The following is a 71717-nucleotide window of genomic DNA, read 5'->3' on the forward strand; positions in this document are numbered from 1 at the left end:
GCGTGAGAGAGAGAGAGAGAGCATGGAAATGCAGCGACCGGACACTGGCTGAGTGACTGGACCCCGCCGGGTGGTTCCAGTGGCAGGCAGAGCCCTCAATTTCGGAAGGCGCAAGCGTGACCTCCGAAGCGAGGATTCCCGAAAACAGCCCGACCCGAGCCCGATGAGTGGGGTTGCTGGTGACGGCATCGGCCGAGCATCGCTACGTGTATGCGGTGGTGGTGTGCCGGCTGCTAGTGTGCGTTGTGTTGGAGCGTCGACCCGTTGCGCGGCTCGTGTCATAGTGTCGAACTGAAACAAATGAGGTTATCGCAGAGCGGAGGATGCGCCCGAGTGGCCTGGAGAGGGGAGGGGGGTGGGGGGACCCACTGGAAGTGGAGCACACAGAGTTCGATCAACAGATGGGGGGAGTGCAACAGCAGCGTGCAACAGGCCCAGCGACAGTGCGATGGGGCGACGTCCCGGTTGGGTGACCACTCACCTCCGAACGATCGGGTTCGAACCGGGTGGGGTGGAGCGGGAGTGGGGGTGGGAGATGGCGTTTCGACTTCCTTTTTTACCGCCCAACCACCCCAGCCCCCCGCTTTGTTCAGATTTGAATGAATCGCGACATCCGTGTCCGGTCAAACCTTGGTCCGAGGTCCTTGGTCCACCATTCTCAAGAAAGTCTCTCTCTCTGTGTGCGTGTCAGGAAGAGGGGGGGAAAAGGGGGGGGGTGGGGGGCGGGGAAACGGATGCGCAGTGTTTGGAAACGTGAAGCGAGCAGAAATGCGAGCTGAGCGAAAGTTTGGCCATTAAACGCGGGGCCCTTTCGAATCACCTCTGCCTATCACCCACCCCTACGTATGTGGGTGTGGGCGTGGGTGAAAAGCAGCGGGGAAGCTAAAACATAGAACAACAAACGGGCTACCCAGGGAAAGGGATGAAGGCCCCATCAGCAAAAGGGTAACCAGCTGCGGCAAAGGCTGAAGATCAAGCTCCTGAGCTGAACGTCACTGGGTTAAGCTTCATCCGCGTTGCTCCTTCGCGCTAACTAAGGTGATGCTGATGTCTGGTCCCATTAGCGGTGGTTGATGTTTGTCTGATGGTACTTTCGGTAGATTCGGGTGTAGAAGTCGGTTCTTTCGTGGAAATTGGGCAATTTACGTTCTTGATTTGCGGGTGATTAGAGAGGATTTGCGATATCTCTGGGGGGTAACTTGAAGGTCGTTTCTTTTTCTTTTGTGGAGTAACTCTTGTATGTAGTGGTATTAGTCGTGTGCTACATTTTTATTCCTATTCCGATCCTGTTAATCCCCGTTGGAACCAAGGAACCTCACCTCGCCCGATAAGCAAACACGAAAGCGAAGCCGGACCCGAGAAGGGTTTGAAATCGTGCGCGAAACACGATGCGAATTCGAGAACAAATGGCCCAAAAAATCTTGAGGTGGCGAAAACACCAAGCGTAACGAGCCTGAGCGTAGCGAGGATGCGACCGGACTCACTCCGGGCCCAGTCCTTTCACTTTCCTTTTTGAATTCCAAACGCCCGGATTCCGTCTTCGTGCATACAATTAACTGTGGTGCCTATTGCCTGTCCTGGGAGTCGGACAACGCAGTAGTGGAGCAGTCAAGGCTACAATCTCGAGTTGTTATTCATTCCATACGAAAGGACGATGGGAATGGAAAGGGTTTACGGCAATGTAAACAAATCTTATGGGCATTTTCTAATTTCCGAAACAGGAGGGAAACAGGAGATGAAGATTAGGTAAAAATAATAAAAATTAGATTCGAGATAAAAACTCTTTATGATCCCATTACTCAGATGCAGACGGTGTCCGAAAACTGTTCTGTTACAACCACGAACTGTACTGTCGTTCAGCGTGTACGTCTCGCTCTGCCCCGGTAGGTTGGTCATGTCATGAGCATGGTGGTCGATGGCCCTTAAGGAACTTTGTTGCAGAACGGAACCGCTCAACAGAATGTCCACGTTCAAGGTGACAATAGTTTCCAGGACCTCAGCACCCACTTTTAGCACTGATTCTTCGTTCACCCTGCTGCTGCGCGAGTTCAGTGGAGCGCTCGAACCTTTAAAATCACTCCCTGTTGCTCGTTACGTCCTTCTGCCTCATGGCATCCTTCCGCAAGGCCCACGAGCAGCGAGCGGAAGCTGTCGGGACCGAGCGATGAATAGCAGCAGCTGCTGCTAGCAGTGGAAGCTAGGTCGCACGGAGCGCCAGGCGCTCACTGGAAGGCTGGCACAGCACGGCGCATGCCGACCCACTCACACGTACGCCCCAGCCCCCCCAGCTCCAACCCCTGCGCTTCCGGTCAGCCAACCGGGACACTCACGGCGGGGGGTTCAGTCGCCTTCGTTCGTTCGTGTCTCCCTCGGGTAGCGATTGAACGCGGCGCGGTCTCGCAGAGAGCGGGCGACAGCTGGCACCATCGGAGAGAGCAGGACGAAGGACACGGAGTAGAATGGGGCGAGAGCGAGCCGACCGTTCGCCCTATCCAGCCAGCCAGCTCCAGCTAGCAGCAATCCTAGTCCTAGTCAGTTAGGCCAGAGTCGTTCGACGGTCTAGATCTCCTGAGAAAGGTGCGTGCCAGCGCCCGCGTGGCCAGTCGCAGGATAAGAAACCAGTGTAGCAACAGCGCCCCCCGTTGGAGCAGGCGGAGGTCAGGCGACCGGACCGGAGAGGCCAGAGCAAAAACAACCACAGCTCGAGGAGCAGCAGCAGCAGCAGCAGCAACAGTACATTCTAGCTCACTAGATCCCCGGTCCCGATTAGGTTGGTGCGGGTGCGGTGAAGCGGGGTGCCTACATGTAGCCAATGGTTTGCAAAGCGATTTGCAGCCCTAGATTAAGACGCTAGCGACGTGACGGTGTGCCTGTGTGAGTGCATCTGGAAAAAGGGGCTACCTCGAAAAGAACGCTATCAGCCCCAAGAGTTTTTCTGGACCTTTCTTAGAACAGTACGGTTGAATCGCGCAGGGTAGTTTATGGACCCGGGATGCCATTTAGGCCCACCACTAGCGTGACCTAGACCGAGTTTCATCAGGACACGGAACTGTAGTGTGCAAGCAACAAGCGTCCATTGAGCGTCTCCCAGCTTAACAGTGTTGGATTTGCACAGCTCGCGGATTAGTGTTTAGAATATTAGTGGCTCAAAATCAGATGGCAGCTTCCGAAACTTGAGCCCGGGTTCCGGGGTTGATGAGTTCCAAACAGCCTCTATTTCCCTCTGTTTGGCCGTAAATCGGCGTTCATCTCTCGCAACCAACAACACCACCACAACACTTCAATGACCTTCGGCTTCTAAGCCAAATCAGCGATCAAATCGGTTCCGCTGGTCGTACTGGCGTGGATACCGGACAGTAACTCCATTTTTGAATGTCTCTGTTTTACTTTCAGTCTGCAAAGCACCCGGATTGTGGAGCAGGTCGCACTTTTAACGACTTAACCGGCGCGAGACGACAGCGCAGCGGTGCTCGCAGGACGTAATTGCAGCCCTGGACCAACGATTCCCCCTTTTGATACGTCCAGTGACCCGTTCTGGACTTTTTGTTCACCACTCTCGTCTTCTCGCACTTCTTGACGTGAGGTGCCCCCATGCTGTTGTGTTGCCTGTGGTTAGTGCAAAACGACGTGCCAGTGACTCCCCGGTGGAAGGGAGAGTCGTGAGTGAAAGCCGAGAGAGTGAGTGGGAAAGACAGCGATAGAGAGTGAAACAGTGTGACACAGTGTGTGGTGTATAGTGGAACGTGGTCCATCAACAATCAACCGGCCTCGCGCGAGGGTCTCCCGAGGGAGCCCACTCAGAAAGGCCTCAATCACCGCCAGAGAACGTTCCCGCGGCGAAAGCGGACTACCTTCACGACAATGGATAGAATGTGGATAACCGCTTCGCTGCTGATTATCGCCATGATCCACATGCGAACAAGTAAGTACCCCCATGGAGGGAGGGTACCCCCCGAATGTCTGAGCTGAGGAAGTGAGCTTCGTTCCTCAGACTTTGCCCAAAAACCAACACGCGACACGTGCGCATCAAGAGAACCCACACACGCGTGCGCCACCCATACACACATGCACCGGCGACACCAGCGTGAGTTAGCGTTACGGTGGGTAGGATCGAACAGGCTGATAGCCTGGGGAACGGAAGTGATAATGGGTTCACGAAGTACACGAATCCCACGGTCATCACGCGCAGCTAAGTGGAATAGAGAGAGAGAGAGAGAGAGAGAGAGAGAGAGAGAGCGGGAAAGAGAGCGAAACATACGAACGGCCCCTGGGCTCCTGGTCCAGAACTCCCGGATCAGATCACTCGGCCCTAACTTACAATTTAGACCTAGACCTAGTTGACCAAAGCTATCCTGTTTTCTTTACGAAATCCATCAAATCCTAACTGGCGATAGTGGCTTCGATGGCTTGCCGATGTCAGCCTATTATACAGCAATTATAGGAGTGTGACGGTGCTGAATGAACCGCCTGAAGCAAGATCTTCGATGCCAGTACAGGTTCCTGAAAAACATAATTGATTTTGGTCTAGACTTCGACTCGACTATTTCAGATGCCGAATAACGAGTGTTTTCCAGTTTTCGATCTGCTTAAATAGTATTCTGTTCGCCTGTAAACGCAAAGGAAAGGATCCGCTTCAGTATAACGCCTCGTCCACAGCTTATGAGTTTTCTCTACAGGTTTTTGATATGCTAGCGTCCACACTAGCAGCTTTTGGACGAAAAATTCCGTGAGCTCCTGTGAGTGAAATGACAGTTCGTTTGTTTATGCTTTAATTTTTCAGTTTCCTTTTCGTTCTCCTTCTAGTGCCATTTTTGTCAAAATTCGATCCGCTGTCGAAAAACTAGCCATATTTTTGGAAAGCAAACAATATTTGTCTAAATTGACCGTAAGCTGTCAAATTAAAAAAAAAACCCCCGAAACGTGAAAATATCCCGTAAACAAAAGGCGCTCAAAAGCAACTTAAAGTAACTCACGGAACTCTAGCAAAAGATGAATAATTTCTTGGCCTGCCATACATTTTTTTACCAAGTTTCTCATACTGTGGACCCCGGCTAACGAAAGCAAAACGTTGTTGGGTTTCTTGTGGAATTGAAACCATCAGCCGTTTGGCCCTGCTCCAGTTTGTTCTGGGTCCAGTGTGTTGGAAGTTGGGTCCAGTTGAAGTAGTTGGATCGGTGCCCAGTTCCGACAAGCGGCTAGAACTGTTGCGCACTTTCCGATGGGCGATGTCCTGTGGAGACACCGTGCCGGCCAACAATGGATTCTCTAGATTTTGCTCTCTCCCTTTCTCTTTTGCATTTCTCCGATAGAATTAGCTTACCCTAGAAGATTGGTCTACAGCATAGGCAGCTGAAAACCGGCTACAGATTGCAATAAGCGATACCAACTGGTACGGTAGAGCAACTAGAGAGTAGGGTGCGCTTTAAAGTGCAAGGGGTTCGCGTAGGCAGCTACTCCTTTCCGTTCGAGGCACATCAGAAACAAGAACTGCCCGGGTACTGCTCTCTGTGGGTGTTTGGGTGAAGAAGAGAAGAAACTATCGTTGGAAGTCTGCCAACGCAACCTCTCCGGCTGAAGGACACCCAAGTGGGGAAGACTGGTAGGTGAGAAGGCGGGGATAATGTTAAGGTAATTGAGACGACCCAATATACCCTAATCGTAACCACAGCTAATCGTTGAGAGTGGCCAGCTGGGAGAAACTGGGGAGGTAGCACCAAACACGAACAGGGCTGGGCCTGGGGCTAGTAAAGAGCGGCGCTCTTGTAGTGCGAAAATGCGGCGGCTGCCCAAGTATTTCGACCCCACGGCGGCTTTGGCACCTTGGGCACCGAAAAGAAAAGCCAAAGTCCAAAAGTCAAAAAAGTGCCCTCGACCGTTGGGGGCCGTCTCGGAAGAGGGGGAATCCGTGCGGGGTGGCACGTAGCAGAAGATGCAGAAGAAGACAAGACAAAAGCGGGAGCCAGACTTCCAAGCCAGTGGCTGTGTTTCGGCTCCGTCGAGGCGACCCCTCCTCCGACGTGCCCCGGCATCGTTCTCGGTCGGCAGAACCAGCAGGACACCGAAGTGGACAAGTGAATGTGTCGAGAGTAGCCAGAGTGCCGTAATGGAACCGAGAGTCAGGATTGGACCACAGTTCCAGAGCCAGAGAAAATTGTTTCAGCTCCCACACCAGCTGCCCACCACAAATGGCGAACCATCGGCGTGAGTGTAGGCGTCATTCGCGGACCGATGCTCTCCACACCGTTCGTGGGAGTCACTGGACGGAGGAATCTAGCAGTGCCAGGGTTTTGCAGGGGTTATCTCGAAAGAGCAAGAATCCGTCAGAATCAGTCGGCTCAAATGGGGTTCTTTTGTAAACGTTCGTAACTCGGAACTAAGTTTGTCTGAAAAACAAACACATTATTTTGGCGTCAGTGTCAAACCATATTGTTTTGACAGATGTAAACAAAAACAGAAAAAAATTCTTTTAGTGTGAAATGTCACACTGACAACGAGTGTACGAGATGTGTTGAAATATTTTTGCACCTTTTGAATTTCCGCGAGCTACGTATATCCCATTTTCTTGATTTTTGCTACACATGTCAGTGGCTTATGGTAAAAAGTTCGGCCATTTTGAGTGATTAGTCAATTTTTGACAGCCGTTTAGCTGGGACAAGATTTGGCCCATCGTCGATTTTTTGTCTCTTCCAAAAAGAATTCCCACGGAAATTGAAAAGTTGCAAAAATGTTTGAACATACCCGGTATATAAACTTGAAATTGTTCGACCGATACTTTACAAGATATCGATCACGACCGAGCCAACTACCGAGCGTATAATGGATTTCTGTTTACAACGGATATCAATCCGTGCGAGGTCAAAATCGGTAGTAATATTTTACACCACTAGTTCCCTCCGGCTCGGAAAGATGTTTGCGGTGACAGGATCCCGGAACGACATGGATCTCCTGGATCCGCTCGTCTGTCGTCCGCGTGGATGGATCGAAACAAACGTGTCAGTCGGTTCTGGTCGGCGGGCGCTGTACTTGATGATAAGTGTCGTCAACTGAAACAACCTTCCGACAACATATCTGCAACTTCGTACTGAGCTTGTGAGCTCCCATTCAAACGAACCGTGTGAGGCTACGATGATCGGAGGTGGATCGGACCAACAAACCGCACCTACCGTACGCAGTAATCCTTTAAGGGTTGGCCTTCTTCCACTTCTGGCTCCTCCGTTACATACTTCCCGGGGCCCCGTTTTGTTTTGGGTATCTTTCATACGCCATTAACTTTGCACTAGTGCCCCCATTAGCCTGATGGCGGGGTGAGCCTAGGGACCGGGCACGTCCGACGCTCGCCTACGAGAGAGAGAGTGAGAGAGTCGAGACTCTCCGCTTGTTACGTGTTTCGGCTTTGAAAGTGTCAAAAATTTAATTAAAAAGTATTTTTCCTCTTCATTTCTTCAGCTTCATTTCCGTCCACGGACACGGGCACTGGGACTGGGTCCAGTCCAGTCGCCCGGATGAGTTATGTAAGGGCAGGGCTTGTTCCCCCTCTCCGCCACACCCCCCACTGGTCGCACAAACATACAGAGACTGTGGTTCGCCATTCATTATACGGCCCGCGTCAGATTGTCTCGGGCTCGGAGAAAGCCGTCCAAGTCCAAGAAAACCTCGATTAAGGTACGATTCAACTCACTGAATACACTGAGCCCGAAAGGGCTTCCCTGCGAAATCCTCCGACACGACCAAGATGACGACCAAGACGACGACGACGCTGATGGTGGACTTCCGTCCCGGTTCCGGAGGTGCGGGACCTGGAGGTCCCTGGGTTTTCGTTTATTTCTTTAATAATAATTTATAATCGTCAAACAAGGGGAAGGCAGGCAGGACTTGCGGCAGGGCTTGAGTCCCGCCTGTCTCAGTCCTCGACTCCTCCTCGGTGGAGTAGCCGAGAGCTCGGGACGCGCTGTGTGCGCTGTTTTTGGATTACCGTTAATGGGACTCGCTCGCTCGCTCGCTAACACGCTCCGGCGTGTTCCCACAAAACCTGATCTTCAAAAGCCACGGAAGTCAGGCCCGTTGGAGCTGGAGTGCGCACTCGAGCGAACGAACGAGCGACAATGCCTCTCGAATGTATTTATTTGTCTTTGTAGGGCCGCCAGGCTCTGGCACACTTCCCGCGCGGAGACTGCGGGCTCCAGAAAATGACGAACGAGCAGAGCGAGGGAAAAAAAATGGTTCCAGCCGCTCGCCACCGGAAACATATTCACAAGGCGCGCGGCGGCGGTCTTTTCAGCGTCGCGCAAGAATTATGTGTATGTGGGGCGGTGGAGAGAATTGAACTACAGGCGCCTTTAGCGTACGCCATTTGTTTGCTCATGTGCCGTGCCGTGAAACGGAGACCCAGCCGGAAACAGATTAGGACGGCGGTGGATGGAGTGAATGGGGTGCATGTATCGCTTCCAGTCGAGTTAACTCAACCTTGTGGGCCCCCATTTTCCCCGACCATTACCAGTGTGGCCATTTTGTTTTTTATCCCCCCCGCCCCCGCGAGTTGGCGAGATTCAAATTAAAATCGAGCCTCGATCGAGTGGAAGCAAGTGGTTGACGTTTTTCCGTACCTGTGCGGTGTGGATCCTGTGCATGGCAGGACCGCCGGCTTGAAGAAAGGTAACGCATAAAGTAACGAACCAAGCAAGATAGAGCAAGCGATAATCCAATAATGAGTGGCTTCTATTTCCGTTTGTCTTTTACAACATACCAGGCTGTTCAATGAGTTTTGGTGGTTCGATAGGAAAAACGCCATTTTATTTGTAGGTCTGGAAACAGATGGAAGTCGCAAGGGGCAATCAGAACTTTAATTTGTGGATTTTTGCCATTGTGAATTTTTTTCTTCTGCAAACCGGGTCTTTTTTCCCGAATCCTTCATTCAACTGATCGAAAAGATTACAAAAATATTCACTGGACAGGACCTTCGAAAGAATTTCCTTGGTTCTTGTCGCCCCCCTTCCCGAGCCGGGATTAGCTTTCCCGCACGCATTTCCCGATTGATTAGCGTATTAACGCCGTGTTCCGGCGTTCCATTGCCTCATTGTGGTTTGCCGCCCCAGTGATCCACCTACTCACTCTAGAGCGTCACTAGAGCGCACCCTAACGACGCTTAATTGATTTTTATTCATCAATATGCTTGGGCGCAACCAAGCTGGGCGCTGCAACTGTCTGTCACTAGGGCTTCTAGTGGTACGCTCTCAGGTGGAAACATCCTGGCTACGTCAGCAGTGCCCGGGCCACAGACGACGGGGTCCACCAATCCAACACACGGAACGGCGGAACAATGCTCGAGCGGAGCTCAATTTTATGGACCGCTTGCGAAACTTGTTCTCGAGATGGACGCTCCTTCAGAATCGTCCCAGCCAGTCACGTACGCATGAATTAGGTTATGTGGCCATACTGGGGCCCCTCCCCTGCTTGGCTAGTGCTGTGTCGGTAGGCATAGCGTATTCGAAATTCTGGTGCGTGGTCTGATTGCGAAGTGTATTCCACTCACGGAACGCATGGTTCCAATATGGCGGAATGTTTTATTTTTATTTTTCGCCGCTTCCCGAGCAGCCCATTCTTAAGCGGATAGCTTTTGGCACTCAGATTTTCCTGGCTGAGATGAGCTATCTCCGGCACTCCGGCTTTTTGGTCTCACTTTTTGACAGAGGGCCAGGCAGAGCGCTAGAAGTGTCATCTCTGCAGCTTGTTTGCTTCTCATTTGCGCCAACGGAAGCCACGCGGCGAGAGCCAGCGCACTCTTAATATATTGGGGACTATATTGTGAACTATTCGTCTACATTGTGGTGTGGGTGTACACCGTCTGCCACGCTTGGAGAGGTGCTTTAGATTCGACTTTTAAAATATTAAATTACTTTACTTAACCTGGATTGATTTTCAAATGTTTGCCAAGAGAGAGGATTAACATCTTTACATATTGCGATCGGAGTGTCGATAACTAAGACCATTCGATGGCGGATCTCGGAGATCGGAGAGCCGAGAGCAACAGTTGCAACTGGATAACTGGACTCACCACTCTGCTCTGGGGGATCCCAACAACACCCAGCGACAGCCAAGGGCAACAGTCGTAAAGGTGACAAATAACCGGAAAAACGGATAGCGCAAACCGAAGGGAAACCGTTCTGAAAAAAAGCAACTCTGAAACAACCCCACTGAACCGAAAGGAAACAATCAATTGAACCCAAAACCACACCAATCGATAAGCCCAACAAGTCACCCATATTCGCGTCTAGCCACCATTGAGGCGTGACAAGGGGTCACGGGAGGAGGCTGAGGATTGTGTTAGGATGGTCGGGCGGAAGAAGAAAGCGGGCATTAAATAACAAACAAGGGAAACAACAACAGTGGGGGGGAAGGGAAGTTGGCCGCCCGCCCGAATACTCTCGAGCTTCACGAGCCCAAAGTCCGAGCCTATTTGATTAATGATGCCGTTTATCCACAGAGGCAACAACTTAACAGCCTCCCGTGCCGCGTTTCGACCAATCAAATAAACAAAACGAAAACAACAAACCAATGAAATGAAAATTAATTCCACTGGAAAAAAAAGCGACACTCGCAAGATGGCGTATAACCCGAGCGGAAAATACGGCGACCTTTCACTGGTGGGTCGAAGCGGCAAACGGAGTGCGGAATGAGAAGGGGTTCATAGTCCTGTTGCACTCACTCCTGGCTCGCCTCATCGACCTCTTTCCGGTTGGCGTGAGCTATCGCCGGCTCTGACACTCAGTTTTTGTTATGTTTTGGCATGGCTTTGGGGGGCCGGGGGTTTAGCTTTATTGAGTAATTGAGTCGTGATTTCCGTGAAAACCGTGTGTCACTCGATACTCCACAGCTTTGTCATCAACCGTTTCCTTTGGTACATTGGCCGTGCTAAGTGATTCTTCTTCTTGTACGAAAATTACAATATCTGTTGCTTACTGTAACGTTGTGTTTGTACGACAAGCCGATTTTGGGAATCCTAGCTCGAAACCTAATTGGCAAACAATTGTTTTATTTTCTTCAAACCATTACGCAAAATTTCTAAATAGTGTCTGACGAATTTCATTTCCAGTCCTTTTCGTCGTTTTCCAAGCTCCCACGATTCTCTTGAAATCGTTTATACCACACAAACTCTGCTTGCTCTACTCATACACTTATCACCGTAAACTTGTTGTAACAAATTATACGTCTCAGGTTTCTTTGGCGAATGTTGCTCCGTGTTTACTTTTTTATAGCACGGGTGCTACTGACACACCGACGCGCCTAACTTTTTAATCTGTCATCCAATTTGCTTGAAATTGGATGCGTTTCAGAGAGGGAGAACGTTTCAAACTATGTCACCCACTAATAGCTATGTCTGCAGTTCAGGTTAAAAATATAATCTTGCTACTTAAAAGGCACACTGTGAAATGGTTCGTTCGGCTGATTTTTTTTTCACAAATCAAATACGTTTTCTTATGTTGCAATACGTGAATGAATGTAGGGAAGTAGTTGTGTAACTATTATGAAAATCATATTATGCTCGCTGCTTCGTTTCACCTCGCTTCACTAATACCACTGCTACAGACGAAACGACGGGAAGGGAGGAACCGGCGAACCAATAATGGAGTTTGCCTCAAGCATGGCTCTCTGGCGCCGTGAAAAATGGGTAAAAAATGCGTGCGAAATGCGAGAAAAGTGAGCCGCGTAAGACGCTAATGAAATTTCCTACAACCCGCGCCAGGGTTGAATAGTTTGCAATCCCTCTCGAACAGGTCCCCCCCCCTCCCCCCTTGCCCCACAACCCCTCTTACCCATCCCTTTGATGATGGTCACGAGAAAAAGCAGGGCACGTTGTAAAGCATCGACCCAAGAGCCGAGAGCCGTCATTTATTACGACAGGCCGCGTGCCATGTGGCGGTGCGCCATCTTCGCCCCCCCCCCCCTTCCAGTGATGCCGTTTGACAAACGTCCCAACGAATATAGGGTAGAAATCCGAACACGCTTCAGGTCCAACTATGCAGCGTTCAAGACAAGAATGTTTCCGGCAAGTTTCCCTTGCTAATTTCTGCGAGTTCGACTGCTACGGTTGTTTTAAGTAAACTCTTCTATGTACCAGCAACGGCTGCTGTCTCTTGTAAAATAGGTACAAAGGGCCATACAAAACATGTTTACTTAGCAGGGGGATGCGTTAAGAATGGGACTGTTTTTAACACACAAAAAATGTTTATTAGACTTCTATGCAAATTTCTATTTTATTCGAAGTACTATGTGCCATCGCTAGCTATACATTTCTCTTGTCTCTCTGCTAAATCATGGATTCCCAGACGAAAGAATTCTTCGTCTTTTATTAATTAGTCATCCCATTTTGACTTCTTCATAGAGAAACGAAGCCAATACGTGTCTTATCGAAGAAAAAGAATGATATTTGGAAAGAGCCAAGCCTGGAGAAAAACGCGTGAAGGGATAGCAGCTCCTATTCAAGTGATTTGATAGTATCCCGAAACAGTTTTGCTTTTTGGGGTCATGGAAGCCTCAGGCCACGGGCCACCAGGCGCCTCCTTTTTAGATAAGAGAAACGGATTTTTGGTCGTTTTTCCGTCAATGCATGGTTCAAATTGATCATTTTTTGTAGCGATCAGTAGCGATCAAAACTAACGTTTCCATTAGGTTTTAGGAGCTTGTGAAGCATCACACTTTTCTGTTCCATCAGAAAGTCCGTTTTTTGGAGCCCTTCGAGGCTTTGTTTGTTCAGCTATAATCGCCATTTTGAGATTTTTTTAAACCTCTGAAAGCACTGTGATCTTTTAAAAACAAGCCCCGACGAGTATTTGGTGCGATTCCGAAGCAGTTTTCTTCAACAGGTAGCAGAAAAAAAATAATCCCCGCAAAACGTCATCCTTTTAAAAGGTGGGTTGCAAACCGAAATTTTTTTTTCCGACCTGATGTCAACAGAAGGTAATGATGAATGAACAGCAAAACTGGAAAGTCCCAGTCGGCAGGTACAGCCATCTTTTCAACAGTCCCCCTGGTAATAAATGTTTGAAATACCACTTTGAAGAACCTCGCGAATGTGGGTATCCATTAAAAAGCCATAACTATGATTGATAGCCGAGCAGTTGTCATGCAGATTGCATAACTTCGGGCGTATAAGTACCGCGAAAAATCGAAAATTAGCTAATTTAGCACCCCCTGAATCCGCATGTTAGAGTTGAAATGGTGAACTTGATCAAACCACATGCAAGAAACCGTAGATTCTTCCCTAAATCATCATCAAATTCCCCACAGTACGGGGAAGGTTGCCCGATAACGGCAGCGAAACCAAAAGGGAAACGTAAACAGAAAATGATCAACCGACAATTGACCACACCACACAAGAAGTACCGCGGCACATTGTATGAGTCCCCGTTTGTGCTGCTGCTCCTTTTTAACATTTCACCATGTTCGAAAGAAAAAAAACACCAGAATAAACACATTTTTCTTTATGCAAGACATTAATTCGAACCATTTGCAGGTTCGCGCCGAGCCGCCGGAAACCCTCGTTGACTTGCGTTGAGTGCCATTCAGCGGCCGCCACGAGCAGTACCTCTTCAAGCACACTCAAGCCCAGTTTGGGCAGTCATTTTATTTCCTTTTCCGCGCATCAAAAGCGAAACTCGAGGCAAATAAAATAAAATTTGCCCACACTTGGCGGAATGGCGGCCGTGGGCCGTGTGTTGCTCCTAATGTTTGCGCCTCGCGCGCACGCGGCCAATGTAAAGTGTATCTATGCCGCGGTATGTTGGTATGTTGATTTTGATTTGTGCCAGCCGTGCTTTGCGTGCGGTATGTGCAAACACAGACACGGGCGCGCGCTCGATGATCATAAAACGTGAGTGGTTCTAAAAATCTAAGTTATTAAATCTTAGCGTTAGGCGCCCCGGCCCCCACCCAACCACCCACCCAGCCACCCAGACTGCACGCGGCACCTGGGGCATAATGTTGGGTGAGCGTGAAGCAAGCGTTTTATGATTTCGGCGTCCTTCGTGCACGGGGGTATTGCACTGAGTTGGGTGCTGTTGCTGCTTCTGCTGCTGTACCAATCCGAAACCGACGTCTAAGCGGTGCCTATCTCTTTGCCGGTGAATTTGCCAACTATGCACGGCTCGTATGAAGGCTGACTGGCGCCAGGAAGCGAGCACCGGTCACGATAGTCGTCTGCAGGCGGCCCATAATATGTTTCATGAATTTTAGTTCAGGAAATTGTACATCATGATGCCGAGACACGGCAACGGATCCGCGAACGCTCGCTGCACCGCACCTTCAACAGTCTGGACTTAGCAGGAACACCAGGCGCCTCCTTTCCGTACCGAGCACCAGGCGTCTCCATTTCGGCCGTTCCGTGCCCTCGGAAAAATCGCTGCCGATCGAAACCATTTAGTGGGCCACTTTCGGTAACCAGCAGTGCGCCAATTAACGATTCGGTTCGAACCTACGCTCCCGAACGAAGGAAGAAAAGAAAAAAAAAGCAAGGGGGGGGAATATGGAAATAAAAAAACAAAACGCCCTGTCGACCGAGCGTGCGGCACGCACATTTAGGCTCAGGGATTTAATCAATTTTTGCTCGCCAAAAAAGCCACCGCCACCGCCAACCGTCGTGGGAAGCTGGGCAGGTGGGCGGGCGGTCGGGAGGAGTTTTATGCAATCATAATTGCCGCCAAGCGGCCTGGCCGAAGACGGTCGGCCGCTTGGCGGCAGGACCATAAAAAGGCACACACGTGTGCCCGCGCACATACACGTGGCCACGTGGTGCGTGGGGATTCTTTTATTGTTGCTACCAGCATACCAGCTCCTTTTCGCGCAAACAAACATAACTTTTGGGGCCGTCGGCGGTTCTGTCCGGTTCTCTGCGAGTGATGCTGCTGGGAGAGTGAGTGGTGTGATAAAGAGAAAAAGACAGAGAGAGAGAGAGAAAGAATGAGAGAGAGTTAGAATGAAAGAGATGCTCAAAAGGGAGCTCCACAAAGAGAGAAAGAGAGAGAGAAATAGAAAGAGAGCGTGAAATGGAGACTCGCAGTGCCAAAGCGAGAGCGAGAGATTGGCCGAGATTTGATGTGGTCCTGTTGCCTGTTGCCATCGAGCCGCGGATCGAGGCTGCTGCTGTTGACGGAGACAACAGTTGGCGTGAAAATGGCGAAAAATAAAATTTTACTATGACGCAATTCAACACACACCAACACACCGACACACCGACAGCCGCCATTCTCGGTAAGCCCCGTTCTTAGGCATTGTGTGCGTGGTTGTGTGTAAGTGTCCCACAACCGAAAGCCAATAATATTAAAGCAAACAAATTCGGCAACTCTCGTCTCGTGTGGTCACGCCGTCGACAAAGAGTCACGCTCAGGCGCACGCGGCAACTCCATGCTCCTTGCTCCATTCCGTGGTGCCACACGCATGCTTTTTAATTAAACCAAATATTTATCTGCGTTCCACCCAGGGTCCTTCTCTCTCTCTCTCTCACTCTCTCTGTCTCTCTTAGTCAGCTTCAAACACTCGCACCCTCGGTTGTTGTTTTAACGGTGGTTTTGGGAAGGAGAAACGGGTTCGTTCGTCCCCGGGGGGATTTAAAAGTCCACCAAAACCACACCACACACCACCAAAGGCTGGGCTGGGTGATCGGGGTCAGTGTTTGGCAGCAGACGCAAAGGGGGCGCGCATTAGACGGTCCGATCACGTAAGAAAACCACCGCTAGGCCATCACTTCCGGACGGAACGGAACCTCTCATTTGGCATAGTCCTTGAGTGGCTGCGCCTGGCGTTCGCGCACTGCGACTCTAAGGCGGAAACGCAAAGGAGCTGGAGCTGGGGCTGGGGCTGGTTGGAAGAAAACAATCGAGCAAAATGCCCGTGGGCCCCACAAGTGTGTGTCTGTGTGTTCACGAGTTGTGGTTTTTCTGGTTCCTCTGGCAAAAGGACGAAACGAAGGCGCGAAGGCGCAACGGCAGATGGTTTGAGATAGGAGGGTGAAAAAGATTCGCTTTTCTATTTGGTCCCTTTTTTTTTTGTCTCGCGTCAGTGCACTCCGCCCCGTGGCAAGTGTTATTCACAATTCGGTCAACATGCTCCATGATTGGGCCCGCAGCTGCCATTGGGTTTTCGCCGACGGTGGGGGGGGAAACCTTTGACATGTATCTAAGGGGGGTCGGCCAGCCCCCCAATCCCAGTATCTCCGTATCTCGTTCGGATCGCATCGCGGTAACTGCATTTCGGTCGCCAAGCCAAGAAACCAAAATCGTAAAGGCGTCGCGTCGCGCGCCGGGCGCGAATCGGAGGTGTCGATGTGTGGGGCGAAGGATGTGCCCCCGGAAGGCTGTTTTGGTTTTTTTTTCTATCTATACAATCTGATGATATTGGGTTTGCTCCCCACGCTCCCGGCAACCTGGCTTCGAATTATCGATGTTTCTCTACCCTCCTCCGAGGTCTGTGGGTTGGTCGATGGCTTTGCGAAATCGGTGAGAAAAGTCGTTCGACGGGAACACGATGCCTGCCCTGGAACGATGAAGGAAAAAAAGGAAAGGCGAGGCTTCAAACATATTCTCACATCACTGACACAATCCACCATCATCACCACGCTATTATCGCACGCCGCGGAACCGAAAATCGCAGACAGCCGAAGAATTGGGTACCGTACGGAGAAGAAATTTTTGCTACTGAACATTTGAATAATGTGCCAAAAAAGAAGGCGTATATCTTCTTTTGGTATTGCTCTTTTAAGATTAAGAACGGTTTTTAAAATTTTGATTTAATCCTGCGGACTGAATTTGAGCATCGCGAAAACAAGTTTAGTGGCAGTTGAAAGCGGCAAGTTTTCGGTTTTTCACACCAGACTGTTTTCGAGCTTGTAAGATAGCATAAACCTCATAATATCGTAAACTAACCAATGATGAACGTAAAGGTTGAGGTATCAGTGGTAAAAATAATAGGGAAATTGCAAAAGTGCTTTCAGAGGATTAAAGACATTCAAAATGGCGATTTTGGCTTAACAAGGAAAGAGCATCGGAGGACTCCAAAAAACGGACTTTCTGATGGAACAGAAAGGTGTGACAAGTTCCTAAAAAAATTATAAACACGTTAATTCTGATCGCCTACTGACAACAAATGATCAATTTGAACGACCAAAATGTAATTTCTAGTATTCCCAAATGGAGGCGCCTGGTGTTCCATGGCCTAGCGCTTCCATGATCCTAAAAGCAAAACTGTTTCAGGATACTATCAAATGACTTGGATGGGAGTTGCTTTTCCCCCGCTGTATTCACCAGATTTGGCTCTTTCCGAATAGCATTCTTTTTCATCGATGGGACATGGGTATTGGCTGACCAGCACTTCGTTTTTTTACGAGGAAGTCGTAATTGGATGACTAACTAGTTTACTTTTAATAAAATTCAGAAGAATTCTTTCATCTGGGAATCAATGATTTTGTAGATAGGTGATAGAAATGTATATCTAGCGAGGAAAAATATTTCGAATAAATTATTGTTTGGCTTTCTATTTAAAAAAAAAGGGTTTTGACTAAAAAAAAAACAGCGGGTTTAAGCTTATACACCTGGTAAGCTGTTAACCGAAATATAAGAGGCGATTCGCGTTAGAGTGCCCGCTGGTTCCGAACAAAATGAATTTTCGAGCAAAGAATGTATACGTTTACCTCCCCCCTACATGCTGGCTTGGTTTGTGACAATGTTGCTGCCCGACTCTTTGTTGCCCGTTTATGTTCCGTGTGCCCGTGTTCTAGAAGTGATCGACAGAAACTCGATGACGATCTTGGCGCCGATAAATAAACTTGGTAAGTGCCAATTAAATAAATGGGTTCATTTTATGGCGCCATCCGTTGATGGATTTTACTGTGATTGCTTCAAATACCGAGCGGCTGCTAACGAGGCTGCGCTCCCGATATGTGACGGGTAATGGTAGCCGTAATTTTCGTTCGTTGAGATTCGCAAGATGTGAGCCGGTCACACAGCCAGGAAGTGTTGATCGTGTGGCCCTGGTGTCAGTAGTGTACCGTTCAGGCCATCACGCATCAAGTTCACAAGCAAAACAATTCGAAATAATACCAAATCCGCGTTGGCAGAGGACGACAATGGCGACACACTGTTACTGCTGCTCATCAAATCCGTTCGGAACCGTAGCTTTTTAGCGTTCTCCGATGTGATTGATGTTTGCTTCACGCAACAAAAAAAATGCGACGTAGTAGTGGGATAGACAGCAAGGACGAAGAAGTATCCCGTTGGCCGGCGGCGGGGTTTTGGTGATTGCGGTTTTGGAACCGTAAACGGTGGCTTTACCCGAACTGCCGGCCTGTGTCTGGTTTGTTTTACGTACCGCTACCGCTGAAGGTCGGGACACCATCCCCTCATCCACCCTGCACGAAATTGAGGAATTTCAATTTCGACGAGGGATTCCATACCTCGTGGCCCCTTTTTACTATTTGGGCCGTTCAAGCCCGAATTGACCAACCTCCGTGTGGTCGGCACAATTTCAAAAAGGGATTATGCGACTAAAGGGCAAGCCTGGAACCTGACCTCGAAAGAACTAAAGAGAGGGATGGAAAAGGTGAGCAAGAGTAGCCCGATGTGGTCGATCGATCAGATTGCTGCCTGTTGCTGGGATGCTTAGTCGGTTTCTGTAACCATAAACTAAGACCCGGCCCGCGGTGTCCGGCCGTTCGGAAGTATCATCTCTCCTGCCGGGCGGGAAGATCTCAGGGAAAGCGCAAAATGCTAAAGAACACTGGCATGTGGTCAGGGGTGTAATTGAACACCGTTCGAAGAGTGATTGATAGCACGCGGCCCCCTTCGACAGTATTTGTCCAGGGAAGGCCACAGGGACTCTTCCGTTGACATACCGGTTCATACGTCAATCCGCGGCAAGCACTGCGAATGCAGCCTCGGGGCAGCCCATCGATCAGAGCTACGCGACCGCCGAGTGGGACCCCGACTGTCAAATACGAACGCTGGCGGTGCTAGAACAATGAAGGCAGAGCGATTGGCAGGCATCTAACCCCGTCAATTATCGAGTGGAGGCCCCTTTTCGACGCTTCCGATTCTTGCGACGAGTGCCGGTCCTTGAGGTAAAAACGCGGGATTGTTCCACGTATCCCACGTATACTGGCGAATTTCACACGCCACATGACAGTATGTTGAGTGTCAACACATACGGGGGCGCACTGGGAACATCGCGCTACTTCAAATCAAATCAAATTATGTCGCTGACATGATGCTCTCCAGAGCGCACGACGATTGAGCTAGAGAGACCGCATCGCCAAGGGATAACCCGTGGCGAGTTGCATTCTGGAGAGCACCGAAGGGCAACTGACGACTCGCTAAGAGACTATTCTTACCACTCTGTTGCTGGAACTGCTGCCTGATACCTGATGACAAAATCCCCGGAAGTTTCAATACTTTTTTAACAGACCATTTGTCATCATGACATGACTAGCTTTAATAATTTAAGTAACAATTTTTAATACAACAATTTTATTCTAAATAAAGCTATACTGGATAATCTCCACGTTAAGGCTCCACCGAAAAGAATCCGTACGAAATGGCAAAGTGGCAAACAACACGCCAACCATCGAAGCATCCTTTCGCCCTTGACGTGCTGTGGTCGAGGTGGCCGGGCTTAAGCAATCACATCACACACCGGCGGTATGAGAAAGGTTAAGTTTAATCCTGTTACGGGGGTTGGGCCGAATTCCGGGGGGGAGGGTGTAAAATTTCTTGCTGACTTTTCCCCTCCTTCTGCCAAAGTATTCTTCGTCCTGACTGGCTTGTCCGACTGGGCTTATCTGGCTGGGCAAAAGGTGTCGTAATGGCGCCATGGGAGCTGAAATCGACGAACCATCAAATTCCGTTTCGATTCATCCTGGCTGGCCTTCACAATCAGCTCGGGCACGACGATCGGAAAAAAAATGTTGCTCGGCGTCGGCAGTCGTCGAATAGCACATCACCGAAAGTGATGGTAGCGCTGTTGCTAACTCGAACGTGTAACGATGACGGGACGAAGCAGAGTGGCGTGAAAGCATAACACTCAACCCCGTACGATTTGATTAGCCTACCGAATGGGGCACCTTCTCGATGGGGTTGCAACTTTGAACGCCGTTGCCCCGTTGCGGAACCGCTCATCCGATTCGACATTCGACAAAGTCAAACGTAACAACAAGTTGTGTTGGCACGGTTTACTTTTTCGTGTAGTTTGTCGAGCAGCAGCTCGTTTTATGTTCGCAAAATCAGTTCGGGGCCGATTTTGTTAATCACTTGCTTCAAATAAAAAGTGCTCGAAACTGCTCGATTGAACTGCTCGAAACTGCTCGAAACTGCTCGAAACTGCTCGATTGGATTATTTGCGATAAGTGAGTGATTAGGGGGGGTTGGGGGTTAGAGGAAAGGCGGTGTCCATCAGCTTAGCCAGGTTTGCAGTTTGCTTTAATCGGATTTGCTCGTCACGTCACTCTTTGGCCCTGGCGTCTAGTGTCTAGTGTTTGCACTCAAACAAACAGGCGGTCAAGTGTATCACGCATTTTTGTTTGTTGCCATCATCAGATTTCCATTATGATTTATAGCGCGCGCACGTTGATTGGCGTGTAAGACGTGCTGCGCTCGGTTCCCCCATTGGGAGGGGCAGACCTGTTCTCGTACTACTTCCCTTACTCCGTGGGCGTGTTTGTGTATCGGGTTTCGAGCCTTCACTAGCTCTCCCATCCCCCACACCCACTCAGGCTAAACAATTACTTTCGACATAAATTCTGCCACGCCATCCACAAGTACCGGAAACGGACCTAAAGGGCCGTCGCGTTGTGTCAACTGTTGAGCCTGCCATTGAGCGTTTCGCCTCGGCCTCGGCATCCTTTTTTTCCGCCAGCACCCGGAACTGAACGCTCTGCTCGACGTTCTTTCGCTGGGCACGCACGCCAAGCAACACGCCACGGGGAGGGCAGCAAAAACCGTGGGGGATGGTCGCACGGAACGAATGAATCAATAAACGGTACACACGCAGAGAAGCCAGGGTCTGCCAGTTTGCTTTAGAGCCGTGCAACACCAACCGCCGCCAGTCGGAACGGCGAAACCGTTTCGGCCACCCAATTTAACCTGCCTGTGCCTGTTTTGGTTTGGGGGGGATGGATTACAAAAGATATTACAACGCCCGGTCCTGCACCTCGAGCCGTGAAGCCTCGCTCTCAATAAAATTGCTCAAACGCACACCACGCCACTTCAAAGAATTTTAATTAATGATGTTCGCCAACGCGACGCGGCTCCTGATCGGCCAGCATCGTGAGTCCGTGCATGTTGCTCGTGACGTGCCACGTGCGCTGAACGTGTTCGCCCAAAACTGTCAAGCATACTTCGCCGCCAGCCGACGTCTTGCTCTGGCTTCGGGCAAACTTCCAGAGCTAGCAGCCGTTTCACTTCATATTTTACCGTTCAATTTCTGACGATTTACAATCCATTGGAAAATACCAACCAGGCAACGTATAATTTAATTTCGCTTCATCGAAAGTATTTGAAATGTTTAGAACAATCGTTTAAACTTAAAAGTGTACTTAACAATTTTTAGTCAAGACAAAAAAGTGAAGCATAACTTTTGAAATCACCTCGATTTGTTTGCTTTACTGTTAGAAAATCCGGTTTCTAGCGGGTGTAGGCAAAGATTGAAGTCACTTTCGTATTTTTAGTTAAGCTGAGCAGGATTCTCGAGCCCCCGAGTATGATGACGATCCCTTTGACGGATGTAGATTAAAAGATTGACGGATTGATTTGACTGATGAAGATTAAAGGAAGGTTTGATGGATGAAGATTAAAATTTAAAATACCATCACTAGTTTAGCACGGCAACGGAGTGAAACGGTGACGTACGGTGATGGCCCAAAGATGGAGCTGCTGTTTAAGGAGGTGCTGGTAGCAAGTAAATGTATCCTTCCGCACGCAACTTTTGTTCGGCGTTTGGCGCAACGGTTCGCCCGCTGAATTGTTGGCACAACTCACGGCATCATAAAACTACGCGCGTCGAATCGAGTTGAGCTTACTACCTTGTTTCGTTTCGTTTCTATTTTGTCCTTCCCAGAAAATGCCATAAATTCTGCTAAAAATTCTGCTAAATGTCGATAACTCCACCTCGGTAAGCATCCTTGCTTCCAGTCATTTTGTGAGCTAATTTTCGTTATCTTGTTCAAACTCTTCGTCCACTACTTTCAGCTCTAGTATTTCTCATTTTTTATGCGTCGTTTATTCGGAGATCTAAATTGTCCCTTTAGCACCCTTTCACGCATCGTTGAAGTATATATTTAGTTAGCGGTGTTGAACTCAAGCAGGCATTTCAACGGCAACGACCGTCTGATTGCTTCTCAGGCTCCGGGACACCACACCACTCCCACCCACACGCAACAGACTCGTTCCACTCGGCGGAAGGTATTACGCTTCGTGATGAATCGCCAGGATCAGTATGCAAACGGTGTGAACGTACCGGTACGGCGCTATCACTGGTTGGGCACTGAACAGAAACTGGTGTTGACAGGTCGCTAACACGCGCGCCAAAACCGACTACCGACACCGAGGACCGAGGCAAAGCTCCTGGACCGGGATGTGCTTCTGGTGACTTTCTCAATTATGGTCAAATAGCTGACCGTTTTACGGTTATTTACGGAGACCCTGGGAGACCGGTTGGACTCGGAGGCTTAAATTGTGTCACGCTTTATAACGAAATCGAAATAACTCGATGAACCCCCACGGGGGGGGCCCAGTTTGCTACGTTCGTCACGCCTTTCGGAGCTGAGATCTTCATGGTAGGAACCGATACGGAAAAAAAGAGGCGAGAAGGCAATGGATCAGTATGACCTGTCAGACTGATGGGAGGCCTCGGGGATGGAACTCGACTGTACGTCATCCACCTTTCACCTCAACTCCTCGGTTGACTCGAGAGCTGACCGCGGGGAATACTAGACTACGGCCAGGGCCAGGGAATGTCCAGGACGTGCGGTGAGCCATCGCCGTCAAGAATGCGAATGCGTAATATCTGTTTAATTATGCCGAAAGCGCGAACCGGACCAGAAACGGTGCCGGTGGTGAGTTGATAAACTCAAACCACTCAACAGTTTGGAATGTGAGCGAGGTGGAGTACAGGAGTGCGAAACTAAAACCCACGCTACACGCATCAGCACACACCACACGGCTATTATTCGCACTCCGACTCCGATCTGCCGCAGAGATAGCGAGGTGCGCGTTAACCGAAAGCGATTATGGTCACACTCCACTGTTTTGGTTGGTTGAGGTGAAATTAAATTTATTTCCGCAACACGCGGCAGCCATGATCTGGTTTTTGGCAAGCTTATTCCATTCCTAGTTCATCGTTTATTCACAGCACATCGCGCATCTAGGTGTGCCTTAAAAGAACGCACTGGGCCGTATCTAGGTGTTCTACGTCTAGATTTGGACATCTAGACGAAGACTTCCCATCGTCCCAGAGCGCAGAACCACTTTCGAGCAGTTCGAGTAGCATTCAGAAGATGGTGTCAGATTTCCCGAATGTCAAAAAGTCACGCATTTTGTAAACAAAGCTAGCTCACATTTGCCATTTGTGTCCGGTCCGAAGGCAGAGTTAGTGTTGGTATGTGACCTTGGCAGGAAACCAAGCTGTGCGTTATTACCAACAAACCTGACAGTAGTTAGTGCCTTTTTCGTGGTTGCCACACGGCACACGGAACTAACTGTTGAGCGTCCTCTCCATGTCCTCCAGCTACTTTCGGGAATACATTTTCGTGCTCAATCGGCATCGTTTATCATGTTCATGCTCGTTGACGTTGACGCGGTAAAACTGGCCATAAAATGAAGTAACGAAATCATTTTGGTCGAGCGTGGAGGAACTTTAATACCCATAGCCCCACCTCGGACCACTCGCTTCTGCTACCTCAAGTCCGAGGAACCTTTACTGCGATTTATAAGCGATTGCGTTAATTATGTAAAGCGTACCTATAGAGGGGGTCTCCGTTCAACACGTAGCTCCTGTGCAGCATGTGGCAGCATACATTGTGAACTCCATTAGGATTAGGTGAAGGAGTAATGGAAGAGAGACTCCACGACCCAGAAGTTCCCGAGCACACGTTCCCGAGTTGTTGCTACTCCTCGTGTTGCTCTCCGGTTTCTTTTACCCCAAACATAAATATTGTTTCGATAATGGAACTCGGAACGGAACCACCCACCACTGCACAAGGCGCAAGGTATTGCAACCTTCGTGAACCGCAGACAGTTCGAGGTCACCCAGCCCGTCCCCGCACCCAGCGGGTCCGCTCCTCTATCTCCATCGTTCGGTCGGTTCAACATGTGGCCAAGCGGCGAACAACGTGGCCCTCGTGAGCATCCGTGTGCCGGGGAAAGCGGGGCCACGGGGTAAATGAAGAGGTGCCCGGGGGTCATCGTGTAATAAAAGTAGTCAGTGTATAGTGAAAGGTCAAACCCCGGAGAGACGTTTTGCTGATGGTTCGCCATTCGCCACTGATATCTTTTCTCGCGCGCCCGGACGTTGGAAAACGCGGCAACTGCGTCATCGCCACAGTGGTCAGTGGAATTTAGAGAGAAGAGAGAGAGAGAGAGAGAGAGAGAAAGAGAGAGAGAGAGAGAGAGAGAGAGAGAGCCATTTTGAAGCAGTGCTGGCGAGGTTGTCGAGGTCTTTTAGCGCTTGTTTTCCTATTATTTCTTCAGCTTCACCTTGGCAGAACTTTTCGGTCCGCTCAATGTTTGTCAGCTCACCGCACTCTATAAGTTGCCCTTTTCCCAGACAGCACCCAGCCTTTGTGTGCTACCTTTGCGCAAAGTACACGTGGGCGTAGGTACGATGCGTGGGTGGTGAATTCTTTCGTCCTGAACTTTACGCTTCGCAAACAATCGGGGGCGGGTGGATCGGGTGATGTTTTGCTTAGCCCCCTAAAGCTGAAGTAAAGTTAGGGCTCTCCCTCTGTCTCTCGAACGAGATCGTGCTCTGTCCTACTCTGTATCGCTTTCGCTCGCAAACCCATAGGGCACGGTCATGCAGCAATAACCAGAAGTAGCTGGAAGAGCTACAGACGTCTCACTGTGGGCAGCGGAGCGAGAGGCATGAGTTTTGCGCTGCTGATTTGCTGACGTCGCGACATCCGAGAAGTCAGGAGAGCGCTACCCGCTACGCATCATTATCCTTTCGTGAATTGTCTCTGCGATTCAGCGACGCGAGACCTGGACACTGGAGACGAGTTATAAATAACCCCCCCCCTTCGGTAATTGCGCGATGATGGTCAATTCGATCCCCAATTCGTCTTCGGTCCTGTTCTCGTCCTGTTTTGGGGGCGGCGAGTCACCGGACGAGTTAACCTCTACGTCTTCCACTGTGTTGTGAATGTGTTAATTAAACTAAAATTAAAATCACATTCCGATGAACCGCAGACAATCAGATTAATTGTCTGCAATTGTGGTCGGAGCAGTTTGGTTGACATCATCATCGATCAATGGCGTATTGTGGAGAACCCGGAAAACTGACTTGACGGAAACGAAGAATTAAGGCTGTACTCAAACCACAAATTCTGCAAACCGTTTCGTCGTTACATTAATCCAAACCGGTGTCGGGTTGCGGCCAACACTGACCCACAAGCAGTTGTTCGGCTGGGGGATCCTTCGTTGCGGTGCAGGCACTCACGGAAGACGTCAGAATTGTGCTTCCGTGAACTCACTCACGTTTCTCATGGTATCTCGTGGATGGAGATCCCTCTACGTGTTGCGTTTGCTTTGGGCGCGTGAGTGTGTTGTGAACAATTACGGGGAGTGCGAGGGGGCTGACGCAACCCACCCCCAAAGGAATTGTGCCCCCCTTGCTTCGCTATTTGCTGAAAAAATAGCTTTTCCCCAATCCTCTCACTCTGTTGCTCGCTCTCTCACATCATTGCGCTCAAATGTTTTATCCTTTTTGTTTTTTTTTTGCGTGAGCTTAATTTTCGTAATACATTCGCAGAGAGGGAACGAGATAGAGTCGTGTTCGCCTACTTGTAGCCTGATCCTGGCATGCCCTGGTTAATATGGGCTCTAGAGACTATCGGGCGGTCTTCGTAGCAATCATCAAAACAAGTTGTTACAGGATGTTTTGATGATTGCTACGAAGGTCTAGCGCAGGTAACTAAAATCTTTATGTTTTGAGTGCAACGACACTCACTCAGCGTCCTTTCGAAAGGCCTAATACCAGGCCTACAAGCTACGATCAGACGTCAGACAGGCTTCGCCTTCTCACCGGACCGCCGGAGTTTTCCCCAAAACCGCGTGAAATTAGTCAGCTGAGATCATACTCTAACAGTCTGCTGCAAAAAGGGCACCCTTGACTCCCACGTCTGGGCGGGGGCGTGGGGCGCAGCTCGTTTGTTATCGTCCTTGGTCCCGTGGTCGGCCGTGTTCGGCATGATGTTGGTTTTTTTTGCCTTCTCATTTTTTACATACCTTTTTTCCCCCTCTCAACTCAACAAGCAAAAAAAAAAAGGACACACAAACCACCCAGCCCGGGCCACCCATTGCTTATCGACCCCCGTTGCACTGTCCCAAAGGTGCGGAGCTCCTCTCCGGGAGCGGGATTTTCGATTATCGTCTCAAGACCATGACGTGCTTTATGAATATAGATTGCTTTCTTCATTTTCTACGTTCACCATCACGCGCCACGAAGGCGACTGCTGCAACATACCCCGGACTGCCACGCCCTGGGTGTGATATCGCACCCAGCCGAGGATTCGGTGTGCCTTCGCCTCCAAGGGGCGCCGCCTTGCGAACGCAAAATATGGTTTGTGGTAGAGAGTGGTCTTCTTGTTCGTCTTCGCTTTTCGCGCCTTTCTTTTCCAGCACAGCCCAACGAAAATAGCCTATAAGTAAACACACGCAAACACAGACTGCTGGTGGTGCTGGTTGTATGTGCGGCCAGGTGGCCAGCCGTGTACCGGACAGATAAAAGCGCTATGGCTTCGGGGTTCGATGAAAAATTAAAACAGCATCCAAGGATCGCGAGTAGCCTACGACATCCGACGTCCGCCTGGAAACGTTGGACGATGAAGGATTTTCTCTCAACGTGGCCAGCGCTAGCCTTAAGAACCGTGACGAGCTGATGTTCCCCTGTTACTTCATGCAACGTGCAGCATAATTTCAGGCGTAATTATCGACCGAAACCGAACAAATTAACTTTTTCCGCTTAGTTCACTTGCAACCGAAACTTGTTAGCGAAACTTGGATAAACTGCAGCTGCAGTGGCAGAAACTTCCTTATGCTTCCTTATTACTTTTTACATAAACCGTCGCGCGCTCAAATCGATTAGAGCTTGCCCGCCCGATCGAGTTAGGGGTCAATCGCTGAGGTGTTTTTCCTGCTTCGATGCTTATGGGGCCGGGTTGGGACTTCCAAAACCCGCGCAGATCACGCGGCAATCTAATAAACCGTATTATCACCAGCCACCCGATGAAGCCAAGGCGCTGTGGAGATGGAATTTTCTCGCAAACAACACACCGTGAACCGTGCAAATCTTGCTTCGAGCTGCGCGTTGGCGATGTTGGTGTCGATGGTTTGAATAATTCAGCCACCTCCCAGGCGGTGCCTAGCTGACGTTAGCGAACCCCTGCCGTGGGTGGGTGACTGTGGGGGCGCCGTGTGCATGTGTGTGGTTGTAAATTGTTTGTATCACCAGAGTACGGTAACCGCGCGTGGTAATGAAATTATTCCTAGCGCTAGCCGCCTCCCTGTCTCAAAAACAACCTCATTCCCGGGCGGCCTTTACGAAAGGTCGAGCAGGATCGTGTAGGTACCGACCCCCCCCTATCAGGAGGTATCCCTGCCAACGCAATCGCCACCAGCGGCACAGCAAGTAATGAAAATTAAATGCTCTGATGACGACGACGACGACCCACACGTCCGATACCGAAGAGTTTGTGGTTTTCGGAGTAACCACACCGTGGGTCGGGGGAGTTGGGTCGTGTCCTTGCAGCTTATGCTGTTGCTTGCTGGCCGAGTCGGTGGTGAGTCGTGTTGCACTCTGTCCTCCTCGTTATTAGCAATAACGGCTAGGAGCTGCCGTTGTCGCTGGTCATTCAGAGTGGGTCCCGTCAGGGAAGTAATCTCCTAGTCGATGGGCGGTTCATATCACCTACGTCATTTCTTTCACTTTTCCTTCGGCTCTAAATCTTTTCAGTCTAGCTATACTTAGTTAACAATTTCCCCCGACAACTACAACCGAGCCAAGCAGATCTGAGTTGAAACAGAGACTAACGTTCCTAGGAAACTGATTGGTTCACGCTTCAACTGGCTCTTGCTCGCTCCAAGCCCCACAGCTCAGTGGTTTTCCACCTGAAAACCATCAAACACATGCGTAGAGCATAAGGTGGGGGGAGAACATAATTGATTTCTCTATCTCTCACTCTCTCTCTCTCTCTCTCGATGTTGTGCGGAATTTGCAGCACAAACACGGTGGCGCTGACCACAGCAGCAGGCAGTCGATTCAGCAGGACTGGAATCGATTGACCCATTTCAAAAAACGCACCCGGTCAATGAATTCCGCACAAAAGAGGCGGAATCAGGGCGCCTGCCGTGGGTGTGGCTGCCCATCCTGGCCCCTCACTACGCTCACCTCTCTCTCTCTCCCCATCCACCGAACACGAAATTGTCGATGTGATCGATTTATCGGTACACGGTACTTACACGGCGCCACCTCCAGCGTTCCAGGGCCGAACCTGTTTCTTTACACTGGGAATAGAACGGCCGGTGTTGGAGGAGGAGGAGGAGATTTAAAACTTGAATAGATAGAGCAGCACTTCTATCGATCGCCGCGGTCTAACCGATTCTGTTACCTATCAACACAATTACTGGCCACAGCTACTATACTGGGATGTTCAATAAGTTCTTTGCCTCGCTAATAGAAGGTGCAGCTATGATCCTAATTTTTTCTTAATCGAATAATCGCCAACCGATCCTAATCGACTTGTTACAGTATTTTTTTTTTTGCAAAGGAAAAAAATCAAGTATCGTACAGTGATTTAATTCTCTTTTCTGGAAGGTTTAAAAGCAAAAGAAATTTGTGGACGAACGTTGAAAGTGTATAAGGACTCTTCGCCTTCAATTTGGGGGTCAAAAGGAGGGTTTCTGAGTTTAAACCTCTGATTGAGCAGTTTAAATAATATTTTGGCTACAGTATTGGGTTTCAGAAAATTGTGCTTCAAATCATCACAAAAGGCCAAGGAGTGGTGTGAACCCGAAATGAGTTCGTCCAGAAATTGCATAGAAAGATGTTCCCGTCAGTTTCGTGGGATGAAATTTTGTATTGCAGGTTGCTCTCAAACTGGTAAAACAATAAATTTTTATTATTAATATCACATTCTAGACGTTCAGAATGTAAAAATTCGTAAAAACGAACCGGATGGAGGAAGGAAAAACTCCTCTTCCATCAGGGCAATGCACGGATTTGTTTTTCTGATCGAGGCAAAACACTTATTAAACAGCCTAGCACTGTTGTAGACCCTCTGCAGTTTGAGGTTTGCACGTCGGCCACCATCGTCAAGCTCCTGTTTTGATCGGGAGGTTTCCCGGAAGCGGGTCCATGCGGTGATGGATACGCTTAACACAAGAGTTACAGAAGACATCGCTGAGCTGTAAATTACCTGATGCCCTGCGGTTTCCAGGGACAGTCCCGCAATCTTCGAGCTTTTGGGCTTCGAGCCCACAGCATGCGACCTGCGAAGCGTACGCGTTAGCTCCTGGACCGGGCCGTTGCCTCCGTAACAAGCTTAATCTGTTCGCCGTGAGGGCTGTAAAGGAGTGGGCGCTCGAGTGCGGCAGGGATAAACTTTACCATTTCCTTTCTTTCGCCACGGTCGGTCGCTTCTACGCTCAGCCGGCGGGTCGTTGGCAGCAACCGTTGTTGCTGTTGATGGAACCTTCTAGAACCCGGAATTTTGGGAAGGTTTGGGCCGACGCAGTGACGTCGAGCGCGGTTGACTGGTTGCCAAAACTTTGAACGCCCGCGTTGGGGAGGATATGGGACGGCCGGAAGCAGGACACCGTTCATTAGTGACAGCTCGGACAATTTGCTCCCGCTGCTGCTGCTGGGTTGGGGAATGAGTAACTAATAATTGACTGGACCAACTGCGGACCGGACCGAGATGCCGGGTATGTGTAATTAGCCTTATCCGATGCTCTCTCTCACAGCACACTGGGCTGGGCTTTAGTGGTCGGAGGTACTCTAGTGGCACCAGCTGTCCACCTGTCTCTGTCAGTTCTAGCTCCTGCGGTCATTGACGGCGGCCCAACCGTTACCATAAATCGTGGGGTGAGGCTCGTGGAGCAGCATCGCCATTACGTGACTAGCCCCGAATGTAAAACCACAATGCTGAGCCCGGTGCGACCTCAGTCAGTCGGACGAACGGACACACGTCTCCCGTCAGGGTGAAGGATCTCAGCACGCAGGACGGCTCCTGCTCCCCGTGCGATGGGCGTTCATTAAATGTTACTTTCGCAGCGCTTCGGGCAGCGTGCAGCTTTTGGAGTTTCGTCCTGTAAGTGGGTGGGGGGGTTGTGGGCGGTGACCTTTGCTGTTCAAATGGCGGTCAGACGAAGGCTGAAGGCACGCACACTTATCGGTGACGTCCATCGGCCGCCCGGAATTGTCATCCGCTCGGCAACAGGCTGCGTTCGTTCACAGCCAGCTCCCATCAGCGATGGTATTATTTTTAATTTGCTCTAGCCGCCTTTTTTTTTCGGATGCCCCACTTCCGCCGCCGCTTATGAATAACCAATGGCGCTTAATAGGTGCCGCTTGCCGCTGTGTAATGTAATGTACACTTTTTGTTCGCGAGAGGGATAATGTAACCCGGGACAGGCTTGAAAAAGGGGTTCCCGATGGAAGCAGGGAAGCCATCATTAGGGTTTGAAGTGCGCGAATCAACTGATAACGGAGCCACTCTGGACCCCGGGTTGGTTCCTTTCCCAACAGACGCCTTTCCTTTTTATTCCTGTTTTGGCCACCAACGACAAAACAGACACGACCGACAGACAGACAGACAGAGCAAACAAAGAAAACAGGGATACAATGGATCCATATTTTCCGTGCCTTCTAATGTGTGCGCTCGCTCTCTCTCTCTCTCTCTCTCTCTCTCTCTCTGTCTCTTTCTCTCGGAGCTTGAGAACCACTTAAGAGCTGTAAGGCCACGTGGGCACAACAGCAACGACTCATGACTGCCTTGGGGCCCCGTCCTCATCGACAGCATAAAGAACCACTTCACAATAACGCCCCCCCACTCGAGAGTGGGCGCTTGAGCGTGTAGTTGCATCGCACACCTGCCTGCGGAAGGACGAACTGCTCCTTGCCGTTGCTGCAGAGCGGCGAACTGTGATTGACACATGCATAATAAATGCATCCTTCATCTTTTTTCATTTGCCAAGCGCAAAAAAAAAACCGGGCGGCACACAACAGAACAGAGAGAAGGGCAGCATAACACAAAAAAAAAAAAAAAACAAAGCGACACAACCTCGACCGGGAATCCGGGAAAACATTGGAACAATTGGTGTGCCGGGTTTTTTTCTCTTTCGGTTCCTTTGGATACGGCCCACAACCGAAAGCGTTTTCAATAAGTCAACACCCCGAGTCACCACGAGGCCTACACATCAATGGACTGGCACCGCTGGGTCCTGGCGGGCACGAAGCATCAAAGGGAGCAGTCCGGAAAGCACTGTTCACTGGCGGTTCCCCAACTCGGTGTCGGAATTGTCGATCTAAAGAGCTGTTATATGAACCGAATAATTCTCGCTCTTGCTTGCGCGAAGCCGATGCTGAAATTTTAACACGATGTGCTTCGGGTACTTTGTCACACGATTGAGTCGGCTGAGCCGGAATAAAACCGGCAGAAACCCCCCCCCCCCCCCCAAAATGGTCTGTGTTCTGATCAGTTTGGACAAAATACTGGGGAGGGAACAGCAGCCGGCTTTTCGGAGCCCATTTGTTAAGAAATCAGGCTCATCGAAAAACAAAAAACTAACCAGGCACAATAATAATAATATAAAAAGAATGTATTAATAATAATATAATAATTTCAGCTAGAAGAAAAAAAAACAGTTGTTAAATGTGAGAAAACACCCAACAACAGCAGGGCTACACGGCTACGGGGGACAACAAAGAATTAATTTAGAGTTTTTGTGATGTGATTTTGTATGTCTGAGGAGGGAGAATTTTTCATACAGCGCTGAGGAGCGCTGTTGAGCGAAGGATCTGTGTGATTGGACCGTACGATAAGCGTGCACACAGCAACTACACAACAAAGGAACCCTTTCCGCACGTTCCCGTGAGCGTTGTGACTTCGAGCCACAGCAACACTCTCAACAAGTGTTTGATCTGTTGATCGTCTGTGTGCTCCTTTCTTTTCTTTTTTTTTGGGGAGGTGGAATGGGCGTTTTCGTTTTCGTTCGCTGGGTCTTCTGTTGATTATTTAGCTGGAGCGTGGCCAACTGGCGGTGGAACATTTCCTCGAGCATTTCCAGGACGAAAGAGCATGGCTGCTCGCCAAGCGCGAAGAGAGAACAAGAGAACAACCCGCAAAGGGAAAAGCCTCGCCACCGAAGCAAAGGACGACGGCGACGTCTGGTTCACATTTTCCCCCAAGCCCCCCCCCCCCCCCTCCTCACCACCCCACTAATAATTGCATCGACACCCGGCCCCGCGCGCGAAATCCTGAAGCTACCCGCGCTACCCGAGTGTGATGATCCTTTTTTTTTAAGCGGATCATCTCGAGCGCAAGCAAAAGATGGGGAGCGAGATGGGGGCCCACGGGAGGGGGGGGGTCTGGTTCAGGAAGCAGGAAAATCGAAAATTAGCTACAGGCCTAGTCTTGGGCGTCGCGTAAATCCACGCAAGGCCTCGCAAAAGGGAGAGAAAAAAAAAAAGCTGCCTCAATCGGGGGGGAGGCGGACTGGGTGTGAACCAGGAACGAAACGGAAAACAAGCAACAGCCCGGCGGTGGTGATGGTGCCGGATACAATGCAATGTTGGAGGTCCACTCGGCCCGAACGAAAATGGCCCGCGGTCTCCCCGTCGCGGAAATTGCGTTGGTGGGTGGAAAGCATGGGAGGCAGGTAATAGTGCCCGGGAAGGCGGCCTGGGGAGGGCTGGCGAACGGGGAGGGGGGGAACCAAATCGCGTATCCGCATGATGGCGGCGGCGCGAGCGTGGAGCGTGAAAGAAAATGGCAAAATCGTGACACGGGCTCCTCGACCCGCTACGGCCCGATTCGTGGGGTGGGCTGAGGAGGAAGGGTGGACGGGGACGGGGTGGGTCCATTTCAGGCGCTTTTCCGCCGCTCATGAATCCTTGGCCCGTTACGTTCCCGCTCGATGCATATTGATTGCCTAAAGCTCACCGTCACCGTCACCGTTCCGTGTCTTTCGTTCTCCCATTTCAACGCGGCCCAAGGTGATGGAAAGGGCGGCCAACAGCAGGAACAGGAACTCGAGAACTGGAATAAAACATGACGGAACGCATACAGAGATGTGGAAATGTAGAGCGGACCTGACGCTACTCCCTGACATCCTTCGGCCGCGTCCTCGGCGCGCTCGGCATCTTCGAGCCCAAAGTTTGCACGAGCCTATCTGTGTGTGGTTGTGTGTGTGTCGTATGCTTTCCTTCGGCACCCACACCCTATCCCCCCCCCCCCCCCCTCCTCTCTCTCGCTCGTTGGCATTCCACACGCCCAAAAATCCCCGCCAGCTAAACGAAGAAAATCTCAAATAATAAAAGAACAGCAATAACTGGCAGCTTAGGCGCTCTCCACACGCGCCCTGCTCTGAGACATCGCCCGGCGTCGTCTTCGTCGTCCTTTTTCGGTGGGGTGGGGTTCATCTGCTGTGCATGATGGCACCTGCAGGCTGCTGGTGGCCGTGCGCTGCCTATATTTTGCGCTTTCCTCATCAACACATTTTTTACGGCCCGACCAACACAGCGGCAGCAGCGTCCCAGGAACCCACCACAGTGCCATTGCGAATGGGATCAGCCCCCGTGTCCTGACACCTTCCCACCAGTCGTGCTCCTCCGTGTGAGAGTAACGACGACGAGACGACGACGGACGACAACACCACCGCTAACGGGGCGGGGAGGGGGTTGGCGGGGGGTCGATAAAGTTTCCCATTAGAGGAAGCCCATCGCCCCATCGCCCCGGCCACCGGCGATGGCCACCAAAAATAATCAAGTTTCGCTTCGTTTTCGGCGCCCCCCCCCCCCAGAAAACAAGGGTTGTAGGGCGAGGCCCGCCCCAGGACATGAGCTGGTAGAGGGAGGAGAAGGGGGCGAAGGGGGTTATGTAGATATGTGGGAACAAGAAACTCCGCGACATGGAATTATTCATTCATTATTCATTGATCATAACATTATCGATGCGGAAGTCAGCCGAAAAAGGACACTCTTCCTGTGGCCCGCCTACCCCGTGTGATAATTGATTCTGCTCCTTATCCGGCAATTACCACTCCCGAGCGCTGATCTTACCCCGCGACACACAGAAAGAAACACTATCTCAGTGTTGCTTTCTGTAACGTTGTGTTTTTACGGACGGACGGTGAACGCCACTCCTGATACATCTCGGTCAAGGGAATTGCGTGACAACGATGAGCGTTAAAGACTATCCTATAAAGCTGGCCCCCCCACTGGGCAGGCGAGCGCGGCTGTTAATTAAATTTCGGACCTCTAGGAAGGCGCTGGACGGAACCGAAACGTCAAAACCGATTAAACGGTAAACAAGGTGGTAAACAGAGTGATCGACCTGACATCACCGTGGCGACATGGGATGGGCCTGATGAAAACCTGACTTTTGACATTTGACCTCCCAACTCGCTTCCGTAATGAGCCATCCCTCCCCCCCCCCCTTGCGGCCAACATCATGTTGCGCTAATTTGCTACGCCAGAAAGTTCAGCTCATATGAGGCTCCGAGCTGAGAGTATCCCTGATACCCGGTTCCGTTAGTTCCACGGTTCCACGGAAGAAGTGGCTACGTCCGGTTTGGGGGGAGTAGAGTTCCGCCGCAACCCCGGCATAGCCTCAGGGCTCAGCTGATGTGCCTGGGCGTCGTCGACCCGAATCGACAACACAGATGGGACAGCAGGATCCCAAGGATTCCCGCGCGTATGGTATTTAACGCGTTTCGGAAATCGCGGTTACTTGCCATGCTGTCTCTCTCTCTCTCTCTCTCGCGCTCTCGGTCTTTCTTTCTCTCTGTCTCTCTCCGAACGAACCACTTCCGCTTCCGTTGCGAGGCAGTGGTTCGTAGGCATGGGGAAATGGGTGCTACCGAGGTGCTAGGGGCTTGGAGTAATTCATAATCGATAACCGATCTCGCTGAGTACCTACCATCTCCATACCATCCCATTCCACTGCACCTTCAACTGTAGGGCATAAGAAATCAATATGTTGTCGAGATCACGAGACGACTACGGCCCGAAGCAATCGAAGGACTATAAGGATTCTCGCATCTTCTGAGCCTAGGCTGGGCTGGGTCTTCCTCCAGACTCAAGGCTGGCCAAGAAGTGTATGTAAGAGAGAATGAGGAGGGAAACTTCATCACATTTGCCAGGACCCACACGTTTGTTGGTCATTTCCAATTCGTATGAAGCGTTCCAGGCGGCTTGCCCAGAAGTCCGGGAATTGTACTTGTGCTCTCGGCTTCCTGGCCAGGTTTGCTCAACTCGCTTAGGTAAAACTCGGTTTCCCGGTCACAGCAGTAGTACATACAGCAGCGATGTCATTGCGCATTCCCCTGGGGGGGTCCTGGGGACGCTCTGTCTTCACAACATACAACAAACATACACACCAGGGCCGTTCTCCGATTGTGCGATACGCGTCCTACGCCCAGGGACCATCGCCATCATCTCGCCAACGCAGCTGCCGATAAATGAATTATACATATATATGTAAATGAGTGACACCCTGCAGCATTGTATCATCCTGCTGTCCACCGTCCGGAGCTGTGTGTGGGGCTGTCTATTTTTTGTGTCTGTCTGCCCGGGTCCTTGCGTTGGCAGAGAATCTCACTTCAGGTCCGGGAATGGTCCGGGTGCCATCAGACCGCCGAGTACCGCTACAGACCGAGTGCCTACTAGCTTCTGCAGTTCGTCTTCATGACTTTCGCCAAGACAATCCATCGTTTAGGATCCGGGTATTTTTCGGGGGAATTAAGTAGACTCCGCCAACAAATTCCTGGTCAGGGTGAAGGCCATCATGAAGCGATGTTTGGCGTTGGTGGTTCTTGGAATTGCCCCGTCGATTCCATTCTCCGAACGATCTGTTGTCAACAGCACACACTCCCACCCACACTAAACACGCGCAGTCACCAAAAAAAACATTATATGTCTCTCTCGTGGCCGACACATTTTTTTAACAAACTCTTGTCATTGTCTTACCTGTCGTTTTTATCATCATCGCCATCTCCGCCACAGACGGGCAGTCCACCGTCAACGTGCAGCTGGTGGTGAAGAAGTACGTCGAGCGGGGCAGCGCCGTGGCGTTGTACTGCGAAAATGATGTGCTGCCCGACATCCTTTACAAGGTAAGTCGTTGTCGTGGTGCTAGCAATACACGGAATCACCCCGGGGAGGGCCTGGGCCCCCACTAATTGGATGGCGTCCGTGGTCAGCTAATGCCTGTATTCGCTTTTCGCGTCCGTAGGTAACGTTCCTGAAGGAGGAGAGCAAGATCTTCGAGTACATCAAGGGACGAAGTCCACCGTACCGGAACTACAGCATACCGGGCGCAGAGATTGACGTAAGTTGTCGTCGGTCGTCCAGCGTGTAGAACCCTTCCATCCTAGATAGACCCTAGATAGGATTTCCAAAACCCAGCAAATTTTCCTGTAGTTCCTCACAAATGTTCGGTCTAGGAGTTAATTCTTGCGGCTTTACAATGGATGGCACTAAATATAAGAAATATTTTTTTAATGAAATATGTGTCCGATAGCTACTGTCATTACGAACCTAACGTAGTATAGATTGTTTGGTCACCTGTTGCAAGCATTTAAACTTGTCAAGTTTTGATCCTAGAAGAGTGTTTTTACAGGGAGCACTTTTTCATTACTGCTTGCACGGCAGAAAAAAGAGATTCTTGTACCGAATCGTCACTGGTGATGAAAAGGGGAGCTAGTATAAAAATCCTAACTGCAAAAAGGCCTGGTGAACCAGGTCCCATCGCAACCAAAGCGAAATATTCACTTTGCAACGGTTATGATGTGCATATGGTGGGATACGAAAAGTGTGGTGCACCATGAGCTTTCAGAACCTCAGGAATTTACTGAAGGACAATCCCATTAACAACATTTAATGCATTTGAAGCAAAGTTCTGGCCATGAAACGACGAGAATGGGATAAAAGATATGATAAGCTGATTTTGCAAAATGACAAATACTTTCATTCAAATGACAATACTTTCATGAGGGTAGTCATGTGTTTTAGGTTCCAGATGACGAATAAAAACCACCCGAATTAACTTATAGACCTGATAGAAACCTCCAGAAATTATTCTTCTTTGGCACTATAGCCGCTGTGCCGTCTTGGCCTGCACCAGAGACATTTTTAATATTCATACTGGTCCATGGTCCACAGTATGAGAAACTTGGTAAACATGTATGGCAGGCCAAGAAACTATTAAACTTTTGCTAGAGTTCCGTGAGTTACTTTGAGCTGCTTTTGAGTGTCTTATGTTCATGAAATATTTCACGCATTTTTTCGCATGTGAACGTTGAAGCCAAATTTCGGCAAGTTTGGTTTTGCCCTCCCAAAATATGGCTAGTTTTTCGGCAACGGATTAAATTTTGACAAAAATGGCACTAGAAGGAGAAGGAAAGGAAACTGAAAAATCAAATCAAAAACAAACGAACTGTCATTTCACTCACTGGAGCTCACGGAATTTTTCGCCCAAAAGCTGCTAGTGTGGACGCTAGCATATCAAAAAACCTGTAGAGAAAACTCATACTGTGGACGAAAAAGACCTATAGAAAAGTTCCACAGAAAACAGTACTCCTATAGGTCGTCGCCACCGTCGTGTTTTATGGATCGAGAGCATCCAAAAAAGGGCCAAATGGGGCGCCACGACAAATCATACTCTCGCGATACGACGCACCGGATGCCATTCCCGCACACCGAAGCAGGGCGGGGGCGGTGGGCCAGATAATGAATGCCGACACCGGGGCCACCTCGCGGTTGGCCCATAAACGCGGGTCCACGCTGTCACTGGCGGAAGCTCGTTACGGGCCTTCGGCTTCTTCGTTTGGAGGGCCCACTCCGGTGGGCCTATTACCAGGCGGACCAGGCGTTCCCACCGGCGTCCACGTAATGGGTTCCACGGTCCGGTCTTAAACCGGACGGAACACCTAAACGGAACATTAGCTTGCCCGACCCGCGCCCCCCGCGCTGCCCAAATTGATTCTCACGTGTTCCGGAAAGAGAACCGGCCCGGGTGCCCTAGGAGTCCCTTTGGAACGCTTCCGGATCATAAACCATTCGCGCGCTATTTATGGCCCCCCCCGCCCGATAATTATCTCCTATTGGGCTCTCTCTTTCTTTCTTCCTCTCGCCCCCTGATAGTGGAAAAAGGTGACTCCGTCGACGCTGACCCTGAAGAACGTGGACTACGATGCGAGCGGTTCGTACTACTGCGAGGTCTCGACCGACACCCCCATCTTCACCAAGGCGTCCAACGACGAAATGCTGCACGTAATGCGTAAGGTTTACCCATCCTAGCGTCGCCTGGTAGCCTCCGCTGACATGGATCACATTTTCTCGTCCTCTCGCCGGACAGTTCCACAGAAAGGGCCACCGACGATCGAGTTCGCGAAGAAGCAGCTCTATTATGGCGACACCCTCATCGCTAATTGCACCACGTCGAGAGCCCGACCGCAGCCACACATAACCTGGCTAATTAACGGCAAACAGGTAACGGCGCAGCGCAACGACGTCGCCTATCACGCCACTCCTCTGACCCGTGTGTCCCGTCCCGGTTCGGGGCGGTTTTCTTTTCTCGACCCCCAGGTGGAGGATGTCCATATCCGGCCGTTACACCACACGTCGAAGAACAGCCACCGGTCGAAGCTGAGCCAGCCATCGTCCGCCGTGCTTCACCACGGGAAGCTCGTCGGCTCCGGGGGCAGCCCGTCCGTCAGTGGCAGCCTGAAGGAGCTGAAGCAGCGAACCAAAGGTAGGCCCCAGTCCCAGTCGTCCAGCAAGTCGTCCGGGGCGCCTCTGGACAAACAATTGACGCTAAATAGGGCTCGCACCACAAGTCACCACAGTCGTTGGTCCTTTTTTTTCCCCCGCTCTGTTGTTGTTTGGTTTTCATTCGGTTTTCTTTCGCCGATTACCGATGGGCCACCGATGGGTCTCGGTTGATTGACAGCGGTCCGGTGGTCAATGACGGTGCTTCGCCGTATCGGCTTTTTGGGGGATGATGACGCAATCCACCGGCTGGAAACTAGTTCTGCCCGGTTCTACGCAAGGAGGGTGACAAGTTTTGTTTCGCGTGCGCCGCTTCGGGAACCATCATCATCATTAAAGAAGGCCCAACGGAGACGGTGGTTCCGTAGTTCCGGGTTCCGGGTTCCGGGGACTTGTTGCGTGGAGTGGACTAAAAACACTTCGTTCCTGGGTCCTGCACGTGAACTTGACACACGCCCGGGAGGACCATAATGAGCGTCGGTGGCGGTGAACGGTAAATGAGATGTAAATAAATGCACTACTGCACGCTACCTTCGGGGACTTCGGAAAGTAGTGTCGTGGCGGCACCGTGAAAGGTATTACACGGTGTGGGTGGGAGGGGGGCAACGGTTCACGTTTCTCGTCACGGAAATCGTGTCGTTATGCATGGATGGATAGTCATCGTTTTTTTTTTCGTCTCTCATAGCAGTCCGCTTGGCTTGATACCGGCCAAGAGGACGTGGTTGAGAGATACAAATAACGGATGGGCTGAAAAGTCCCGAGCCTAACACATAACGGGGTTCTGAGCTTATTGCATTCGTCGTTTTTTCCAGTTGGTACTAACCTTCACAAGAAAGCTACTAATATTTCATCTCATGAATTTGAGAGGGTAATGTTGCTACGAGTGACACTACCTTTCTTATTTTTAACACAATGACAATACAATTGTAAGGATATAAAAAGGGGTGGCTTTAAATTCATGAACAGAAACTTTCGGGAAATTTCGCTCGAACGAAGAAGGTTATCATTTTAAAGGAGGCCTATTTTGAGGCATTCATCATTCATCATCATCGTTCCCTTTGGGATTGCGGCTATTTACTAAGTCTTACTGTGGCGCTACACGAAGCGTGAAAACTGACGTAAAATTAATTATTAATGTCAAACTGTTTACGCTTCGTGTGGCAGCAAAAATCTAAAAACGAAATGTGAAACGTGTTTACGTTCGTGTTTTTGATCCGAGAAAATAGAAATAGAAGAGAAATAAATTGATTTCTGAATATTATTTTCTGTTGTTTTTCTTTTTTATTTTGTTGCTATACCGGCAAATAAGAACTTAAATTATCCTCTGTTTGTAAGCAAAGCGTATGCAAAAAGTATTTACGCTCGGGGTTTACGCCTCGGCCGAGCCGTAAACGTTTTGACAGTAGCGTAGCGTAGTTTGGCATTAATCGTTAATGTCAAAAATATTACGTTACGCATCGGCTGTCGCCACAGTTAGGTATCAAAATAATTGTGATGAAAATGTTTCGATTTAAATCTATTTAAATCTGTCTAATTTTTAATTTGTTAATTTCGAACGTTAGTCTTTAAACGTTTCGAACGTCAGTCTGATTTAGCGGCACTGGGGAACGATTGAGTGGCTCTCGATGTGGAGAGGACGTCAATGAGTAAGGAGAAGTTTGAAAAAAAAAACACATTTTCTACCGTAGGCTTAGGACTTTTCAGCCCATGTGTTAAAATAAATAACCCTCGGTGTCGTGGTATAACCGTATTCGACGTGACAGATTATTTTCTCCTTTTTCCAGTTCCTAGCGTCTTGTTATGGACATCGTTATATCGGCCGGTGCGCTCAGGAGCAATATTTCTAACCCCTTTCTCTCTCTCTCGCTCTCTCTCTAGCCGTGGAGAACGAGCTGCTGCCGAAATCGACGAGCTCAATGGGGCTGGGTGGTGGCAACGGAGGTGGTAGCTACACGGGCGGGGTGTTCGAGATTCAGCCGAACGTGGGCTACAGCTACGACGGTGGCTACAACTACGGCATCAAGATGCACCATCCGGGCCGGGAGCGCAGCGGCGGCAGCACGATCGGTCTAATCAACGGCGCGTTCGGTGGCCCGTCGTACGGCAGCCTGGGGGGGATGGCGGGGCTCGGGGCCCTCGGCGCCGGGCCCCTGCTCGGCGGACCCGGGGCCAGTCCCGATGTCCTGGTGGAGGAGCACGACAAGAAAACCTGGCAACGCAACGACTACTATCACCAGTACTATGACAATAAGCAGCAGCAGCAGCAGCAGCAACACTACGACAACGGCTACCGGAAGCACCGGTAAGTGGGCAGGAGAGGGTGGGCGGGGTTCTATTTGGGGTATGGACCGGGGTGGCAACACCACCAGCACCAGTCAATGGGATCCACGGCGCGTTTTCCGTAGCTGCGCCACGGCAACAGCAACTCTAGCTCTGGGACCTCGAGGACCTACACGGGACCAATACCTTGGCGATGGCCTTGCTAATGCCAAGCAAGTCTTATTAATGCACATCGATGTTGTTGGTAGGCAGAAAATTGTTTACAATTTATTACACTGCGAGCAACGCGCTGGAGCCGGAATTACTGGCTCCAGGACCAGAGATCGAAGCGAATTAGTGGACTGCGCCAGGGACTCTTGTTGTTGCCCTCATCGGTCAGCTGCTCAGCTGACTATCTAGCCGGCGCTAGAAGCTATAACTTATCGAGCTGCCAATTTAAGACGAAGTCGCCCACCAGCCCGCCGTACGGTAGATTGATGGGCGAAAGTCTGTCATTCTGTGCCTAGGATTCTCCACTTTATCTTCACCACCATCCTCCTCCTAGCTACCCCATTCGCAACTTCATTCAGTGAGTTTGTTTGTTGCGAGCTACGTGAGTTTGAATGGTGTTTCGCTCTCTCTCTTGGTTCATTTTTTCGCACCGTTCGCCTTTTTTATGAGTTTCCACGCACCATCGTCCTGTTCGCACACGATTTGCATTTTTTATGCATCTCCGCGGCCCCAACACAACAAGCTGGACGGACGGTCGGTGTGGCACACGAAATAAGCTATTAATTATTAACAACATAAATTTAAAAACCAAATCATCATCAAGTAAGCCCTGTAGCGTACGGGGCCCGCGAAATCAAACTGTGTCCAGAAATAGCCCAGGCGCGGTCCTGTTTTTCGGCTAGCCTTGCCTTGCCACTTGCCCGTTTCGGAACGCAACAACTTCGGTCTCTTTCAGGTCTCACTTTTTTTATTCGGATTTAGGACCAAGCGCAGTCGTAGCGAGCGATGGATTACGGCTTATAGAATAAATTTCACGGCGAGATTGATGTTCATACACTTCATTAGCGACTTACGGACTGCAACTAGTTGTCAGACTTGTGAGAATCACCATCCGAGACCGGGAAAAGTAGCGACAGCTGAGGGTATTAAAATTCAGTACAATTCGGTAGATTCAGTTTCTGCCGTACCGTGTTTACTATTGAGCCCAGCATGTCCATGACTCGAATGGCGCCGTAATTGCCACCGGCAACCGGCATGTAACACCGGACCTACCATACACGAGTAACACGAGTAACGCAAACCGCTTCGAACATCGTGTCGAACATTGTCACACTCGGCGTGTAATTATATCATCACCACCATACACGACGGTAGCGAGCTGGTTTTTTTCCCCGTTTTATTGAAATCCCTGCGGTGCACAGTCTGGCAGAAGGTTTAATTAATGGCCCCCGCACCGCACAAGCGTTTGACGTCGTCCGAGAGAGAGAGTTGCGGAGGCGACCACTCATCTCGTATTTTGCTATCTTCTCACGTATTTCCTTTCTCTCTCTCTTTTGCAGTAACTCTTACGAACACAAGTACAGGCGGCACGTGATCGACGGTGAAAACCGCAAGAGCCATCGGGTGTCGGCGAGCTACAGCCAACTATCGCTTCGCATCACCGAGGCGCTGACGAACAACCTGGGCCGGATAGAGATCACCTGTCTGGCCACGATTCCTGCCCATGTCGAGCCAGGCGAGCAGTACGCCGACTACAAGACGTCCCTCATCAAGCGTGAGTATCCAAGACCCGCCTTCCAAGCTGAGGAACACCTGACCAGACCTTGGAACTTTTGTGTCCAAGTTGGGATTGGGAAAGATTTTGGAATCCGGAAACGGAACAGTTTGGACACTCCGACAGAATGCACCTTTGTGGCCGATGTGGTCAATGCTCTCACTTCCACCGTTCGCGCCACCTTTCCGGAGTTTCTCAATTCCGGACCTGGTGTAAGATCGGAGGTGCTTCCCGTGGAATTGCTTTGAACAAATGCCAAGAACTGACAAAGTGAAACCCAAACATGCCAACTACGTGCCGTTTACTTTCGTTCGCAGAGTATGCGATCGTCAGCTCTACAACGCCAAGCACCGTCAAGGGTACGCCTGGCATCATGCCTTTTGCCCGTTCCTGATGGAATTCACGTTGGAATGGGCGCGACATTCGCAGACCTTCCGCCTAGCCCAGAGAGAGAGCGAGAGAGAGCAAGAGAGTGGCACAAGAATGCAGAGCTACCTATCGAGTCCCCGACCCCCAGCCGGGGAACTTTTTGTGACTTGGAACGGTGGCTCCGTAGCACATCGCAATAACTTTTCATGTACTCGGTGTCGTCCACCCGTCCGTGTGGAGTCTGTTGGCAAGACCTGGCCGGTTCCATCAATGGAAAGTTTCTACTATTTTTGCGACGCCAGCACACCAGCAACAAGTGCTCACTACACCAACACTGTTTACTTGTACACGACACGCGAAACCAAGCGACCAGTAATACTACTTCCAACTCCTACATGGAAGTACCTACATGTGTGGAACCATGGCTTATTTCATATCTCGGTCGCGAAGTACTGTTTCCGAACAGTTATGACAACCTCCAGGCGGCCTCCAGGAACCTGCGGCAGCAACCTGTCAAAGCATATAGATGACAGGGGTATCTTTCAAGGTTCCGAACTCGCTCTCGGGTAGGGTCGGGAGCAGAGAACTGAAGTTATTCAACTGTCTCCACCGTTCTTTCTATCCCTTTTCCCGAACCTTTCCGACCTGAAGTAAATCGTAGACGAGTAAGGGCAAAAAGTCTGTCAACGGTAACGGGTTTTCCTCGAGTTCAGCGAGTATTTTAATATTTTTTTCTGCCGTATTTCTGCCTAGGATTGGGTTTTAGTTTACGAAGAACAGGGCGCGATGCTGTTGTGCAGCGTATACACCTCGCCAGACTCCGGTGGATTGGTCATGTCATGAGAATAGCAGAGGGCGAACCAGCCCGCAAATTCTTCTTCGGTCGTCCAGTATAATCAACACCTACGCAGACAAATAGTAAAGCTGTCTTTTCATGAAAACAAAATCTTGTTGCTGTTGCTATCCGTGCTGTTACCAAAGAACAAGGAACTCCGTACATACACAGCTCCTGTTTGGTCGGAGAGGGATGTTCTCAATCTATGTATTTTATGTTTTATCGTGCTTCCGTTCCAAAAGACCACAAAATAAGTGGACAACGGAATCGGGCCAGTTGTTGTTGTTGGTGAAAAGCTGTTTGAGACTCTCACGACTGAAAGACTCTCACGTTTTGCTATTTGGCTTTCGCAATTGTGCATCAGTATCTGACAGGCCATTGGCTGGCTGGCTGGCTGGCTTTTCTTCTTCACTTCCACACTGATAACTTCGGAATCCAAAGCACGTGTCCTTCTTCCGGGGGAGGTCAACTGCGCTCTGCGTCTGCTTCGGAAGTGCTCTCCACGGTCGGTCCGTTGGAACCCTGTGACGGTGTGGCGCCACAGAACTTCGAAAAGTAATCCCTTCGCTTCTGCACCCGCTGTTTCTCGGGTGCGGTTTGTTTTCAATGCCACATCTGAGCCATTATTTCGAAAATCTTTCCGCCACACCGGCGCCACACAGTGACGTACAACAATTGGCTCAGGAACACCATTACCCGGCGCCAGCGAGCAGCAACCCAGCACTAAGTAGAGGAAGACGAAGAAGAAGCACCAGACAAACGATGAATTGTGCGACGAGAGGGCGACATCTCTATTGTGTTTGACGCTCCGAAGACGCTGTCGTTGTTATTCCTTTTTTTTTTAGTGTTTCCTTCCATTTACGCGGCTGCCGCGGCTGCTCCGAGTAACATGGGCCATAAAATGGGTTCCCGCAGAGTCACCATGTTTTATCACCGGGTTCGCCTTGTGCGTGTCCTTTTTTGTGGTAACAAAATGGCAAACAACCACCACGCCAGCCGGTGCTATGATCTTTTTTTTTCGTGAGCACCAAAAGCTAACCGAACAGAGTTTAAAGGTTTCGGGGGCGGGGAACGCTGAAATCCAGTACGCGGGGCTCCTGTCTGGCTTCCAGGCCGCTTTCTATTTTGACAACTTCCACAATCAATCCATCAACTAATGCGCTACACTCTTGGCACACTTTGGTCAAACTCTGGGCAATCGACTTGTTGCTGGTTTTCCGTCTCGTTCTCATGCTTAATTGAGGCGTGCGTGACCGACCCTCTCTTGCGCTCTCATTCTCGCTCTCACTCTTTCTCTTCCTCACTGTCGCTAAGTAAATAAATAAAAGTAATGAGCTCCATTTGTCATCAGGCTTAACTCGCCCGAGACTAATTTTGTTTTTTTCTTCTCCCTGGGCACGATGGGTCCGCCGAAAACAGTTGACAAATGCTTCAAATTTTGTGATGCCGTGGGCGAACAACTAATGATTAAAATTTTCCTTCCACCAAGAGCATACCAGTGCATCCACGTTGTTCCTGATTCGTTGACATTGAACCAAGTGGTCTGCAAGACATGCAAGAATTGATTGCGTTCGAGCGAGGTTCCAGAAACTACCAAGAGATCATAGGGAGCAGTATCGATTCACATAGTTGAGAAAGGGGAAAGGGTGTTCCGGAGTTTGTTGAGTTAGTGCAGTGGCAACGGTCGTTAGTAGCTAGGTTCTGTGCTTCTCGAGGTTGGAGGTAATTACCAAGCTCTTCGATTAGCCCCCAGAAAAAGGACCCCACATTTCGTCGACTTTCCAGCTAAGCACCGCTCGGTTCTCGGTGGACAATTTCTCTTTCCAAATATTTATTGTCCTGTAATGCAATTCTTCTACACTCTCTTCCATTTCTCTCCGGGCCGGACAGTGGATATCGAGCAGAACGATCAAACATCGCCGCAGCCATCGATGAGCGGAATGGCTGCGTTCGGGAACTCGGGCGCCGTCCAGAACAGCTTCCACGCGGTCCCGGCCCGCAGCCGCTCGACGATGGCGGCAGCGGGAGCTCTCCTAACCCTTACCATCGTACACCATCGCATCCAGCCTCGATGGATGCCCTAAACGGGAGAGAGAGAGAACAAGAGTTACAGAGTGAATAAGCGACTGACAGCGCGACCCCAACACTCTCGGACATCTCGGACACTAGAGTCGTCGCCGTATTTTCGTATTCCCCGACCACACGTTCTTCTGGTTCGTCCCATGCATGTGTTGGTGTGCGTGCGTTTGTGTGTTTGTGTGAACATGTGTCATTTATTTGTGCTTTCGTGGCTTCGTGGAGATGCAGGATCAGAGGGCACAGAAACAATCGACGCGCACAATAGAAAATTATACTTACGAACCGTGAATGTGACAGCTTGGCTGCGTACTGCTGAAGGTTGCTACATTAAACAACGAGTACGTGACACCGTGAACCCGCTTCAAACAATCGATTGCCACAATCAACCCATCGCCGGTGAACGCTACGCTGATCGAGGACGCCATCTCGCTCTCTCTCTCTCTCTCCCTCTGTATCCATCTTTCTCTCTAGCCATATGGAGAGGATCTTCACAGATCTTCGACGCCAAAGGTAAGCCCGAAATGTCCACAATTCCAATTCAACGTACAAAAGTACGACAGGCAGGCAGACAGGCAGGCAGGGGCAGGGTTTGACAAATGGCCGACGAGCGGCCAAATTATTGGCTTCAAACAACAATAACAATAACCGACACACCCACAGACGACGCCGGAACAGACGAAACAACGACGCATTAAATCGATGAAAGATGGCTGCAATTAAAGATGACCATTTTCGGGGCCGAAAATAGTTGGAACGAACGTAATTCAGAAAATAACCATTAGGATGACCATTCCGGCCGATAATTTGTAAGCCGCTCGGGATCCTCTCGGGGTCTGTGAGTGGCGGAGAAGTATCCGCGGAGTTCCAAGAAATCCCCAGGATACTTCTCCGCCGCATAGTACGTGGATCAGTTTGTTGGTGACCGACGGCCACGCAATGTTGTTATCCGTGTTGCCCTGGAGTACGGTACATTTATTTTTCTTCTTATCCGGAGGACCATCCAGAGGGTGGAACTGGTCTCCCCCTTACCGTTTATCGTCCCTCTCCTCTCCGGCTGCTTTGAGATGATTACTCGAAATCCTTTTTATAACATCCAAAACCGTGGTAATGTGTGGGGGGGTTAAGGACGCAATCTGCTGTTAGCGTCTCTTACCACAAGACTTACTAGTTCAGAGTGTCGCGAGCCGCGAGCATCGGGGTGCGCCCGTACCGCCCGAACCACTTATCTGAAATTAATCTGGCCTAACCAAAGCAAACCCTAGAATTATAAACATCAGATGAGAGCACGTCGAGGATAGCCTTCAGCTCTTTATCTAATTTATATTATCTCATTTTAAACACTTGTACAAAGTCCGATGTGAAGGTGAAAAAATCTTTTGGAGTGGATTGTAGGGTTGTAAAGAAATAGCTTAGAATACACTGTGAAAAGGGATCTCATTACCTAGGATAACCAGCTGGAGGCTTTAACGGTAGAGATTACGAACCTGTTGAATCATATTACACGAGGATTAGAGAAATGCTATCCTTGCTAGCTTGCTTCTCCTACTCGTACAGAGTGGCAACATTTACACAAGAATACAAGCTCCCCAACGTCCCAGGGCCGGCCTCTACAAGGGCCCTAAGACATGTAGGAGCCCATAATACTACCGTTACGTTGGCCCTCCGCCCCAAACAGGTGGTTTGGAGTGGGGCCACCGGACACTGCTTTGGTAGTAAAATGTGAAGTTACATATAGCAATTCGTAGTCGTACCGATACCCGGACTTAAGACCACAGATTTACGGCCCGGAAAAAAGGACACCGATTAGGAATATGAAACTAGGCTAATGGCTAGGACGCCTGCAACTCCAAACAGAGACACACTGTGAATCTCTCTGTTGCTCACTGTAACGTTGTGGCCCTTTTACGGATGGGGTTGTTAACCTCACGCCTGTCTGGGGAATTGAACCGAGCCCATCTGCGTGGCAACGACAAACGTTACCGACCTTACTTCGAGGGGTAAACATTTTCGGTGTCAGTGTCACCGACTTTCGTCATCTGTTTCACTGACTAGACCAACAAAAAAACGTTGTTCGTTTTCGCTCCGCGCCTTTCTCGTTTCGGACCTGTCACCAGTTTGGGGAACTGTTGCTTCGTCCTGCAGCGACAACAGCGAACCGGCTGACGGCAGGCTCCAGACTACAGTCTATGGAACGACTGCGCCGTACACCAAGCTGACCGGAAGCGGGTTGGAACTTCACCCCAGTAGGTAACCCTTGCCCCGTTCCCCTATCATCCCCCCCCGGTCTGTGCCCGACCAACCCGACAGCAGTCAACAGCGGTGTTGGCTGGGGCTTTTGAGTTCGAAAAATTAGTTTCCCAACATGACAGAAACAGTTGCTTGCCCCCCTCCGTCCCCCGTTCTTCCCCCTCCCACTGCTCGGGCACGGGGTGGGCTGCAGTTTTGGACCAGCAGCAACAGTTTTGGGACGACGTCGACCACACCCTGCCGAATGGCAACAAACAGAGTGTAACCGAGGTGACGTCCTGACGCTCTTCCGGTGTGGTGCGGGGGGCTAGTTATTTCAGGGTGCTTGCGTGGGTGTGTGCAAAGCTCAAAAATTCACAACCCTCCTCCCCACACCCCTACCCACCTCCCAACACATATCAGCGTGTGGCAATGTTGACAATCTCATTAGAGCGTAGCCCATTAACTGGGAAGTGGAACAGCCCTAAATTGCGGCGGACAGGGGGCCACGTGGACGGTGAGTTGGGGTGGTTGAAGAGAGCGGGGCGGAGAGCGGGGCCTAATGTTGAACATATCACAAACAACACCACACATACACCCTCGCTCTCTCTCTCTGTGAACCTTGCTGAAGCCGAGATATCGAGGGATGGGACGAACAGGAGGAAAGTACGGAATGGGGACGGAGAGGGTGATTTTTAATTTCACCCCTAATTGAGCGGGCCGCCAGAGTAAACGAAATTAATAATAATCATAAAATTGATAATAAACATGCTGCCCGCAGGGAAGTTTCGTTGGCCGAACGATCCACACTCCACGAGGAAAACGCAAGGCCCCAGGAACCGAACGATTCTCGAAACACCCGACACTAACACTGAAAAGCTTTCACGCCGCTATCTCCTGTGAAGGGTGAAGTGGCAACGGGTGAGAGGGGGAGGTTTTGCGAACGTCAGCACCTAAGGCATCGTGGGGCGCCTTTGCTAAGACACACCCTCACGCCGGACGCACAATTTGGAAGGGACGCAGTGGGTTGGGTTGTTGGGATAGTTCCAGCCGCCATCCAGCCTCAACCCCAACGCTTTAAACTGCGGGACCTGCGGAAAGGTTCCGTGGACTGGCCCAAAAGCTGGCTGATTTGTGGGCCACACATTAGGTTGGGTCAAATGGAATCCATTATTTTTGTTTGAACTAAACTTTGTTTCAGATGTTTCCGGAGGGGGGATGCCCATTTTTTGGGTCAAATATGCACCGTTTTGTTGCATAATTTGTTGTCGCCTGAAAGGTAGCTTCATAGAAGTCGAGTCGAGAAGGTTTGGTTTTTAGCGTCGGAAAAGCAATCGTTTTTCACAATCTTTTAATGGAACACCTCTTCTGTTGGCCAACTCTGACCGAATTGTCTCGACAATTCCGTTCTCTACGAATTTAATGTTTGACAACGTGGAATGGAACTCATAATAAATGATTCCTTTCAAGTCCCACCACAGTAGGACTGTGGTGTATGCCCGGACCGGATCATTGTGCTGATCGGGGTTGTATTACCGAAACCGAGGACGAATGGAAAAGTCTACCCCTAAAGTTTAGTCATAATCAGGTCTCAGTGTTCCGCCACACAGCACACACACCTTTAAACTCGCTCTTCTGTATCTTGCTCTCCCCCCTTTCTGGCACTTCCGATTACTCACCCGACTCCTAGATCCTGCTGCCTGTTGCTTTGCGTTTTTTTTTTTTGCAATCTAATTATAGAACACACATAGTACGGCATGGAATCTACTCCGCGGCGGATGATGATGATGATGATGTGCCGCATCTATCATCTCACACTATGTAGGGCGCAGGAAAGACGTGGAGAAAATCAGACACTCATCTCAGTATTCCGTCCGGCACCTGTTTGCGAGTTTCGTGTGCAGAGCCGTGTACACCATTTCATACTTCGGCCGTCCGGCAAGCAGTGCGGCTTTTAAGTTTTGGAACTGACGAATTTTGTTTAGAAGAGCATTTGTTTTGTTTTAGTTAGTATGCTCTTTTATTGGAACTTTATTAGACATAAATAAATGTACAGAGTACATAGATATTCCACATTGGGATTGCAGATTTTTAATAAGTCTAACGCCTCGTCCACTGTATGAGAAAACTCTACAGGTTTTTTGATATCCAGCGTCCACACTTGCAGCTTTTGGGCGAAACATTCCGTGGGCTCCAGTGAGTGAAATGACAGTTCGTTTGTTTATGCTTTGATTTTTCAGTTTCCTTTTCGTTCTCCTTCTAGTGTCATTTTTGTCAAAATTTGATTCGCTGTCGAAAAACTAGCCATATTTTTGGAAAGTCTGTCAAATTGAAAAAACTGTAAACTGTCAAATTGAAAAAAATATCCCCGAAACGGGAAAATATCCCATAAACGTAAATATCCCGTTTCAATTTTAAATCTATTTAAATTATATGTTATGCCACGCGACATTGAGTCGTTTTATCCTAGTTATAACTAATAACTAAACACATCTTACAATTAGTTAACTTTTAAATCTCCAGAGAATTAGCTTTCGAATTCAGGAGGAGATAGGATTATGGAATCTAATAATTGGACCTTCTTTTAGAATATTAATTTCGGACGATAGAAAGCAAGGTTTAGAGCAAGATTCGTTGCTGTGCTCCATTGTAAATTAAGAATCATGTTGAAAATTTTATTCCGTTTGATTTGTAGTAACCGGAAGTTAATTTTTTGAGCATTGCGACCACAGAGAAGAATTGATTAGTAAGCGAACCATAGCAATAACACTTGCGGCCTTGAAGGCCCGAAATTTAGTAGCCTCACTGTTCGGAACCCGACCCGAGGTTCCCGAGGGGTTGTAGCGTCGAGCCGACAAGTTGCTTCGTATCGACGCGAGACCACAGAGGCTCACGTCGTGTCCTCCACACTCTGTTTGGCATTTGGACTCCGTAAGTAGATAAGTTTGACAAACGGCACACAGAGTACACAAAAAAGAGCAGGCTCCTGGCTGGCTGGCTGGCTGGCTGGCTGGCTGGCTCCGTCGGATCCGTGTGGCGTGGTTCAAAAACTACTTAAAACGCCATCACCGAGCAACAACCAGCCGGTGCAGTTCGTTCGGTCGGCGCGGATCCTGTCGGCGGAGTCGATAGCATTGGCGAGCCCGTGTTTCCTGTGAGCAAACGAACAAATGAACACCGTTCGGTGAAAAATAGCACCAAAATATTAGCTTCTTACTTCTTTTCCTGTTTGTCCAGGGCGCGCTGGGGGCAAGATGGGGCTGGCGGCACGGCACGAGCTACGGGCAAGAAGTTCATGGCACCCCGAAGACGAGCCGGTGCCGGTGGCCGACAAACTTTGTAAATAAATGGCTCTGACAAAATGATGCCCCGATGTCGGTGGGGTCCCGGTCCTGGGATCTTAACGATGCAGTGACCCTATTGCTTTTGCCACTCTGACGTATATTTGTGTGCCACGACCACCACGATGGTCGTGAGGTGTTCAGGAGCTTACTTGGTGATCACTCCGTGTTCAGAGTTGACTAGCTATTCTTTGTTGTGGATTTTGGAGCTGTCAGTGAGACAGACCTTATTGTCGACCTCAACGATTGCTGTCGACGATCGATCAATGCGTGATCTATTCGATTGGAAGCAGCTCCTTCCAGGTACAAGAATATGACTTTCTCATGCGGATTTGATACTTCCAATCACCGAGAGGGATTGGATCGCTAATGGACCTGTGCGAGATGATCGTCGGCCCCAATTTAAATCTAGTGTCAATGTTTCTTCTACTGCTTTTTACATCATTGAAGTGTCATTTTACTGGACGTGGTCGGAAGACCATCACGACACAAAATCGTTTAAGCTTCACCTTAGGCTATCACGTTACCGAGCTACGCCGACCTCTCTAAAAATAGCCATATTTACCATCTTCCCCCCAGGGGGTGTAGCCGAGCTACGGAAAATATGTTACCGCTCTGTACGGGGCTTGCACGTGCTTAGAAGCAGTGTGGAGCCTGTAGCGTCGAGAAGCATCAGGTACTCTACCCCATTACACAGAGCCCTGATTCCGCTGGGCTTCCATTAATTTCTTCCCCGGTGCTGGGTACTCTACAAAACTTCGGCCTAAATAATTGAACCTGGGGGCGGCGTGGTGAGAGATGCCAAATGAGTTCAGGGTAGGCCGGCACCTGCTTCGGCAAGAATTCAATTTGGGAAATCGCCCCACACAAACACAGCGCGTTTAAAGTGAGAAACCGTTGGGCGTCATGTTGGGGGGTCGCCTGCATCTTTCGCACCTAAATGTCAAAAACCCGACACGGAAAAGGCGGAAAATAAGAAACCAGAAACCCTGAAGAGTGCCTGGAAAAGCTGCTGCTGCTGCTGCTGCTGCTGGGGTCCAACCCAACCACTCATCGGCCTAATCCCCCTGCAATTCCCGTAATTCTTTCAAGACGTGAACCACGCCATTTCTTCGCCGGTTCTCGGCTTTGGCCTCACTATAATCTTCGTACGGTGCCCTTCACGAGAGCGAGCAGAACACGTAGCACACAACCGACCTCGGACCGTGGAGTGTGCCGAACGAACAACATAAAAACACTCGAAAAGAAAAGAGCATATAAAAAAATCCACTCCACGTCCGGCGTTGTGCCAATGTTTCAGTCTCAGCCCCCGATGCTGCCTTGGATCTCCATTTTTCGTGCTCCAATTTGCTAGCCGAACAGTGCTGCGCCCTGCCAAAACCATACCATTCATCCATCCGACAGTGGATGGGCCTTTTTTCCGGGGTAGAGAATAGTTTTCCTCGCGGTTAACGCGCGCGGCTTCAATCGGCACATTTTTCCACTTTTCATCAATTAGTGAGTCCGGCGTACACACGGCGGCGTGTAACTGACAGACACGGAATACACGGGCTGTGCACCTAAATTAATTAAGAGAGCTCCAGACCCTCATTCCGAAAAGGATGAAAACGGGTCAGCGGGTACCACCACCACCAACAGTTGCGCCCGGATCCGCGGTGTAACGGAGCAGGAACTCGGCAGGAATCCAGCCTCTTTGCGATATTTGCCCAGCCCAAGCCCATTCTGCAGTCTCTTCGGGAGCCTTCCCGAAGCAGGCATCTTGCGCCGAGCTAGTGGAAGTGTCAGAGGCCGCTGCCGACGCCGTGGATCCATTGAACAATAACTCGCGCAAAATCCAAAATTCCCGATACTTTTTGAACAGACCTCTTTGTACATTAAGAAGAAATAGAAAAGGCGATGAACAATCGTATTTCTAGGCCACTAGAAAATTCATCCTGCCTGACCGAGGCATCCTGATGCGTCTTGCAGAGGTTCCTTACCGGATATCATAACACGTATACTCATACACAAACCCACATTCGATGCACGTAGGAGTGAAAGAGTTTATGTCCCCGGTGGTTACCAGGTGGCTAGCTTCCTATCAAGCCCGTTAAGGCTAAGCTCATAATCTACAGCATCTGCAAGCGAAAGAATCCGAAAACCTCTCACTCGCACACACAAATCCTATTCCCATTCTTATGCTCACCATCCCATCTCAAGGGCACGCTCTCCCACCACCACTTAACCCCCTAACCACGAAGTGCTGAATAAATCAAACGGAAATATGATTCCACCGGCAAACCCTTGCTGATCCTCCTTCGGTGGTGGACCACAAATGGACAGGCCGACCGGCAAGCCGTCTGGAAAACCCTTCTCAAACCTGTTTATTGGTGCACGCGCGGGTGTCATCGTTTTGGGCAAACCGGAAGGTTATGTTGAAGCCACTTTGGACTCGTTCATTCTCCACTCTCCGTCCTTTTTGGCGGGCGGATTGAGTGGAAGTTGTATGTATTGTTTTCCGGTAGCGCCGAGACTCCACAAACGAAAAGCTTCCGCGGCCGAAAAAAAGCAAGAGCCTGCATTCGTTCCCTGTTGCTACATTAGCATCAATCAATTCGTGCACGTTTTACAGCAACATATACAAGATTCAATTTCATTTTAAATAATACAGGATGGGTCATCATAACACATACTATTGAAATGTTAAATAACTCTGCTATTTTTCAGTTGGCTTTTGAAAAATTAGCCAGATTCTAAAACACCAACCTATGCCGTTTTAGTCATGCTAAAAAAAACGAGCTGAACATGGTTCAACTGTCAAAACCAAAGGATGGGCCTGTCAAAAATTGGTCAAGCAAAAAGATTTGTAAATCAGTCAAACATTTTATTCAAAAATCAAGTAATATTTCTTTTGAAAGCTGATTTTTTGCAGAATATATAAAAAAATATCATTCAGTTCTCCGTCTTAAGGAATTGCCAAACTTTTCGTTTTACTCCTTTCATCGGATTTTGCACCGTTTTCTTGGTCACTTTCTTTGCTGCAGAATTCCAGTTCTTTTTTAAATTCCATCTCAGTGACAACTTTTTTACGACTCTTTTAGAGGTTCCGGTTGATGATGGGTCAATTTTTCGATTGGGCGTAGCTCTGACGGCATACCACTCCATGGCCATTTTCCCCATAAAGACAAAATGCTAAATTCATCCAAAATAGAAAAGAACCTTTGTACCTTTTTAGTAAATGCAAAAGACATTCATTTAGGCACTCTCGGACATAAATTTCCTGGTTGACGTGGTACCGGCCGCGATGTAAATGCTACTTTTTGAATCACAGGAACATCATCCTACACTACGCAGAAAATTTCGTGAACAATTCTATGCACAGATTCCGCGATCATTTTCTGGCCGACATGCTTTGCTTGTCGTCATGAATTTGAGTCACTAGTTCCGACTTCCACCTGATCCCGTCTTTCTGACTGTCGTCAAACGTTCACCGAACACTTCTAATGCATTGTTGTTATTGTTGCCGAATTTCTTCTAACTTCTTTCTGTGGGACCGTTTGAAGAGTAAGGTGTATGCCAGCAAACCAAAGACCAAATTGCGGAACTGAAAGCTAATATCCCAGCAGTAGTATCTAGGATGGCGCCCTTTCGACGAGCTGAACCGACATGCCAAATTAATCAACAACTAAATCATGCTATGATAAATTAAGCCTTAAACTAGAGAAGGGGCAGCAAACAGGGAAACGATTAGTTCGTTGCTGTTAACGAACCCCAAGACAAACAGTTTGCGTTCAGAGGACCAAGTAGTCACGAGTTCGAGTCGAAGTGGACCGGTTACGAAGGCGCTTAGTCATGATCAAAAAATCAATACAATTTACCAACAAGATATGCGTTGGTCCAAACTTCTTGGGTCAGCTGCTAACAAAACAAAAGGGAGAGAGAGGGAGAGAAGCAGAGGACTCTCGTCTCAGATTTGAGTGTGTGGAAAGGATTCCAAAGGTTCGCAGTTTGGTTTCGCCAACTCCAGCTATCAACGCCATGATTCCGGATCCAGTTTTGTCAGGATTCCAGCTATCCAAACATACTGCCAACATACGAACATACTGTGGCACGTGTGTGGGGCATACAAGTCCTGCTATAGCGTCTTACGGTAAAGGCGACCGATTTGATAGTTTTTCGTGAGTGACCAGGCGTCTCCATTACGCTGCCCACACGTTTCGAAGCCGGTTTCGCGCACAAGGTTGATATAAATTACCACCACAACCACCTGCTACTCCCCCCCCCCCCCCACTCTCCCAACAGACCTAGCCCCTCACCCCGCCCCACACATAGCCACCGGAGGCTGTAATTTAAAATTTTGTAATTTGCAATTTATGCTAATTTCAAAAAGTTGGCTGACTGAAACACTGGCTGGCAAACCACCTCAAGCCACCAGGAATAAACATTCATCCAAAGGAACCGTTTGTAAGCGGAGCGATAAATCATGTGGAAAATGACAAATTTATGGTTGGTTCCGTGCCTCTTCTTACCCGCCACCGGCAACCGCCGGTCTTGGCCCTGCAAACGGAGACAATGTTAATCTCTGTTATGCTTCTTACTCTGTTATGCTTCTACGGGTTGGCGCGGGGTTGTTGGCCCCCCCGCGCCAACCCTCCCCCCCTTCTCGGGAATCGAACCTCGGGCAACCTGGCGTGACAACCGTTCCGTGGCGCGGTAGCTGATGGTTATCCGAAGCAACCCGGCAGTCGGTGTTAATTGGCCGTCAGCACGAACCTGGCCCCGGGTACGGCCAGCGGATTGCAGACCCCACAACTAATCACGGGGCGGGGTGGTCAGGGTGGCACAAAATTGCACTCGGCCTCGGCTGCTCACGAAACGAAGCACGTGACGGTGTGATAATCGGCCGGGTGCTACAAAAACGCATTTACTAACCTTCTTTTTTATCGTGCGCTCAATTTATATCGTAACTAACGGGCGCCATCTGCGCTCCCTGTAAACTTAATTTGAATTAAAATGAAGCGCCATTAATGTTTGAAACGATCACAAAGGTTGCGGGAATCCTTTGCCGGGTTAGATTGTCCCGGGAGACCGGTGCGGTCAGATCGAGGACACGCCGTACACCGGGCCAGTCCTTGCGTGCGATGTGAACGCTCTGATTCAGGATGTGTGAATTAAGCTGTGCCCTCGGGGGAATATTTGTCATCGACAACATTTCCTAATCATTGGCCACTCATCTTTGGCCCTGTTCGCATAATGCATAACAAGGTAGTCGATAACGTACACTTATTATCATTGCATTATTAATATTTTTTTACCAGACCGGAGGGTTGATTTTAATAGCTCTGTGCTGTTGAACTAGATTCTCCAGCACATCAGGATCGGTGATATCAGACTTGTGCCAAATGGCCCCAATAAAGAAGCTACATTTTAAGGCTCACATCTCTGCACTTCTCAGAGATCGTAGGGGAAGGGATTTCAGAAGTTCGCCGTAATATTAAAAAAGAGATGGAAACGCGACCGTGGAGACGCTTGGTGGCTTTGAGTTTCGAAGTGGCTATAAGTCACAATTACACTCGTACATTATGAACTGGGTATGATCATAAAAGCAAAATCGTGTATGATGAAAGCTGTTAAGTGAAAAGTGGCTACGGGAGCGCCACTTCGAGCTAACCCCTTGTTGGCGAGAGCGGCGCTGAAAACGGCCCCTAGTGGAAGCTAGGATAAAACCACTGCCACCAACGGTGGTGCAGGATTCGATCGATTACGCTTCACATTCGACTATTTGGCAAATCTTCGAAGCCGATAAACAAAAGAGAAACGTCCCATTAGCAGAGACGTTATCCATCAGTAATCACTAAATCGCAGTCCCTCTCGAACTACAAAACTTCTTCATAGCCTCTGCTTTGAAGTGAAGGAGAGTGATTGTCCTTCACGGTGTGTTCCTTCACAATCTTCTTTGTGGTCAAATGCGTTTTCAGCTTTGCTCTACGAAGCCGCTCGACATAATTATACATTTAAACACTGAGCGTACAATATAATGATGAAAGGTACTCTAAAAATCTCTATACCACTAACCATCTTTTGCATTTCATTTCTCTTTTAATCAGTCCCACGGAGCCGCTCGTTGGAGCCATGGCCTAGTAGGCAACAGCTGGGCAAGAAAGAAACCTACAGAAAGGATCTGCTAAAAAGGAGAGGATAGCACCAAACTGTGGCATCCAGCGCCCAAACTGAAAAAGAAAGGTACGCAGCTCTTCGGCATCACACCGTTCGGCACCCCGTATACTGCAGCGCTGCAGGACGCGTGACGGGGAATCGCTGGGATTGCATTTGGCAGCTGATTTTTTTTAAACAAATCTCATTCTTAAAAAAAACAAACGAAAAACATGTTAACCCCCAACAGCCCTAAATGATGCAAAACACACACGAAACACACGAAAACACGCACATTGGCAAACTAAAGTTTGCCAGGAGCACACCACACCGTATGTCAGTAGGAAGCGGATTGGTCGGATTGCTACAAAAACAGCCCAAAAGTAGACAACGAGCACTATTATCGGTGAAGGATGAAGAAGGTACCGGCCGAGAGGAGGGTCGCATGGAATGGGGCGGCATAATCAGAGAATATATCAGAGAGAAAGAATCAGATAGGAATCAGCGGATGAGCGGATATATATATAGAGAAACAAAACAAAACACAAGACTTTCACTCGAATTTTACCGTACCGTTCATCCGTACGCGCGTAGTACATGCGTTGGTAATCGGGTGCTCGAGTGAATGCATGTAATTGATGACAATTCATTTTATATATTGTTGAGACATAGACATAGTATACAGTAAACGGTGGTCCACCTGGAGAGGAGCAAACCAAACCCACTACAACCGCGGACAGCGAAGCAACCGACAGAACATCACCAAAAACACTGACCATCGGCGGTTTGGCATCGGCCTCGATCCATAACATTGATAAATTGTGCAATAATTGTGGCACGGAATCGAAAAAGCAGAAAAGCGGCAAGCTAAACCTGAACAAAGGCTGAACGAAGGCAAATGTCGGAAAGGCAACAACAACATCGGCAACACCCAGAGACCCACAGACATCCCGCCGAGGAACACACTTTTCATCACAATTCGTAAGCAACAGTGAAAAGATTTTCGAGGAGAAAAAAAAAGACCGGAAAACGAATCGTCAGTAGTGTTCCCGTTACTCGCGATCACTTGCAGCCCTTTTTCTAGCGTCGAAAAAACAAATCGAATGAGTATGTGTGACACGTATACACGAATTAGTGGGTTTTAAATGACTATTTCCGGTTCGGTTCGGTTGCGTGCTGCGTGGTGCTTGATAGTTGCTGATTGTCGCGACCCCCCAGACGGGACCGGTACGTCTGTCACGGGGACTCAATAGGTAGCTAGCGAAGAATGTCGCATAAAAAAAACGGTGCCGACGCGCTCCGTTTATAAACTCTAGTAAGCGCTATATTTAAGGACGATTGCCATTGCCAGGGAGCCGATGCGCCACTTTCGGTGCGAGGGCGGGCGCGAGTAGCAGCACAGGGCACACAGGATCTTGGGTATGAGATGGCTCATCAGATGTGTATGTCAAATCGCTATTGCCACTACTACTGCTGCTGATGCTATTATCAATAATATTGCTGCTACTACTACCACTACTACTACTACTACTACTACTACTATTACTACTAACCCAAGTAAATAGCCATTTTCGAAACGGCTAAACAGTTGTGCTAAAATTACCAAACCCAAAAATCGAAAACACGAAAAACCAAACGCACACTCAAATCTCAGAAATTCGCAGAAATGGTGGAAAATGAAGGAAACGGTGCGTGGATCGGGTATGTGGATGTGGAAGATTTTCTTACGTGTATACTTTATCCTACCTGTTCAACAATGCGTGTGTATACCAAGGGAACCCGTGCACGTGCTTTCAATCCATATTCAAGCGTGATGTTTGCGTGTCCTGGGAAATACTTCCAGTTACGAGGCGTGTGGGCCCACTACGAATCGCCCTCCCCCCCATGTTGTGTTGTTTTGTTCCTAATTTTATCCTGTTTCTATCTATGTCCACTAAACAATACGATGTTAATGCTGTTCTGTTCCTTGAATCTCTCAGTACTATTAAAAACCCGTAGTGCAGGTGACGGGGGGAGGCTCACACGCCAGAGGCTCAACTCTGTTGAGGCCTCAGAGACCGAAAAGAAATAAAAATAACAAACGCTGGACGTGCGCAGGAAATAGTACACACGCGCACCACACAACAACAAAACGTGTCAATTAGGTACCAAGAACCAACGGCCTTGCAACCGCTGTATGCGTCTCCTGCAGCTGCTTTGCAAATCATTCGAGAAGCTCGAGGATGAAAGCTCCCTCAATGTTTCACATCCTAGGGTATACACACGCGCACGCACTACGGTATACTATTGCTGGCATTGGTGTTCGTAACTCTTGAGCGTAAGCGGTGCCCATTTAAACTCCGTTCGAGCGTACATATGGTCGATGAAATCGAGCTGATAATTATACGAAATGGAGAGTCCTACACGCCGAGTAGAGGGAGAGAGAGACAGAGAGACAGAGGTCAATTGTGAGAGTGAGAGTGAGAAAGAGAGAAAAAGGGAAGAACAACCAAACAACTATAACAATTACCATTCGTCAATCGGAGCACTCTTGAGGAGCGCCTTTATATCCTGGGTGGGTGGAGGTCTATCCGTGTGCAGTGTGTGCCCGTTTCGTTTGTATGTATGGATGGCGGGGGCGTGTGTGAACAAATTGTGGCACCTTTGGCCGACTACCATTTTTCGTAAAACACTATTCGTTGCTACAAGTTGCTTTACGTAAAAACACGAGACCTCCAGAGCTCTAAGGGTGTACCCACACCCACACAAACACAATAGTATTTTTTCATAGTAATGCGATTCACGTACTTCACGTAATAGACAGCTTCCGGCAGACCCTACAATGGGGTCGCCCTCTGAGCAGGTGGTGAGCATGGTGAGGTCCCCGCTAACCAAGCAACCACACACAGACGCACAAACAGACCAGTCAACACACACTAACCCACACACATTCATATTTGTTAACAACGCAGTAGGGTAGGTAGGTGCAGCCCATAAAACCTCCAAACGGTGCATACATCCAAATGAAAAACAAAACTAAAAGCAGACAGGCGAAGAACAGTAGCCTCCGTAGCGGTGGCTGGGATGCTCACTGGTTGTCTGGTACTTGATCGGAACGAATCATACGGGGCAAGGGAAATAGTAAAACAATCACACACATTCATACAACAACTCAGAACACAGAAAACAGAAAAAAAAATACAAATAAAAGCTTTAAATGTTGTTTGAACGTAAAAAGACTCATAAAACCTGTATAGCACACAGCCGTTCGCGGATGCAAAAAAAAACCAACCGGCGAACCGGCGGTAAACGAAGATGGCGTGGCTGTTATACTGGGTTGATGATTTGAAAATGATAGAAAACCGATTGCCACAAGTTGCCTAGGGCGACGAAGTGATTTCTCACGGCTCTAATTACGGATTGTGTGTCAAAGGCGCTAATAAGCTAGGATGGCGGCTCGCTACAACAGTAATCGGTGGCCTAGCCGCTCGGTTCCACTGTGTTTGTGATGTGTCCGGTTGCTGTCTTTTTTTTCTTTTCGGTCCTTTCTTTTGGACATGGTTTTGTGATTTATGGTCTTTCCTCCTTTTCTTTCCTAGTTTTCGTGTCGTGCATGAATTGTATAGTTTTTACTCCAAATTTACACTATATTTTATTTATACGTACTAAATATGTCTAACTTCCGTAAATGTGATATTCCTCTAACGGGATTGATTTGATTCTACTTTTACTTCCATTAGATTTGTGTTGACCATATTGAAGGCAGTAGTAGAAAAGAAACTGTATCTTGAGATGCCCACAACACACAGAGAGAGAGAGAGAGAGAGAAAGAGAGAGAGGTATATACAACATGGGAAATAGATGAAAAACAGAGAGTGCGGAGATAGAAAGAGAACACGATATAAAGAGCCCACACAAGAGAAACCAAGAAACAAGACAACCGTGCACCATACCATACCAAGCCAGAGATAGACAACATGATCGCATTATCGCGTAAAAAAGGTGAGCAAGGAGTTTACCAAGCCTACGGTTCGAAATCTAAAAAATAACAGGCGCGCAACGCACAGAAGTAGAAATTATAAAAAAAAACATAAAAACAAATTGTAAACGTTGCAGGTGCTTAGGATAGATTATAAAAACAAACGTTGGGGGAGAAAGGGTGACCCGGTTGACACAAAACACGGCAGAAGAACCGAAACAAACAAAACAAAGCAAACAAAATAAAGGAAGCGAAACCACTCTTCAATGTTTCATACCTATAGGTGGCAGAATTCATATATATACGTATAATTAAATATACATGCATACATTTAATTACAAAATATACAACCAGATAAACCTACAAAAAAACACACACACACACAAACACACACATCAAAACTCTCAACTGTATGCAATAGGCATGGTGGTGGTGCAATAGGCACAGGCTTGCATTCAAACGACGCAGCTTTCACGCAACCAACGAGACCAAACGAAGAAGACTACCATCGCTGAGCTGACTGATTTAGTGTCCCGAGTCCCCCGACAGCACACGCAGCCTATTAGCGAAGTAAACAACGATCAACGACAAACAACGCAAACGATGGCCCGTAAAGATTGTCGAACGCGAACGTCACACAACCACAATCCACACGCGAGCATATGCAGACAGAAAAAAAAGAACCGCAACAACGTTGCGTTAAACAGTTGAAAAGTTGTTGTCACAGAAGCATGGGAAATTAATTTTGTGTTGGCATGTAAGGCATTTCCACCCGTTCGCCCTCTTCAACCCCTCCAGGGCCTCCCGTGCAACGAAGAGAAGAAAGCTCGACAGCTTCGACCGCCCAAAAGCAAATCTTTAACATATCTGTTCAGAAGCAATAACGTGCCATTAAGTGCTTATCCGAGCAGCAGCCCGCCCTTGCTCTCTGTATTAAAGAAAATCTTCCAACCCGGGGCCCCGGCGGGTACAGGGACAGGGATAAAGTAAACGTAAAGGATAACGTGGAAGGCGAGAGGTGGTTGATGAGGTGCGGGTGGGGTGGAGATCCTTTTCGGCTTTCAAGTACGACACCGCAGTTTGGTCAGTAGGCAGTTTGGTCATTTACGTTAGCACAAAACAACGAACGAACAAGCGCGACGTTGTTCCAGGGTGACCGGAGAGACCTGGAGTAGGAGGACCTAAGCCGTTTAAGTTATGAAAAAACCCACCACAAACACATGAATGTTGCCCAGGTCAACAGATAGTAACGCAAGGGAACAGAGACCGAACCCGGACCGTTTAACCGATTTCAACGACGTTTTCCAATGTTCCAATTCTGGTAAAAAAATATTGTTTCCCCGTAGTAGATCACGCATAATCATAAATAATCACGCATATTAAATTGCAAGGCTGTGGACCACGCCAAACTACGGCGGCTATTACATTTGTTATGCAAGCAGAAGTTGCTGAAAATATTCCCTTGCCGAAATTATCGCGACCTGCTTTTCTATTCTGATTTTTTCCTTGACCAACCTTGCTAGGACACACTGCAGGCACCAGGCAGTGACGTACGCTTATACGTAAATTAATAATCATTTCAAGTTTAGGTCGCGACCAGTCAGCGAACAGATGAAAATGGTCAACGGCGAATCGTCGTTAGTTTGATCATTACTTTCGTTTCGAACCACGCTACTACTAGTTGGTCCCTCGGTTCAACAAATCTACAAAACAGGCGAAAATTACTGACCCAAATGATCAACTAGGCCTAGGGATCGCTTCCGCTATTTAGGCCTTTGACTCAAAAGTGGATTATTTTTGCTGCATGGTTCGTTCGAGGTATTGAGTTTAATAACGGACTTCAATATTATCCAAGCATCCATCTGACGGACTTTACTGGCCCGTGCTAAACCGAAGACTCGTGGGTGCTAGGGTAAGAGTTGCGCCGGGAATGCGATCAACAGGCTCGAGCTACGTGCGAACTCCGTCCACCAAGTATGTGCGATAAGAAGGAAGGTATCCTAATCTATCCACGCATGGCCGCAATCTGTTGCTGTTGGGCTGCGTTCTAAAACTATCGAGCTATTGGGCAAGATCGCCGTCGCAAGATCGTCCGATTAGTTCGCACGCCGAATGAAAAAATACTCAAAAAACGGCAAACAATATTGCTTCCCGACCTTGGCGACACAACTTAATGCACTCCTTGGCTGGCACTTCCCACAGTAAGCTCCGACCAAACATTAATTCGATGCACCTGAAGCAACCGCGAAACGACTAAACTATACACTGCACGAAAAACTGACAGAACGATGAGAGAAAAAACAGCAAACAAGTATCACACAAACACAAATACACATGGAGTTGAAAAAAAGAGTTGCAACTTGACAGAAAATGGAAACGATAGGTAACTAGTCAACAGCAAATAAAGATAAAATCATCTGAACGTGCGAGCAAACAAACGAACTCGAAACGAAACAAACACTCCAAAACTTAGAAAACAAAAATAAAAAGTAAAATGCAAAAAAACTAAATACTAATGCATAAGACACACCGAACATCACACATCAAAGAAAAGTGAAAGAAACCCAACAACAACAACAACAACAACAACAAAAAGAACGAAAATGAGGAACCCTAGAGCAACTCACTTTGCAGAAAACAATCGGAATCTCTTGTGAGAATATATAATTTTGTACATCATGTCTAATGCAGGTATTAACGTCTTCCTATGCTATGCTGTCTATTATTATGATAACGAAAATGAAAGAAATTAAAGAGAAAACATAAACTGAAGTATCTTAAGCAGAAAGCAACTGAAACAAAAAATGAACAAGAACAAGGTATTGAAATTATTAATTATTATAAACGAAATAAAAGTAAAGCTAGTTACGGAGCGGAGCGGGGCGAAATAGAATAAAAAGCAAAACTGAATACAAAAACAAAAAAATATACCGCAAAATTAAAGAAAGAAAAACAAGAAAAGAAACAACTGTTATATAAAAATATACATTTAAACGAGGAAAGTTTTAGATGCAACACCTAGCCGCACACTAAGAACGGAGCTGGGGCTTAAGGCAAAACAGAAGAAACTACGGAACTACAAAAGTGAAATTGGAATAGTTACAGAGGCAGAACGAGCGAGAAATAAGGAGATAGAAAGAAGAAAGAAAAAGAAAGAAAAGGAGAGAGAGAGAGAAAGAGGGAAAAAGAGAGGTCTCAGGAAGGCAAAGGTTAAGAAAATGATAGGCGTTGTAGGAAGTGAAGCAGGAAGGCAAAGGAGCGACCATGTCTCAGTATCATGGGACGCTCCAAACAAGTTACACGTGTAGCACGACACGTGTAGCTAGGTGGCACGGTGGCCCCGCAGGACAGTCCACGAATAGTTTGAAAGATGAGTTTCCTACACACAACTCTGCACACAGACTCACCAAAGAGCTGCCAAGAGAACAATTTCGATGCCGTTGCGGTGCGGCTCAAAAGCTAAAGCAACCTGTAGTATTTATAGGATGGTATATATTTATGGTACAGGCTCGGGGCGTGGAAAGGATGGCGTACGAATGGGTGACCGTTTTGGCAGCAGAAATTCCCTATACAAAAAATAAAACCTAAAACAAAACTTAAACAAACAGAAACCGTCAAAAGCGGGGGTGTGACGGGTATCCCCCGCAACACAAGCAGCACAAGGGGAAACAATTCCACCGTTGCATCCGCCACTGGGCATCCACGTGGCAGCGTGATGTGGACTGGACGTGATTGGCGATGGATGGTACGGTGAGGAGAAGGTGAGCAGGCTGAACGGAGTTGACCACGCGAACGCAACCAGAAAAGAAGTACAGAGAGGGTCAAATGTAGCTTAACATTGAAGTGACAAGCAGACGGTGCAAAAACAAACCTTTCCGAGTGATGGAATACTATTGTTGTAACTGTAAAGATGTCAAAATAAAAAGGAAGTAAAACACAAACACATATGCGAGTGCTCTGAACGAGGCTTTGAAGATGTAAAAATGAAAGGGGCAATGTACTGTTCAACAGTAGCAATGGTACTGCAATTCGTGGGGTTCAGCAGGTACTCATTATGATCTTGGTTTGCAAAATATCACCTTCTAATGTGTTGAATACTAAGCATGTATTTCAAACACGGTTTCTAGCTGCAGGTTGTTTGATAAGGGCACGTATGCAAGTATGAAACCGGGATTTATAAAACACATGTTTATTGGATTAAAATGATAACTCTAATTTATTCAAAGTACGTGTATATCGCCATACATTTTTACTCTAGTTGATTGCTGACTAGTAGTCGGCTGCGCTCGTTAATGCGGGGCTAACACCCCGCATGTAAAAACCACACTGTTACTGAAAGCCACAGAAGATTAACATTGTCTCTGCTGCAAGGCAAGGCCGGTTTCGGTTTTCGTTCTGTCAGTTCATGTGTGACCGTTTTTCCGATCTTGTGGATCTTCTCTTCTCATCTTCTCAAGAGTCTATCAGTGCTCTGGTCTCGAAATTGTTTGGAGCTCTCCCACGCGCTTTATTTCTCTCGTCAAAGTCGCCATTTTTAAATCTTTTGAACTCCTCAAAGCACAGCCATTGTTCCAAGGTGTGAAGCTTCGACAAGCGTTCGATGCGGTTCTGCAGCAGTTCATTTGAAATGGTAGCAGAAATGGTGGTGCCACAATAAATGCAAAGAGTAGAAATGGTTTTGGTTTGTCTGATGTTCTGACATTAACTTTTATTTTCTTGTTTTCGGCACACGGAGTGGTCCGGTCCGTGTCCAGCACCCGCCCGTAACATGGTCCCGTAATGCCAGAGGTGGCGAAGGGCTACGTCAACCAGCGACTCCGTCGACTACGTTGCCATGAAAGGTGGGCACACGCCCAAGGCTCAGTAGAGCAAATCCTAGCTGTACATCGCTCTTTGGTTGGCATTCTTGTGCTACAATTTCCCTTTTGTTTTGCACAGTGCAGCCAAAGCAAGCTTTGCTTCCAAGAGTGACATGAAGTTCAAGTCAAGTTTTCAAGAGCACGCTATAGCCATTTGTCGATATGAACGTAACGCTGCTCAGTAGCGCCATCTAGCGGCCAAAACACCGTGTAACGGTTGCCAGACGCCAATTTCAAAAATCTCTGCCAGTGAGATGTTGAATGAACCACCGTCTATTTCTGTAACAAAGTCGTTTAGTTTTACTAAGTTTTTTATTATGTGTTAAGTGATGCGACCAAAAATAGGATCAAGACACCTTCGAGATGAAAAGGCAAGAACAATATACCGGTTGCCTCTTTTAATGGTCAATTTCAGCGTGCCAGGGACAGAAAAATTAAAAACGATGTAAAATTACCCAACATGATGTGACCATCAAAGGTAATGGGGCAGTAATCGAATCGGTTGGTGTTGGGCGGAATGTGGCAGTACGGGTTCAGGTATTGTTCTCATCCCTTGGCTCGACGTCTGCAGTCTATCAAGTCGAATCTTGCCCAACAGTCAAGAATTAAAAAAAAACCTACGAACACATTCTTCTGTTCGTCCTCTCGTTGCTTCTCAATCTTTCTTTCACTCTCTCAGTTCGCCAAACGTCGACGATTTTTGCGTTGTTCACAATAGAATGCTATTTGTTTGGGTTTTTGCGAAAGCATCTCCTAGCCGCGTATCACTGTTTTGTCTAATTACTTTCTCACTAAATTTTCCTGCCGCCGGCTGTGTCGTCTCCACGCCCATGCCTGCTGCACTTGTTCTAACGTCGTTCTTCTCTACTCTCAACACACAACATATTCGTTCAACAAACGAAGAAAATGCCTTTAACAAACAGTCCATATTCCTCGCTATCGGTGCCCGGGTGCCCCACTCTCCCGGTGGCGTTCCTTGGTATCGCGTAGTAGTTGTGCGCCTACCAGCGTGGTTGAATCTTTTTGAATTTCCATGACTGATAGGCATTATTGATGTCGCAAGGCATGAGCGCCAACTGCCTGCTCTGCGGTTGATAGCCCATACACTTTTTATGCGTCCGGTGCAGCAACGTTCCCGTGTGCTCGTCGTACTGCCACGGTCCGTCGACGGTGCCGAGCCTGCAGAACGCCAGCTTGATGTCGGCGTTGTACGCCTCAATGCACCGCTCGCCCACCCCAAGTTGCCCGGCAGCATTCAGTCGAATCAGTTGATTGTGGCCTTGGCCGTGACACGGTTGCAGCCCGATAATCGCTGGCGGCTGCCGACCAAGGGCATCGACACACTTCTCCATACCACTGTTTCGCAGCTCACCCCAGAACAGGTTTGCCGGCAGCATCGGGTACTTGTCCAGTACATCGTACGCCACATTGTCCATGTACCACTGAAAGCTTTTGCATTGCAGGCGCTCCTTAAGCGCCAACTGCTCGGTGATGTCGCCCATGTCCAGGTACTGTGCGAGAGGTTCACGCGTGTAGAAGTACTCCTTGTACGGCTCGTCGAACCACGTCTCGATAACCCGCTTGTAGTTGATCGTGATCAGCGGGCCCTTCTTCTTGCTCGCCAGCTTACCGAAGTTGTACGGCATGAATCCGCGGTACACGTGACCCACGCGCGAGCACGGCACCCATTCGATGCTCCCGCCACACTGCCAGATCTTGAAACTTAGCTCAAAGTTCTCTCCACCCCACACCAGCAACCCCGAGTCGTACGCACCCAGATCGAGGAAGAAGTTGCGGTTGATTGCGAACAGGCCACCGGCGTGCGTCGGGCTTCGGTACGGTTCGCTGTCGTGCTTACGTCGCTTCTGCTCTCTTCGTGGCACCTCGTTCTCCTTATACAGCATGCCCCATTCGAAGATGCCCCGATAGTGGTGTCCGTCCGCATACACCGGCCGATACTCGAACGTCTTGTGATCGATGCCATCGATGATCGGTACCGTCATGACGGTGCGATCGCGATGGATAGGCGCGAGCAGCGGTGGCAGCCAGTTGGTGTTGACCTCACAGTGCGCATCGAGGTAGACTATCACCTCACCACTAGCTTCCTGGGCACCCCGCGACCGGGTCCGAATCAACCCTTCCCGTTCAGTGTTGCGGATCAGCTTTATTAGGTTGCCGAATCGCTCAATGTAGCGTTCGAGCTTGTCGCGCAAATCCTCCTTGTCCGAATAGTCGTCCACGAGAATGATTTCGTGCAGAAGATGCTTCGGGGATCGGTTTAGCACCGAATGCACCGTGCGCATCAGCACACTGAAGCCCTCATTGTGGAACACGATAATGACGCTCGTCTTCGGCAGCCGGTACGGATAATCCCAGTGTTTGCACTCCTCGAGCCGCGTATCGCGAATGGTGCGATTAACCGATATCGCGTCCGACACGACGATGTTCATACCGTACTCCATTTCGGCATCGGTAGCCATATTTTGTTGCTCATCCGGCAGCACGAACGCACGGCCTCCCTCGCCCGGTCCCTCGTGTTCCGTAACTTCACGCGGTTCAAAGTTGCCCCGCCCCTCCACCAGCTGGGGCACCTCCTTCGGGTGATTTTGATCGGCGGTCGACTCGGCACCGTCCCCAACCAGCTCACCTGGGCCGCCACGGTTAGCGAATCGCGCATGGTAGGCCTCCTTCACCGTGTGGTGATTCACGCCGCTCCAGGTGGCTATCATGTACAGGATTATGACGAAGATCGCGCTGCCCAGCACAACCCGGAATATCCGGCCACCGCGGATGTTGGTTACGCGCATCGCCTCCGCCGTTCAAACGGGGCCACTGCCGTCTCTTGTTTCCACGCCCTGGAAAGCGTGCTGGTTACGTGTCTGTAATGTCCGCTGTGTGTACGCGTCACACTCGCCCAAAAGCATGCACGTTGCGGCGCGGGAGAGCAACAGGACAAAGCCAGTATTTGTTGGGGCTCGTAGGCGAAAATTTCTTCAAGCCGTTTCGCTAGAGCAGCAGCAGTAAGCGTGTGTAAATGTGATCGAAACGCAACAGTATAACGGTAGGGTTCTCCGCCACTCCAGTGATTTCCGCGGGTAGCTCTTTTAGGATTCAGCCACGTCGATAATCCGTACGGTAAATGTTTGCGCTTCCTTCGATCAACTATGTTAAAGCTTTTGCTACTGTCGTTCTGCAATCTCGCCGCATCTGGGCTTGCGGTATCGCCAAGATGTACCAGAGAACCGGAAAAATAAAACAAAACACTCCGACGGTGTTCGGTCCGCTGTCGTTCGTTCGTTAACGTTCTTGTACAACGGAATATGCAGCGCTCGGCTGTAACAAGTCTTGTTGTGTACGTAAAGTAAGTTGCGCGCTTGTGTACGTGCGGCGTTCCAAATTCGCTACGTAAACAAATGTCACACCGGCCGCACAGTCGAGCTGCACGTAAGCAAACTTGCTTGCAATTTTACTCGAAACGCTACACACAATAAAAAGCTTTCTATGAAAAAGGAAAGAAAGGAATCGATTTGTTTTGCCTATCCGCAATAACCTTGTAACACAATTAAGCATTTCAAAACGATTTGGGGGCATGCAGTAAAACTACCTTACCAACTATACGCTCATGCAGTGCGAGCGTGCTCCACATGAGCCGTCGTGTTGTCAAAAAAGGCCTATTCGTTGCCCCGGCAAAAGCCGCTATCGCACTTCCGAGCGATGGGCTGTCAAATGCCTATCGGCTAAGCTTCCTTTTCGAGCTGGACATCGCCACAGGTAGGTAGCGCGTTATTTCTCCCCCCCGGTTTTTTTTTGCTAAAATTCCATAAGAATTATGTACGCTAGCATTTTATGTTGCGCTGTTTCGTGTACTTTGTATTAAATAGAAGCGGCAACTGATTAAAACTTACCTTTAATCAATATTTCAAACAATTCAACATTCGAAGAAGGGCTGGCAGGTGGTAGTGCTTCAATTTCGTATGGCCCAAGTAGTTTGATGCGGCTTTGGCGACAATCTTCGAAAAATATCAGTCTTCGCAACTGCTGTATTAAAGTTGTTTCTCTAATCCGTGTTTCTCGCCAGGTTTTCGTCCATCGGCTGCCTCCGTGCTAACAAGGCTACAGGATGCAGTTGTTCCTGCGAGGATTGGGCACCCATGTGGTGGAAGTCAATTCAGCGAACAACATTAACGATGTTAAGGTAAGCAGTCGCATATTTTTATACGTTTAACTATTGTGACGGTACTCAGTGACTGCCAAGCCGACGAAACTGAGAAAAAGGGTTTCGGATACAGTAACTACCTATACGTCCTCAATCTGCAGTGGAAAGCAGAGTCAAAGCTTCCTTCAATGAGCATGATTCCCTAGAACCGCTGCTATAATAAATCTGACTGTTTGACTCGTGCCATCTGATTAAGCGTCGGTGTGCAAGAGGTTTTTAAAAGTCAGCACAGGAGATCTTCAAAAGATACACGAACGATACATTTGGAAAGTAGACATTTACAAGATGGAAACTATGATTATCACCAAATCAAACTTATAGCACTAGTAATAACCTATTCTCATTTTGGCTAGGAAGTCACATATCATGTAGCCTAAGCTGTTAGCTAACGTAAGGCGCACTTCATTTCCAATTGGC

At 48.9% G+C, this 71717-nt stretch overlaps 3 protein-coding genes across 3 annotated transcripts in view; 2 read left to right on the forward strand and 1 right to left on the reverse strand.

Moving 5' to 3' along the window:
- Positions 1-3861: 3861 nt before the first annotated feature.
- Positions 3862-46573, forward strand: LOC131213255 (uncharacterized). The gene is made up of 9 exons (XM_058207264.1): positions 3862-3922; positions 36475-36584; positions 36704-36799; positions 38614-38749; positions 38828-38961; positions 39058-39223; positions 41119-41542; positions 43071-43285; positions 46380-46573. The coding sequence occupies exons 1-9, from the start codon at positions 3862-3864 to the stop codon at positions 46571-46573; spliced, it is 1536 nt and encodes a 511-aa protein (XP_058063247.1).
- Positions 46574-66919: 20346 nt separating this feature from the next.
- LOC131213270 (N-acetylgalactosaminyltransferase 7) lies at positions 66920-69891 on the reverse strand. The gene has a single exon (XM_058207281.1). The coding sequence runs from the start codon at positions 69889-69891 to the stop codon at positions 68086-68088; it is 1806 nt and encodes a 601-aa protein (XP_058063264.1). The 3' UTR covers positions 66920-68085.
- A 941-nt stretch (positions 69892-70832) lies between these two features.
- Positions 70833-71717, forward strand: part of LOC131213157 (ubiquitin-like FUBI-ribosomal protein eS30 fusion protein) — a 2268-nt gene continuing 1383 nt past the window's right edge. Inside the window, exons 1-2 of the mRNA XM_058207133.1 lie at positions 70833-70855; positions 71163-71279. Coding sequence (XP_058063116.1) covers positions 71205-71279 — 75 coding nt within the window. The 5' untranslated portion in view covers positions 70833-70855; positions 71163-71204. The remainder of the gene's footprint in view (positions 70856-71162; positions 71280-71717) is intronic.

This window comes from Anopheles bellator, chromosome X (genome assembly GCF_943735745.2).
Source record: "Anopheles bellator chromosome X, idAnoBellAS_SP24_06.2, whole genome shotgun sequence".
Taxonomy (NCBI): Eukaryota; Metazoa; Arthropoda; class Insecta; order Diptera; family Culicidae; genus Anopheles; species Anopheles bellator.

Bases quoted from the DNA above. Each gene is read 5' to 3' on its own strand.
- LOC131213255 (XM_058207264.1), top strand. From the start codon at position 3,862: ATGGATAGAATGTGGATAACCGCTTCGCTGCTGATTATCGCCATGATC. The intron at 36,800-38,613 runs GTAAGTTGTCGT...GCCCCCTGATAG, and splicing joins TACCGGGCGCAGAGATTGAC to TGGAAAAAGGTGACTCCGTC. The intron at 41,543-43,070 runs GTAAGTGGGCAG...TCTCTTTTGCAG, and splicing joins AACGGCTACCGGAAGCACCG to TAACTCTTACGAACACAAGT.
- LOC131213270 (XM_058207281.1), bottom strand. From the start codon at position 69,891: ATGCGCGTAACCAACATCCGCGGTGGCCGGATATTCCGGGTTGTGCTG.